At 26.3% G+C, this 69,321-nt stretch overlaps 5 protein-coding genes across 6 annotated transcripts; 3 read left to right on the forward strand and 2 right to left on the reverse strand.

Moving 5' to 3' along the window:
* Window positions 1-2,233: 2,233 nt before the first annotated feature.
* LOC135929485 (epidermal growth factor receptor-like) lies at window positions 2,234-31,131 on the forward strand. Its single transcript, XM_065466090.1, has 19 exons — window positions 2,234-2,321; window positions 6,968-8,299; window positions 12,529-12,774; window positions 16,407-16,610; window positions 18,732-18,921; window positions 19,229-19,313; window positions 19,475-19,582; window positions 20,112-20,326; window positions 21,323-21,515; window positions 21,874-21,959; window positions 23,582-23,811; window positions 23,984-24,069; window positions 24,482-24,577; window positions 26,757-27,006; window positions 27,315-27,406; window positions 28,171-28,246; window positions 29,579-29,725; window positions 30,099-30,181; window positions 30,660-31,131. The coding sequence occupies exons 1-19, from the start codon at window positions 2,252-2,254 to the stop codon at window positions 30,861-30,863; spliced, it is 3,993 nt and encodes a 1,330-aa protein (XP_065322162.1). The 5' UTR covers window positions 2,234-2,251; the 3' UTR covers window positions 30,864-31,131.
* Window positions 31,132-31,784: 653 nt separating this feature from the next.
* Window positions 31,785-36,295, reverse strand: LOC135930024 (uncharacterized). 2 transcript variants are annotated; one of them, XM_065466790.1, is made up of 5 exons: window positions 36,178-36,295; window positions 36,024-36,139; window positions 35,816-35,983; window positions 35,636-35,771; window positions 31,785-32,147 (listed from the first exon to the last, which is right to left on the reverse strand). In XM_065466790.1, the coding sequence occupies exons 1-5, from the start codon at window positions 36,241-36,243 to the stop codon at window positions 32,103-32,105; spliced, it is 531 nt and encodes a 176-aa protein (XP_065322862.1). In that variant the 5' UTR covers window positions 36,244-36,295; the 3' UTR covers window positions 31,785-32,102. The 2 variants fall into 2 exon arrangements, with proteins under 2 accessions (XP_065322862.1, XP_065322863.1); XM_065466791.1 differs by lacking the exon at window positions 31,785-32,147 and adding an exon at window positions 35,526-35,583.
* A 770-nt stretch (window positions 36,296-37,065) lies between these two features.
* Window positions 37,066-43,798, forward strand: LOC135929634 (KRR1 small subunit processome component homolog). The gene is made up of 9 exons (XM_065466306.1): window positions 37,066-37,326; window positions 37,381-37,515; window positions 37,632-37,757; window positions 38,871-38,954; window positions 39,266-39,322; window positions 39,450-39,740; window positions 40,618-40,695; window positions 42,383-42,479; window positions 43,403-43,798. The coding sequence occupies exons 1-9, from the start codon at window positions 37,165-37,167 to the stop codon at window positions 43,471-43,473; spliced, it is 1,101 nt and encodes a 366-aa protein (XP_065322378.1). The 5' UTR covers window positions 37,066-37,164; the 3' UTR covers window positions 43,474-43,798.
* A 2,342-nt stretch (window positions 43,799-46,140) lies between these two features.
* Window positions 46,141-46,935, forward strand: LOC135929658 (protein TEX261-like). Its single transcript, XM_065466345.1, has one exon. The coding sequence runs from the start codon at window positions 46,181-46,183 to the stop codon at window positions 46,865-46,867; it is 687 nt and encodes a 228-aa protein (XP_065322417.1). The 5' UTR covers window positions 46,141-46,180; the 3' UTR covers window positions 46,868-46,935.
* LOC135929657 (metaxin-2-like) lies at window positions 46,869-52,524 on the reverse strand. The gene is made up of 6 exons (XM_065466344.1): window positions 52,418-52,524; window positions 52,259-52,378; window positions 52,138-52,220; window positions 51,840-52,091; window positions 47,444-47,520; window positions 46,869-47,384 (listed from the first exon to the last, which is right to left on the reverse strand). Exons 1-6 carry the CDS (start codon window positions 52,491-52,493, stop codon window positions 47,057-47,059), a joined length of 936 nt encoding a protein of 311 aa, XP_065322416.1. The 5' UTR covers window positions 52,494-52,524; the 3' UTR covers window positions 46,869-47,056.
* Between the last annotated feature and the right edge of the window lie 16,797 nt (window positions 52,525-69,321).

Here is a 69,321-nt window from a genome sequence, read left to right on the forward strand (position 1 = left end):
TTTGTCTTCAAAGCTTTTAATTTCAAAAACTTTTTATCATATTAAGTATTACTTTAAGGGTTATTTAAATCAATCCCTTTTAATTCATATGTTTTAATTACATTTTAACATATTTAAAATTAAGTTTTATCTTCTTGTTTAGGATTTTTAATATTTTTAATTATATTTAAGAATTCATCTTTAGGTTTATGTTAATTTACAACAATTGGTCATCATTCAAGAAATCAAAAAATATCAATATTATCCATTATGATTTTACATTTTAGTAATTTTAAAAATTTATAACATGCCTTTATCCTGGCATAAAATTTTAATTTATAATACTTCTTACGTGGATTAGAATAATAAGTAAAACCATCATTGGTCTCACAAAATAGAATTCATAACCTATCGTTCAACTTCCATATCAGTTCTTCCTAGGTTGTCACATTAGGTTAGGTGCTGGCTATTATATTCCAGTCCAACATCCAGAGCCGGGACACCATAAAGAAAGAAGCTTTTTGCATGAAAGAACGTACTAAGGTTTGATTCTTGGTCATCTCAGTAGTTTAGGTAGTCACAATAGATAAGGTAGTCATAACATCACAATAGATAAGGTAGTCATAATAGGTAGTCATCTCCATAGGTTAAGCACAAGGTAGAGTCATAATAGGTAGTCATCTCCATAGGTTAAGCAATCAACACAATAGGTAGTCATATAAATAGAGTCATCTCAATGGATTAAACAATCGTCACAATAGGTAGTCATATAAATAGAGTCATCTCAATGGATTAAGCAATCGTCACAATAGGTAGTCATATAAATAGAGTCATCTCAATGGATTAAGCAATCGTCATAGATTAGATGGTCATCTCAGCAGATTAGGTAGTCATCTTTTTCTAGTCCACCACCCAAAGGGCACCATGCAAAGAATAAGGTTGGAGACGATATGGTGCGAGGTTCGAGTCAGTAAAAATATATTTTATTAACTAATTTCTTTTTCTTATCTTAAGGTATTTATACCTTTTCTAAAATATAAATTAGAATATAAAACAAAATACAAAAAAGTAAAATAATATATAAAAAAGTAAGGTTACGCCGTTTATAAAATAAAATTAGATTATAACAAAAATAATAAAAGTTCAAATGCAAAAAACAAAAAATAAGATAAAGGAATAACGCAACAAATAAAAATAATACAAAATATATTGACAGAATTCAAATTTTTTTTATTGCATATCTAATTAAACAGAAAAATATATTATAATATGATAATAAAGAACATGCGATCAAGTTAATAAGGAAATTAAAATTCTTATTAACTTAATTATAATGCCAAACCAATTTTTATAGCAAATAGTTTTTCCTATTGTTATTTTAATAGTTCTAGCTAGGAAAAGCTTTCACAAGCAGTTGTATACCCTGTTGTTAATCTATCACCATTAGGTTGATATAGAATTGACAAATGGCTATATTTAATTAAAACTTTTTTAATCCCGAATATTCGAATAATGTGGTTCGAAAAAAATATATCTGTCTAATAATTTAATTCTTATAATTCATCGGATATTTAAATTAATCGAATCTAAAAATTCTTTTATTCGTATTCGAACAAAACGAATAATATATTAATCATATTCAATACTATTAGATTCGTTTTTCAATGGGTCTACCTCTAATAGCTGTAATGTAATGATTTAAATATTTGACGGAGGGGCTATAAAATTGTTGTATATATAATAAGATGATCAAAATCCCACAATTATTAAACTCATCAAGTTTTAATATATGCATACCAGAGATGGGAAAATTATAAACTAGGTCGATTTTTTATAAACGACATAAAAACATTACTATAAATACTCACACTTTGGGAATTTTTGGGAGGAGACTTTCTAATTAATAAAAAGCCTTAGAAAATCAATAAATCCTAACATAGATATTTAAAGAGGGGCTTAAAACTATAGAGGATCTTTTTTGAGAGTCGAACTACCTTTCTAAACTTCCAATTTTTCCTAAAGAAAATTATTTTGGTAATTTCAGAAATAATAATATTCATACATACTCATACTTATAATTTTATAATATATCCCTTTTATGTTTCTGTTGTTTTTTATTTATATTATTACTATTATTTTTAAATTAAATATTTTTTAAAATAAAACATTTGATTAAATGTCAGGTAAAATATTTTGTATGTCTATTATATGTTTCGAGTTTTGCAGATTTCAATGGGAATTAAAATTTTTTGAAATGGGCTAGCACGTAGTAATGACAAGTTTTATTTTGTTGTTTCTATTAATAAAAATAAGTTATTCTGACATAAATTCCAACAATAAAGGTAAAAATTTTAGATATCTTTAAAATATATCTTAACAATATTTTATAATATTAAAAAACTAAATTTAATATAGTTACACCCACTTTTAATATATAGGGTTTATAAAAAATTATAATATAAATATCTAAGATATTTATAAATATATGCATAAATTTGTTTACATCGAGTAATAACATATTTTTTTTAAAGAAATATAATTATCAATAACATTCAATGTTTTTTACACATCTAGTAATTGTTTTAAAATAAATACTGTTTAACAAATGAGAATTTAACACATTCCACTAAATTAACATATTTGAGTTCTTTATATATTTTTTAAATAAACTAACTTTTCTCTTATTTTATTCTTATTAAAAAGTGGTATGAGTGCAGTTCTGCAAGTCATTACCACAAAATTTGATTTTTAATTTGAACCATAATGCCATTGAATTTTAACTAAGTTCATATTCACAATGTATTTTTCTTCATGTGTTGGTCATTAAAATAATTCCACAATAAAGTTTATAGCAGGAAAAGAAAAAGATACTTTCCATAGTACTAATATTAGTTTTTCAGTATTTTTCTAAAAAAATAAAAGCAAAGATAATTAAAGTGTATATAAAAGATGTCTAAAGTATTAAAGAAAATACTGGTCTCATATATTTTACACAAATCTTTTTAAAATTATAAATATTTTTTAATTCAATCATATAATATGAAACTTTTTTATAAGTTACAAATCATTGGTAAATTTCAAACTACAAAACTAATTAATAAAAAAATAATTTATAAGATTTTTTAATAATAATAACATTTTATACCAATACTAAAATTGTTATTTTTTTTATGAATTCCAAACCATTAATCCTTTTATTAATCTTTAAAAATATATATTTCAATATTTTTTTTCAAATTCTTGAATATTTTATTTTTTCAATTTTGTATATATGTTAGCGGCAATATGTTTTTTGTGTCAATGAGTTATTTTTTTTTAACTTTAGATAATTTTTTGAATAAGATTTTTTTAAAATTTATAAATCTGATTTTGCCTGAAATATATTCCAGCATGTTTAGAATACATTTCTTATGAATTGTATACAATTTTGCTGTCAATCTTTAAGTCATTTTTTTTATGAAATATTTATGGATGACACATATAAATTATATTATAAATTCAAAAGTTTATGATAAAATTGTCTAATAGGTTAGGTATAAAATGTAATCTATAAGTATAACTACAATAATATAATCTTTTATTATAATAATATAATATTAAGTATAGGTATAATAATTTGTGGAATAATTTTGTAAGAAAAAATTTTAAGATTTGTATTCTAGCTTTACTATATCTAAATTGACATCTTTTATTTATTTTTATCAAAATAAAGAAAAGATAAAAATATATTTAAATATTCATAAATATGGATTTATATTATCTTTAATCAGTGACCCCTACAATGGGGGGGGGGGTCCGAAGCAACTGCTTCTATAAATTTCTATGGGGGTACTTTTTTTTTTTTAATTTTTTTATTTATTTTTTTAAAATTTTTTATGGTCGATGTTTAGCAAATTAGTTTGTTATCCGATATTTCTTATCATAAAATTATTTTTCCACTTTCAAGATTTGGCGCAAAATTAAAATTTTATCAAAGGGAATAGTAAAAATTTAAATATTTAATCTTATATATAATCATTTATAATTTCTAGATCATTGTCAAAATATGCCCAAAAATATTAACCAAAAAAAATATAAATGCTTGATTAAAAATTAAGATGGCAATATGATGAGCCTTATTAAACTTATTGCAGATTCTAGCCTGTTCTTAAAATGTATATACAAGATAATGAAGAAAGAAGAAGTGAGAAAAAAATTAAGGGATTAAAATCTAAATTATATTCAAATCTGTTATCATATAATAACATAAATATTCTTATTGAAACCTTGAAAAATATGGTTATAAAAAAATTCAAAAGGAGATTGAATTCAACAGGTGCTATTCAATTATAGATGATGGCACATATGATGTATCGAAATCAGAAGCAATAGCTTTGATAGTGAGATATGTTGAAAATAGCGAGACACCTAAGCCCGTTGAAAGGCTGATTAGACATTTATTGTACGGGAAATACAACGGGCCTCGATATTAAAAAGAATATAATATCCAAGCTTGGCTCCATGAATCTACCCCTCGAATTCCTAGTGGGGCAAAGCTATGATGGCACCTCAAACATGAGTGGAAGAATTAATGGAGTGCAGGCTTTGATTAGAGCGGAGGCGCCAAAGGCAGCTTTTATTTGGTGCTATTGTCACCGATTAAATTTAATAGTTGTTCAATTATGCCAATTAGTAAAAGAGCTGCGAAATGTCTTGGGAATATTAGACGAAATTTACGTATATTTTAATGGTGTTAAAAGATATGAAGTGCTCAAAACATGTCAGAGTGATTTACTGACAAAATCACATAGATTTTTACGCATCAAGAATACCACTCGATAATATTATCTTAATTGTTTCGATATATAATGTTTATTTTATATTTATAGAAGCTGGCTAACATCATATAAGGCCATTGTAAATTTTTTCCTATTTTATGATGCTTTGAGGGCAGCTTTGGCAAATTTAAAGGATTCTGAAGATCCTGCCACTTCCACTATGGCTAGTGCTCTAGTCTATAGAATAGAAAAATTTGATTTTATTTTATCACTATGTGTTTTGGATAAAATATTGTTGATAACAAGCTTGGCTTGTACAAAATTGCAAACCATTTCGAAGGATATAGGGTTTGCAATAAATCAAATTCAATTGGCAAAAGATTGCCTGATTAATATGAGAAGTATAATTTAAATTATTATCTTTTATTATTTTATAATCCTAAAATTGATAATAACACTGAATTTTTGGATGTCTTTTCAAAGGCCCAAGATTTTATGAAGAAGAGAAATTTACCTTTTGATTTTGAAAGTTCAAGACTTCAAACATTACAATCCAAAAAGGAGAGGTATATATATATACTTTCATCATTAAATATAATATTTTATTTTAGCTTTAAAATCAGTGTGTTTTATGCTGCACTTGATATGCAGTTTAGTGAAAGATTTAACGATGAATCGATAAAATTTTTGAGTCAAACATCATTTTTTACCCCAAAGGGAATGGCGGAAAAGGCAATTGTTAAAGATGATATCAAGGATATCTGTGAATTTTATCAATAAATACAAGTCAAGTTTTTGAGGAAATGTTGATGTTTAGAAATATTTATAAAATGGCTAAAACGGGGGACGTAATTATTACTCGTGACCTAGAGGTTAAAGAAGATTTGTCAGATTCTGAGAATTGTAAATTTATTTAATTAAAATATTTTTACTAATACATTATTTAGCTTCTTCTGATGATGATAATAATTCTGAGATGAATGATTCAGACTGGAGAAACTATTCATTTATTTTACCTTATCGTCTGCTTATAAATTTTTCTGCTTTCCCAAATTTAACAATTTTATATAAATATTTATTAACTATTCCTACTACATCATGTACTGCCGAAAGGGTCATGAGTAAAATTAAAACAAGACTTCGTAGTGTCATGAAAGATCCATTTCTTAATTGATTTAACCATTTTATCAATGGAAAATAATTTATTTAAACAATTAAATATTGATGAAATTATAAATTCTTTTGCTTTCTCTTCCCCTAATTTATCTAAATTATTAATTTAAAAATAATATTTTTAAAGCATATATTTTTTACATTATATTTATATTATAATAAATATTGATGCAATAAAAATTATTTTTGAAATTTATTGGTGTCAAAAAATAATTTACAATGGGGGGGGGGTTACTTTAGGGGGGTATTCTGCTTCTATCCCTCAAAAAGTGTAGGGGTCACTGTCTTTAATTGATTGGTTCTGATAACTAATTTCCAAATAATGATATACATTTTTTTTTGTATGATATGAAAATTTAATGAATATAAAAGTTTGTAAAATCATACTGTATTTACTAGGCCTATTCAATGAATATGAAATGAATGGTGCATTATTCAAACAAATCGAATAATTCATAGTATTCTGAATAATAAAATTTACTATTTGTAATTAAATAATTCACAGGAAAATATTTTGGCATAATTTTTATTTATTATTATGATGTAATGATAAAGAACATGCAATCAAATTATAGCAAAATTAAATGATGGTTTTTCTTATCGGTTTAGAGATACATAGATTAATTTTATTTCTTATAAAAATGATTTAATAGTCCATAAAAATTTTTTTTTATTAGGATTAATTATTATTTTGGAATGAATCACTGGTGTTAAAATTGAAGTATCAAATATATCTGCTTAACAGGAAATTATGAAAAGAATAATAACTATGTTTTGCTTAATATAACCAAGTTATAATAAACCTTGAAAGGGATAGTTTATAGATTTTATGAGTTAATATTTTTATTGAACAAGTTGCCATCTAATATTAACTTTTAAATGTTATATTAATTTATAGTAATATTTGCACATAAGTTTTTATAAGATAAAAATTGTTAGAACTATAAGGAGCCCAATTTACATTATATCTATTTTAAAATAATTTAATCTTTATATTTAAAGTTATATAATATATTTACATATGCTTTTAATCATTTACTTTAATATATTGATTTTAGTTTGTCAGGGGAATGTTTTTGATGATCATGACTTATTGGGTATATCAATATTTAAAAATTGTCACACAATACTTGGAAATTTAATAATCAATGGTTTAAGAGAAGAGGATGATATTTCGGACCTTAATTCAATACACCAAATAAAAGGATATCTGATGATCATTAATGTGTCAAAGAAAGTTTTGCAATTTCCTAACCTACAATTAATTCAAGGGGTAACAACCTACAATGGCTACAGTCTGATAGTTGAAAACAATTCAAAAATTCAAATCGTAGATGGTTCAGAATTTATTTTGGGATTGGAATTTTTAGAACTGCCATCTTTGGTCGAAATATTGAAAGGAAATGTTATCTTTCAAAACAACCCACGGTTTTGTTATAATATAGATAGCCAGATTTTGTGGAACGATTTATGGGGTGAACCTGCCAATCAACACGTAAATGCAATTTACGACCACAAATGCTATAACGAGGCTATCACATGCCCTTCAGAATGCTCGAATGGCTTGGCCAAATACAAATACTCAATGCATTTTAATAGCCCTTCCTACTGCTGGTCACACACTGTATGCCAAACTCTGACCCGTACCTATTGCCATTCACTGTGTCATGCCAAGTCACGCTGCATTGGCCCAGAAAAAAGGCATTGCTGCAATCCCGAATGCATGGGACTCTGCTCAACCGATTCCCCTTCTAATTGCACATTGGGCTGCAAACATTTTACAGATTTATCTGATAAGAGTCATAATTCAATGTTTTTATCATCGTCTCTAAGTCACTACAATGGTTACATTGGTGGTAAATGCGTGATGGATTGTAACATTAATTCTGGCTATGATCTGGCCCTGAAATACATACAAGATGGCATTAATACTCCCAAAAAGACACCAAATTTGCAACAACACAGAACATTGATATACAAGGATTTTTGTCTATTGAACAATTGTCCGCACAACACTTACTCCCTTAACTATTTGTGCCTAGATCAATGTCCCATTCAAAGAGGCTTCACTGAGTCGGGGAACACTTGCCTACCTTGCCGGAAAAAATCGTTCAAAGATGGTTCTTCAGAATTTGGCATGATTAACACGATCGATCATTTACCCGATGTGGAAAAATATTGGTGCCCTAATTATTGCAGTGCCGGTGGTTCTTACATGAAATTTGCCGATGTTGGAACATATAAAAACTGCGAAATAGTTTTAGGCGATATCAATATTGTGAAGGAATCCTTTGAAAATGCGAGTTATTTGAATGGAAGAGGAGGATTGGATCTTTTGGAGCAGAACTTGGGAAGCGTTCGGATAATTATGGGCTATTTGAAAATTCAATGTATTTTTTTTAAGATAATTGAACATAATAAAATCAAAGACCTGCAGCGCCGGGCCGTATTAATTTTTTTAAAATATACCTAGGCCGAACCGGGCCGGGCTTTTTTAAAAAAAATATACCAGGACCGGGTTACATATTTTAAATCGCCATTATTAGCTATAACAATTAGAAAAATCCGGGTCGGGCCTTGCAAATGGTACTTCTGCAGATTTCTGAATAAAATTAAGGGAAAATTTTCTTTGAGTAAATGAAATGCTTTGCATTGTTTAGTAGAAAAAAGAAAAAAAGGAAAGGTTCACCCCTATGTATTTCGATCACGATTCAACCGACCCTTTTCGATTTTTATGAATAATTAAATACAAGCTAAGGTTCGTTTCGTGTAATCTATATGTCAGGCAAAATTTCAGCCTCCTAGCTCTTTATACTTTTTGAAAATATGAGGGCTAGAAGCATTAAAAATGGTTTCTTTTTCTTTAATTGATTTTTAGGTTTCATTTAATTAATGATTGATTAAAAACTACACGCTTTGTAATTAATAAATTTTTGAAAATATAACATATCTACTTAATATTTTTTTAAAAAAACAATTTTTTAGGCAACTTTTGCTCAGGAAAATATTTAAAAAACTTCGTACAGGAGAATGAGTCTCTAATTTTATTAAAATTTTAAACCATTTAATATTACTAGAGATCCTAGCGAGCCAGTATCTTCCCTCTTTGTAACCAATCACTTCTTTTCAAATATCCGGTTCATAACCGAATAATAAAAATTTATATGAAATCGAAAAATTATTTTATTTAAAATATGTGAAATTATTAAACAAAAATAAAAATCATCTATAGATTAATAAAATATTGAATAGAAGGAAATAAAGAAATATATTTTTATTGAATTAAATTTTACTTTCTATGAATAAGAGGGTTAAAAAATTTAATTTTTTAAGATCTAGTACTAAACCCTGACGGATAATTAAGATTCTTAGATCTCAAAATTGGTATCCGTGTAAAAATTAAACCCGGTACAACTCTAACAATTTTTATTCTATATGATTACAAAAAAAATTAGAGATAAGATTTTACATAATCATAGGTAAAATTAATATAAAAAAAATCTAGTTAAAAATATATGTACAAAATTATTTATTATACCATAGATAGACGTTTTTTATTTTCTTCCCCGGAATAATTATGTTTTTATATAGTTACCTCAAAATTTTATTTCTTAAATAAAATTTTTAATAATTATTTATTTCAAAAGATTTTTTGTCTATAGATGTAAACTAATAAAAACGATAAAATTTTAACCTCCTGGTATATTCAATTTTAAAATGAGATTAAGTGGTTTGCCAAGCCCCGGGGTTTACCTAACCCCAGTCTCCCCTATTGCTTAAATTTTATTAAAATCGGAGCTACCCCTATATGGGATCTTTAAATATCTTTCTGCAAAAAATGCGATAAATTTATTAAATTAATCTTTAATAAAATAAAAACAACTCATATAAAAACAACCAATTTTTCATACTTCTAACCCCTTGATATCTTCAAAAGTATAACAACTTGGAGGCTGAAATTTTGGGCAAATATAGCTTATTACAAACCTTAGCATCTTTACTAAATTTGAAAAAATTTCAAAACAAGGTCATCCGAAAATCATGTTTTTATTTATAACCCTTTTGGAAGTGATTTTATTATCGATAAGGATGGTTATTGGCTCATTTTTTCTTTAATTTTATTTGATGTCTTTAGAAGAGAAAGTAGCTCGGTAGTTACTTATTACCACAATATTTAAATGTATTTTTTAAATTATCTTGTTTCTTTTACCTTTTAAAAAAACACGAATGATGCCAAAAACAACCTTGTTTTTTATAAATAAATATGAATTTTCGGAGAAAGTACCTTTTAAAATAAATTATATATTATTAGGTAATAATTATACTATGTTAAATAATCGTTTTGCTATGTTTTTTATACACATGCCTTATTTTAAATTGATAAATACTGTGTTTTAAATTAAAATTTTATGTATTAAATTAGAAAATACTAATTAATTTAAAAAAATGCTATTAATTAATTATTGCTATAAATTAATAAAACAATGTTTCAAATTTTAAAAAAGTGATCTAAAAATTCTCTATATATGATATGAATATATCTCAGGTCTATACATTAATTAACTTTAATTTTATATTTCAATTAACTAACTAAATAACTTATTGTATATTAGATATTTTATGAACTTTTTTTAAAGAAAGAAAAATTTAGCTAGAGCATGTTTGTATTATGATTTATTCAACAAATTTTTTGCACAATATATAAAACTAAATTATATTTATACAATAAAAAAATAAGGGTTGTGCATTTGACCGGTCAAATACGTTTCAGTCAATTGACCGATATTTGACCGATCAAATGTGGTCAAATTCAAATATAAGTTTTTTAAAGTTAATATTAACTTTATTTTGAATATAATATTAAAATGAATCTATAATATTAATTTTTTAAATTCATTGTCATTCAATAACTAACGTGTAGCTATCTGTAGCAGATTCTTGTTCTGATTCATATTCAATATTATCATTTTCTTTAAGATTTTTTAATCAATTTTCCTGATGTCTTAGATCTTCAATCGATTCCTATTTACGTAAGAATATTAAACCAAATCGACCTATTTCTTTCTAAAGAAGAAGTAGATCTAGGAATTGTTAGTCTCTGGGAAGAGTAGACAAAGTTTAATCTATTAACTTGAAATCGGAATTGATTGTTTCTGGAAATTACTACTTTCCACATAATTTGCTAATTAAACATGCTGTTTTTGCTTCTAAAATTAATTATATCACTTTAAATATTTTGGTCATCACTACCTTGTAAAATAGCTAATTCTTGTATTATATCACATACTTCATTAATTTCACTGCTAGTGAGTTCTCCTCTTGATATTGTGGACCACAAAAATAAGCAAACATTGTGATCACATGTATTTACATCGTTTTTCCCTTTTTTGTACATATTTTTAATTCATTTTTCCTTTTAATTTTTTAGAGTATTTGACCGTATTTGACAGGTCAAATACTCCTCCGGTCAATTGACTGAATTTGACTGGTCAATTGACCGACTTGCCAACCCTGAAAAAAATGTCTATAAAAAATTAAAATTTAACAACGATTTTTATAACGATTAACATTATAGCAGTGATTAAGCTAGCCTTGATCTTAAATCATTTTGATTGTTTTGAGCATATCTGATTAAATTTTGAAAAATTATATTATAACTTACATTTGCTGCCATGAGAGGTTAGAAATAGTTTGAATTATTAGAGTTCTCCATCCTTGGCATATTTACACAAACACATTCAAAACGAAAAGCTTATTTTTAATTAAAAATCTTCAAATATTGTCCATAATTAATTTTCGCCTTTTTAATTTACATATTTTTATCAGTTAGGATGCAATCACCAAAAGATAATGTAGTTTTGTTTTTCCTAACCTATTGATAGGCTGAAAATAACAATTCTAAACTTACTTTGTTCTTTTTGAATTCCTTTTGTATTTAAGTATAAAGCCATAAACATGTGTAACAACTTTAAATCTAGGTGGAATTTCTTTCATATAATGTGTCATATCTTTAATAAGCCTGTTTGATGACCAAAGCATTGTTGACACTCTCTGTATCATGCTTATATTCCTCAATCTATTATTTATATCATTTAATTCTGGGTAAACTGTTTGCCATCTATGAATAAGCAATTTTGAAACCTTGTCATGTTTATCTTATTTCTGAGATTAGCCGAAGCTTATTGATTCTAAAAGAGTTAAATAAGTAAATTTTATCAAATATCATTTAGCGGCAGTTTTTAATGATTGTATACCAAAATATGATAGAACATGGCAAAAAAATTAAAAAACATAGCAAACATTATAACAAAAATATAAAGGCATAGCAATTAAAAAAAACAAACTTAACGTTAAAATAAAAAACATAGCATTTCAAATATAAAAAAATATAGCAATTCAATAAAAAGCAAATTTCAATAAAAGAACATAGCCTTAATTTCGGGCCGGGTGTGATTATATATACACCCGATGCAGATCTTTAATATATACCCCTTCCCCACCCCCATTCTCTTTCAATTGGATCTACATCCAGATTACTAAAACGAAAATATAAAATTTTTATTTTTCTAATGTAGTTGCTATAAAATGAATCGTTCAATTTATATTATATTTTACACAGATTTACCTTCAGCTTTGAAATCTTTGGAATTTTTCAAAAACCTAAAAGAAATCCGAGGACTGTCTTTACCGACCCACGATATCGTATCCATATCAAATACCAATATCGAGTATTTAGGTTTAAAAAGTTTGACCAAGTTGGGCGGCTTAGGGAATATTAAGATTGCCAATAATTCGAACCTTTGCTACACGTGGACCATAAATTGGAACGGCCTGCGGGTTAAACCGCACAATTTTGACCGAATATGTAAGAATCTTTCATCATGATAATGATTTTTTTTATATGACGAATGGCTTTTTTACTCTATTTTATTAATCAGACGAGCACGTTTAACCGATATTTGAAAATTAAAACCTTCATAAATTAATTTTTTTAAAATCATTTATATAAGTTATAAATTTATATTTTTAAAAAACAGGGTTCTCTATTCCAAAATAGTAAATAATCAGATCAAAAAGGGAAAAAGTTCCCATAAACAAAAAGGAAAAGTCTCAATCAAAAAAGGAAAAGTGTTAATCAAAAATGAAAAAGTCCTTCAAGAAAATAAAGGGGTTTAATCAAAGGACAATTCCAATTCAAAAAAAAGAAGGAAAATCGCTATCCATTAATCTTTTGATGTTTAATCTCGAAATATCATTTTTTGGCATTTTTTAAAAAATTTTTGGTTATCTATAATTTTCTTTCCTAGTTGTTTTTTTTGCCATAACTTTTGGATATCTTTCTTAAATTTTATATCGTCTATAATCTATTTTTAACATCTTTTTTCAATTTTCTTAATTTTATTTTCATCATTTTTGATTGATCTTTTTTTTGTTCTTGTAGCCCATATAATCTTAAATTTTCTAATGTCTTTCTTCTCTGTCATCTTTTTCCCATTCTCTATTTTTTTTTGTTACTCGGCTTTTCATTACAATTGCTGGAGAATTCTATGGTATTTTTAAAAAAGTTATATTTTTCGGTCAGTTATGGTCCGGGCAGGTGCGTGGGTTTTGCATAATATTCACTTATCTTTTGATATTGTAGTTAAAATTTATTTAATTTTTTAATATGGTATATATATACTTTAATTATATTTTTCGCAAATGTTATTGATGACAGGGAAAATAAAAAATTTTTTTAAAAAATTGATAAACAAGAAAAATAAAAAATTAAGAAAAGAAAAGATGACAAAAATAGATTAAAAAATAGAATGCCATAAAATTAAAGAGACATCTCAAAAAGTTAGAAAAAATTATGATGCCAAAATATGAAATTTCAGAATTTATAAATGATAATTAAAAACAATATTCTAAAATAACTAACAATTTTCCTTTTTTGATTGAACCTTTATCTTTTATTGTGCTACTTATCCTTTTTTGATTGACACTTTTCCTTTTTTGATCAGACATATTTATTTTTCGATTTGAGGTCTTTCCTTTTTTTTAATCGACGCCTTTTTTTTTATTTTGATTGATCGTTTTCCTTTTTTGATCGAACATTTTTCTTTTTGTTCTAGATTTCCTTTTTTTTTGATATGGACTTTTCCCTTTTCTTTATCTTTTCTTTTTTCAATAAATATTTTTACATTATTATTTTTTTTGGTATCTGGTAATCTACCAAACCCTTATTATCATGTTTGTTATCCGTGAATATCGGTTAAAAAGTTGCATCGGTTCGTATTTATTTAATTTATCATAACGAATAAAAAATTGTAATGATTATACCATTTTTATTTATATTATTTTCTTTTAAGTTGGAGGAAGGTAAATATTTAAAAATTATTTTTAATTTACTTTATTTAATAAAAATACATTATATAATTTACATATAATTATTTTAGTTTTGTTGAACGGCTCGATTTTTAAAAAAGGGCTAACCCGATATTTTAGCCAAAAATATTACGTAAACCTGGAGATTTTTGCAGCAGTTGATAGAAAAGTTTGGGTAATTGCTAACGAAATTTTGAGGCTAGCGTAATATTATTTTTACTAAAATCTTAATTTTAAATCGCGGCGAAATCGAGCCGTTTAACAACACTCACAAGGGGGTGAGTGGCAGTCACCCATTTACTCCATACAATAATCATACATTTAAACCGCTTATCACCATTTCCATTTACTTACAGGAGGAGGGAGGAGGAATATCCAACATCGAAAGAGTATTAATGTTTTATTTTATAAAATAAAGTCTATTATCCAAGAAAAATTATAATGCAATACTATAAACCAAAACATTGGATAAGAGTGACGGCATTAGTAATGGCGTTCCCCTATAAAAACTAAAAGCTATAGTAACTTTTTGAAAAGTAACAAAAAACTTGGTTATCGAAATGCCCCATTTAACCGAATTGGCCTATTGGTAACGCTAATACCGTGCAATAGTTCTGGTTTATTCGAAGATCGATAGGACAGGACTTGTCCCTTTACTATTTATGATTATTAACTCTTCAAATTTTTTTATACGCTTGATATTTCAAAAAGGGTTTTTTTTATTGAATCCCGGACATAAATGTATTTGATAAAAATATCCCGGGCAAAAATGCCCAAGTCGAAAAACTATTGATGTAAATACTCCCGGACACAATTTTTTTATTATTACCCATTAACCAACTGCTCCTGTTGGCTGGATTTAGATAAGGAGGTTTCGAAATATAGTTTAGCAGAAATCTTTTCTCAGACCCTTCACTGGATGGTAATATCTTGTTCCGGTTCGATGGGGGTTTTTCTGATTGGTTTAAAATAGTAAATAAAATATTTTCTTTAAAAATTTTAAATGGCCGCCAATATATTTGAAGTGATAAATTTATAATTATTGTACACTATCAAAAATTAGTATTGAAGGCTGATATTAAGTTTTGTTACCAAATTTTTTAAATATACACCCCACCCCCGTATCCTTCTATCACAACTATAAGGTAACCGCTAACGCGGTCCACGAGTTTGGTATCAGGGCTTAGCTGTAATCGATCTAACAATACTTAGGGTTTGAAAACCGTGGAGCGGCCAATAATCTATTAGTTTTTACCAAACTTGCCAATTAGTATACCGGTTCCTGAATAAAAAAAATTAGAACCTCCCCCCCCCCCCATCTTTACTAACAATTTTTAGAAAAAAAAATATGAAAAATCATTTATATAATTTGAAAGAAAATATTTATTAAGATCTGGGTTTTAGGGTTAATATGTTAGAAATAATAGCTTAAATAGTTTACCAATTATCTTAAACTTATATATATTTTTTACTTATACTCAAAACCTGCTTTACGTTGAGAGATTATATTAAAAGACTAGATTATTTAGGTTTAAGTCTTCATTAACTAATGAATATTAGATTTAGAAAATTTTTCTTGGTCACCCTTCCTCCGATTTTTTTCAACCGAGTTCATTCGATTTAGGAAAATGTTTTTTTCCAATCTGCTCAGTTTGATTTCGATCTGGGTGGAAACAGCTCCAACATCCATCCCCTGGACATTTTTATCTAAGATCTTATATATTATTTATTTTGATATCGTTTACTATTGTATTTTATTTTTATTGAAACCTTAGAAAATGTTTTAAATTTGAAATGGAAGTTTTAGTAGGAACATAATAAAACTTTATATAAAAAATTCAATAGGTTCCAGTCTATCAAGGCCGAATTATTTGACGAGCCTCGACTTGGACCTATCTGTTCAATCAGGGCTTCTGAACTAATATTTATTATCTATTATCGAATATTTTAATTCAAATATTTTTATTCAACGAAATACAATTTGATATATTGCTATACAAGCTAATTATAAATATAAACCGCTTGGCATTTTGGGATGTTGAAGATTTTTACTTAGAAAGAAAAAAAGAAAAAATATATATAATCGTTATTATATGCATATTTCTAAAAATACTTTCTATTCGCTTCAAGTCGGACTGACCTCAATTGCATACGAAACCTCTGTACTACAAGATAAATGCGGAGAATGCCATTCGGAATGCGTTGATGGCTGTTGGGGACCCGGAGATTCCATGTGTGTTTCCTGCCTACATTATAAGATAAACACAAGCTTAGGTTTTAATTGCGTTCCTTCTTGTCCTCCTAGAACTTTTACAAAATTGGAAGACTCTAAAGGTAAGTATTCTAGTATATAATATATGTTGAATTCCATTTAAAAACTCCAAAACCGTATATTTTAAGTTTTTTTTTAAAACTAAATAAATGAAAAATTGGTTCCCGTTCTAAATTTCTAAAATAAAAAAATCGCTAAAAACAAAAAAATTTGGATAATCTCGTTATATCTTCTAGAAAATTTTTAAAATGAATAATTAATAGATGATGTTAGGGAAGTAATTACTTGTAATTGAATTGAGTTTATATTTTTCGGTTATTTTATCTTTAAAGATTTTTTATGTATGAAAATTACAAAAGAGATTTACTTATTAAAAGATTTTATACAAAATTATTTTGAATTTTTTAGATGAAATTTGATCATAATATATTTTCCTTTTATAAATAAAATCAAGATTTTTTTTATGAATAATATTTTAAAGGCCATTTCCGACAGAACGTTTTTTCAAAGCGGTTTTTTGGGTAATGTTACTAGCGAACAATTTTTTTATTTCCAAAAAAAATGTTAACTTCTTGAATTAATTTTTTTTTATATAATATAATATTTTTTTAAAAGAACTTTCTAGATTCCCATTTTTTTAATCGTAAATAGAAAAAACTGGTTTGATTTTAATAAAGATTAAATGGCGTTTTGAAATGTGGGTCCGGATTGGTTTTTTAAAAATATTATATTATATAAAATAAATTTATTCTAGAGTTTAACATTTTTTTTTGGAAATAAAAAAAAATTGCTGGTAACATTGCCCAAAAACCGCTTTGAAAAAACTTTCTGTCTGGAAATGAAAGGCGTTTTTTTTGCTAAATATTTTCTAATATTATTTTTTACGAATAATTTTTACCATATATACTTTTTAATTAATTTTAAATATGATATTTTATAGATATCTTTAAAATATAAAATTAAAAACAAAATCTCTTGAAAACGCTTCCAATTATCTATTCCAAAATTAATGACTTAATTTTCAGTTAATTAACACAAATAAAAGAATTTTTTTTTCCCTCTATTATTATTCAATTTTAACTTTTCCTACCAGCAGTCGAAAGTCTTTTCTTTGTCGAAATTCATAATAGCTCACAGAAATTAATTACGTAAAATATTTCTATTATATTTTTATTGGTTATTCCTTATATATTGAAATAAAGATTTCTTCTACCATTTTGCATATTTTAAACAGGCTGAAATACATTTCTGATAAAATCAGATTTTTAAATTTAAAAAAAAACGCGCTTAAAAAAGTGATTGAAGATGAAAAAATAACATATGGACAAAAAAAACCCCATTGATGTTAGTATATATTAGTGACATCGGGCCTAATTTTTCGGCCCAGCCCGATTAATTTAAATATAGAAAAAAAAATTGTAAAAAAAATATTTTACAAATAAAAAGTATTAGCGCCTTGTTTCGTGCAAGAATTTTAAAATATATCAATTTATTTGACAAAATTTAATGATATCATATTTAAAAAAATTAAGCCCGACCTGACCCGGTATGAAATTTTTTTAAAAAATATTAGGCCCGACCCAGCCCGAACCCTAATTATTTTTTAAAACAGGCCAAGCCGTGATTCGCAGATCTCTTAATACTTGAACTGAGGTGTTAGGATTAACTACAGAAAAAATGGGCTCTTAAATAGCGAAAAAATTTCAGAAACTAATTTCTATTGTCTTTGGGAACTAAAAATAGAACAAATGATTAAATTTTTATTGTACAGCATAGAGATAATCCTTCAATTTGACATTCAATTTACTGTAGTTAAGAAAAAATCGGAATTATAAAACCAATAGTATTTTCCAGGATTTTTTTAAATAATAATAAACTACATATTATTTTTTTTAAGCCAAATTAAAGAGCTATTTTATTTAAACAATAATTTTGAATCATGGCTTTATATAACCATTTTCCCCAGATATTTAAAATTAATTGAAGTTAATTTTGTCTATCCCTAACGAACTAATGAGAATTGAAAAGTATAATCCCCCCTCCATATTTTTAGTATATATGATACTATATATATCCAAAATATCTCATTTTTCGAACATTAAGGTCAGTAAATCTGTTCTATTGCTAAAATCAATCATGTAACCCTTTCCTTTACACGTAATCACAATTTATTCGTTTATTAGCCGACAAAGGCCAATGTATACCATGCCACCCAGAATGTTCGGATGAATCATGTTTTGGTCCCGGCCCTACCAATTGTACGAATTGTAAAAATGTGCGTTATAAAAACGAATGCTTCGCTGTTTGCCCGCAAGACTCCTATCCCTTGAATTCTTCCATGTGCACGAATTGTTCCGCTGCTTGTTATTTAGGGTTTTTTTTGTATAAATACATGTTAAAAAATCGAATATTATATTGTAATAGAAATCAGTGCTGACCATCACGTGATATTTTATAAAAGTTATCCGGTCCTTCATATATATTTTTTGTGAAAGAAAAAGACATAAGTTTAACCTAATTTTGTCATTCTTAAGGATTAGGTAATTTTTTAGTTTTGTCATTTAATTAGAGAGAATTACTAATAATATTCCTTTTTTTATTATTAATCTAGAATATTTTTAGTATAAATAGAAACTAGCTTATTTAAAAAATTTTTTTTTTTTTAAACTCAATAAAATAGTTGTTCTGGCCCTTCTAGTATCGTTGGTTCCGGAGGATGTAATTATTGCAAAAATGGTGCTCTTGTCCTACATCCCAATATTACAGTAATTTTATACCATTACAGAAATATATATAATAAGTTATTTTTTATTTTGTAATCTTAATATCAATAATATAAGAAAGAAAGAAGAAAGGTTTACAAGTTTTTTAAAAATACATTCAAGATAACCTCATTTAAATTTTTTTTTACATTTTTATTATAAAGCATTGCCTACCAATGAATATTACCCATTGTCCCACTGGATTTTACATGAATAGGACTATAGGCAAGCTAGCCTTTAATCAAAGCACTTTCGTATTACTCAATTACACAGTAAACCTACCCTTTTGATAAGGGGAAGATATATATATATATATACCATATTTTTTTCCGCTTTAGTTGTCATTTTTATTATGTGGAGTTAGGATTAAATCTCTATAATAAATAATAAAACAAAATGATATACCAATTAAAATATTTAGATCAATCATTTTTAATTATTACATAGCTACATTTTACAAAAATGAAATTTTTTATTAATTTAAATTTTTTTAAATAACAAATCTTTATTGTTTATTAACGTTTATATATTATTATCAGAGTTTTCCGTTCTAATTTTTTTAAATGGCCTCGCTTCTGGTTTCTAAATTTTAATAAAGTGGTTTTTACTTCCGGTTTTTAAATTTAATACTCTTTCGGTTTTCGTATTTAGTACGCTTCCAGTTCTAAACTATTAAAGCAATCGCAGTTTGGTTAGAAGCGATGCAAATGTTAAAAGATGGTATCGTTTTAAATTTAACGCGCTTCCTGTCCCGAACTATGCTTATCATATTTTTTTTATTTTAAAAAAAAAATCTCACAGCAGTGTCTACGATGTCATCCTAATTGTTTATCCTGCAAAGACGCTTCGAAATTATGTCACACTTGCAAAATGGTTAGAGTACTTCCATTTTCGCGCCAAACAGACATGATCGATTCATCGAACAGTTCTTCATGGACATCGGATGCTCTGATAAAATATCAATGCGAAGAAAAATGTCCTTCGTCGCATTATCAAGTCCTGTTAAATGTTATAAAGTAAGTCATTATTTTTTTTAATTATTACCTTCTTTCTTTCTTTTTTTCTTTCTTTCTTTCTTTCTTTCTTTCTTTCTTTCTTTCTTTCTTTCTTTCTTTCTTTCTTTCTTTCTTTCTTTCTTTCTTTCTTTCTTTGGATACTTCGGAACAGGAAGTTAGTTTTTGATTGCTGGGCCTTTTAGTTATAAGCGTTTTCTAAGAAGAAGATAACGATATTACTTAGGAAAGGTATAAAATTGTTTTGCTTCGGGAATTTTGTGCAAATTTTTTATTATGTCCTACTTTCCAAAATGAGTCCAACCACCCATGTCTTATATTATCTCGGGTTTGAGTGTTATGATAAGAATTTTGTTCATGTTCTCAAAATGTCAAACAAAATGATTTTAAATTCCTGAGTCCTAAATGGTCCAAATCTAGGGGGAAAAACAAAACAGGAAGTTAGAGAAACTATTGCAGATATATTTAAGCGAATTTCAAAATATATGAAGGAGGGTGGATCAGATGTACTGATTAATTTTTTTTATGATTTCAATTTTACGAACAGTCAAGTTTAGAGTAATATTTTGAATGTATGGAAATCCGAGATTGTAATGGGTTTGAGGAGGGATCGTTACTTTCCTCGGGTAGTACTAATACGGATATAGAGTGGGGAAATAACGACTACCATGGAGTGTATTCGCCATTGCGAGCTTCTGTAATATAAGTTTTGGGGAGAGTCAAAAGAAAATTTTTATTATGATCTTATTGGATAAGGCTTCATGGCTTGGTAGTTACGCCAAAGGGGAGGGGGTCGGGTGAGGAAATGGTAATTAGAAAACGTACACCATAAACAACTAGCCTATTTAGGAACAGTAATATTCGAGAATTGAGGAATTCGGTCGAAGTTAACATCAGGCATAAATTTAAGTTTGGAAGGAATGATTAAAAAAAATAAAATCAATTATCTGGTTAATCGGGTTAAGAATTTTTTGTAAATATGATACTCTATATACCTAGGCCTTCCCACTTGGATCTTCACGATAGATCGCGAAATCTAGAAAAACTTTGCTTTAAATGTTTTAATCAATGCGCCAGCTGTGACGGTCCCGGACCATTCGATTGCCATACATGCATAGCTTACAAATTATTGCACGATTATACGAGCGCGAATCTTTCGCTGTCGAGCAGAATAAATCATTATACTCAAAAAGTTAGCTCTTTAGCCACATTTATATGATTTATTACTAGAGTAGGATAGTGGCTAAAATAATCGGCCAAATAGTCTTTTATACACATGCCAAAAAAAATCCGCTATACATTGAGTTAATATATCTGCTGGCTAAAAGTAGGTTAAGCCGCTAAGTGATTACTCAACTATAGTTACGCAAAAATAGGAAACGTATTACTATAAGTAACGCCGTTAGTAACGATATTTTTTTACAGTATTTAATGCTCATTACAACAATAAATAGCTCGGGCTGGAAATGATTAGATTATTTTTGCTAAGAATTGTAAAATAAAATTCCAATTTTTATAGCATTAATAATGTATATATGATTTTTTCTAAGAATTTTTCTTGCTTAATATCGTGTCCGGCGGATGTTCCATATGTGTCCCAAATAAATGGCGAAAGAATATGTTCAACCATTTTCAAGTAATTATCATGAAAGAATACCACTCCTTTAATAACTTAAAAAAATTTTTTTTACCCCTCTTATGGCTCTTTTTCATATTATTCTCATTTAATTACTTAATAATAGTGTTCGGTAAAAGTTTGTCCGGACCTGTGTTCTGTCCTGTTCCAGTGCGTCCTTAAGAATCAATCCTATTAAATGATCCGTTCATCATGTCCATAAGAAAGTCAATCATAAGACTCGTGTTGTTAAACGGCTCGATTGGAGTCGATTTTTTAAAATGGCTAACTCAATATTTTTTCTAGATAAATATTGCTTAAGTAAGCCTCGAGATTTTGCCAATGCCATTTAATCAAAATCTTCAGGCTTGCATAATATTTTTCTGGATAAAATATTGAATTAGCCGTTTTAAAAAATCGGCTCATGTTTAAAAACATTATATAAGACTAAAAAGGATCGATGTATATTATCACATATTAAATTGACAAATTATATCATAGCATTGGAAATGTATGCTATTAATATAAATGAATATGGCAAATTAAATTAAATATTGTGCTTAACGCTTTTTATCATCAGTTATATTTCATAGAAATAATTTTTATGGTTATGAAAGAAAAAATTGCAATTTTAAAATTATTTACCACTTTAAATGGACACAAGATTTAACAACCAACCTTACTCCCTTTCCCTCTATTAAAAATTTAATAGATATTATATTAGATATTCAACTTTCTTTAAGGAGTCGCAGAAAAAAATTACTACAATAATTATTTTAAAAAAATTTCAAAAATAACTTTTCCCCCTCTTTCCCGCAGAATATAAATGGCTGAGAGTTTTTTTCCGAGGTATTATCTTTCACTTACCAGATCAAATAGACAATATTATTGTAATAAAAGGTTAATTTAAAATCCTCTTAACGATTTCCTTTATATAATCAAAATTTCTGCCTGGAAAAAATTAAATAAAATTACATCAAAAACAAGCTATTAAATTCGATACAACTTAAAACAAAATTAAATTATTAATTTTTTAAAAAAAAATAAAATAAATATTACCCAAACAATATAGTATTATCGTTGATATATTAAATGATAAAATATAAAATAAAGAACTGAACTTAAAGAAAATGTTGAATTTGATAAAAGTTATTCAATATTTAAAGATGAAGTTACTATCCACAGGGGCGCACATTTTCCAAAAAAAAATATATTTAGTAAGTCATAGGATCGTGTCCTGGTTCGTCCTACTTTTTTTATTTCTATTTAGATTTTTAACTGGGTCACCCTATTCTTTTTAATTTTAAGTGTATACTAAATCTAAATGGCCTCCTTTTTAAATAAAAAACATTCTGTTGAGAGGAAGCTATATAGACCGCTAATCAGATTGTTGTTTATTAGAATTAATACTAGTCAGGACGCAGCTGTAAATTTTCCCTGCGAATTCGCGCTAACTGTGAATGAGGACTTAGGACGCATCCGGTTTCTGTTCGTCTTATGAAATCATTCTCCCAAAACACGAAACTTTCCCGAACACTACCAAAAATTACTTAAAGCAATTTAAAACCAAAAAATTATTTTTTTCTTCAGAAATCCCTTTAAAACTTTAAAAGTAATAAAATTAATAACCATATACGCAAAAGTTCCCAAACCCATTCTAGCTTTCCTCTCTCCAGATCGAGTTACTTAGCCATTACCACGTCTCTTATAATAATCGCTGTATTCCTAATATTCTTGGCCTATTACATATGTCACCGCCGTCTCGATCACAAACGTCATTTGCCGACGTCCGCTCATATGTCTAATCAATGTTATAGTTCCTTTAGCCCGGATCTTGTCTCCCAGCAAAACTCCGAAAATCAAAATGGCGAAGGTTTCTATTGATACACATTTTATATAACGTTTTTTTTCACGATCATACACCTATCCCCTAAGTTGATATTTTAAAATAAGCCCCCTTTTAATTTTTCATATTTGATAACTAAATCAAATTGATATTTAGTTGAAAAATTTTTAAAAATATTCTTGCAATTATATCATCTTAGTGACCAGGCTCGTGAACGTGTTTAAGAGAGACGCCATCCAATTAGGAAGGTTATTGGGATCCGGGGCCTTTGGGACAGTACACAAGGTTTGTTTCTTTTTCTTCTAATAAATATTCATAATTATGTGCAATGTTGATAAATCGTTCCATTTTTAAACCCCACTTACAAAATGGCTTAACCAAGTTTTTAGTCGAACATTACTACAGAAGTGTAAATCTAATATATATTTTTTAATCCGGAAGACGTTATTCAAAAAAAGCGGAAGAAAAAAACCATATTAATACGCATATGATTTAAATAATATAGATAATTTATATTAGGACTTAAATAGAAAAAGTAAGAAAATATTAGTATGAATTTTGTGGTTTAAATCTATCAATATTTTTAAAATATAATAATAAGCCAAAAAAACATATTCAAATATTTTTGAAGTATTTTTTTTTCCTTTATTACAAACTTGATGATTAATATTTTTTTGTATAAAATTATGTTTAATAGGGTCTTTGCACATTTCCCGATGGTCAAATTATTCCCGTGGCTATTAAAAGTATCATGGGTGACAATATCCACAAAAAGAGTGAAGAAATACTACAAGTTTTTTTCTTCTTCCTTTAAATCAATTTCTATACGCATGTCATTTGCCATTATCTTAAATAATTATGCACATAATTTTAACCAGTGCTCATTAATCAATATGATCTCCTGCTCTTGATGATACCTTGGGATCATTCTATGGTAATTTGATCACACCGGGGATCCCTATAGATTTGGGTCAAATTTTTTATACAAACTTGAAGTCCACGTAGCTAAAGTAGTATATAAATTTTAGCATCAGCTCTTATATTTTTGGGGATATCGAGGGTCAAAATATTTAAAATGACTTATTTTTTCTCTCTTATCTATATTGTCATTCAATTAAAGATATAATAAAAACTAAAGAATTGTGAAAATAATTCTGTCTAATATCAAAATAAAATGGTGTACACATTCTATTTTTTTAAAATTATTTTAACATGCCGGTCCATTTAACCCCATTGTAAAGTTTAAAATTCTTGAAATGCGCTTTTCCGATTTCTATAAATCTTTAAGTAAATTTCAAGATCAATTTATATCTTTATAAAAAAATGGAATGCCAATCTTTCGTTTTCATGTGAAAAATTGATAAAGACACTAAATATTTGTTCGATAGATAGCATCATGTAATTAGTTGTTTTAGTTTTAAAAGTGAAAAATAATATATATGATAATATTTACAACACAAATTTATGCAACATTTATCATTTTGCAAATTTTTTTTTATATTTGAACAAATAATTACCATATAAAAGAGAATACATATTCTAATTTTTCAATAAATATAAGAACATGCTATTATTTGAACACTGCTTTTGTTATATGCATCTTAGTTTGGCGTATAAAGCTTCACCCAAATTTAAAAGGGTCGAAAATCATATTTTTTTGATCGACTCAACATGGAATGGCCATTTGTTAATATTTATACTAATCGTAATCATTATTGAAGATAAAAATTCTTTCCTTTTAATCCACAACTCATAAATTAAGGTTAATTTTAAAATTACTCTCAGTTACAATAACATTATTACTATCTTGCAGAGTTGTTAAAGTACATTTAGGCAAAACAAAATGTTGTGCTTGTATCTTATATATATATTTTACGGCTATCATTTATAACAATATTGATAGTATTTTATTATACCTTTTTTTTTAAATTTTATTTAATATAGTTACAATCTTATTTTTTGAATTAAATTTTGTTAAATATCATAACCGAGTATATTTTCTTTCCGATATTCAAAATGGTTTTATTTTACATATGACTGAAATATGGTAAATCGTGTTAATAATATTCTTTATATATTATAAATTTTTAGATGATTAATATATGTATAATTACTGATGAATAAGAATGTAGAAGAAACTATCAATACAATATCGGCAATTTTTAAAAAAAAATTGATTGGACTTGGTTCCGAGTGCCAGAAAATTTAATGACACAATTTTTAGTCGATAACAAGTTTCCAAATATTAATAAAATATTGAAGAGAAAATCGTAGAAAAAAAGAAGATTAAGATTACATTTTTTTATTTCAACATTTTAAAGAGGATATGGATAGGGGATGCAAACTTTGAATGATTATTTTAAGTATGAGCGTCATGTTAGTGATTTTATTATATTTGAAGATGATCCTAAGTATATAGGTGATATTTTATAAATTATAACACTGGACTACCTTCCAGTGTACCAATTGAAAAACTTTTTGGTGTGGCTAAAAATGTGTTTGCGGATAAACGTGGAAGCTTAAGTGAAAGAAAACTTTGAAAATCGTTTTAATAATAAAAGCGAAAAATTTTTAATCATTTAATTATATATATTTTCATACAAATAAAAATATCGAACTGACTAAAAAAAATATTTGATTTACTGCACAAATTAAATTTTTCAATAATATATTTTCAATTTTAACTTTAGGCACAGCACATTTTATAATGATTTAATAAATAAAAAGTGTATCTTAATTGTATCATGGAAGTTATATCTCTATCTAGATACATTAGTGAAGTATCTTTTAACAACTCTGTTATCTTAGTTCTCTTTAAATAGCTCATCCCATCCAAATTTTAACATTTTTTTTCCAAATATTACTATAACTTATATTCTTCAATGTGCATGATGAGAGATTTGATAATTTATTTAAAAATTAATTCTCATATATATTTTTATAATTGTGCTATAATGATTCTAACATCGCAGGAAATTAATTTGCTTATAAATGTTAAACACGAATGCCTCATAAATGTCCTGGGGATATGCATGAATCCCGAAATAATGATAGTGACAGAATTGGTCGAGTTGGGCAGCATGCTAGATTTTTTGCGAGACAACGATCAGAGCATATTGATCCAAGATATGATTCTTTGGGCTACACAAATAGCCAAAGGAATGGCTTACCTGGAAAAACATTCCATTATTCACAGAGATTTGGCAGCCCGTAACATATTAGGTTACAACGACTTTTCTAATATAATTAATTTTAATGTTTTTTTTGGTAAATCAGAATAAATTTACATTCTTTGGGTGGCCTGGAAGTTCCTAGTAAAAGATTTAGATTGAGTTTTTTAGGAAATGTTATTTCTATTCCAAATCGCATGCAGTAAACGTTAATTGAAAATGGATATGCTTCATTTTATAATGTATAAAAATGTTAGCTGCGATTTTTTTAGCATGTTAATTTATAGATATTTCTTAAATTAATGTATATTGTCTCATATCAAGCTAATATTTAATTATTTTTTTTAATTTAAATGTTAGTGCGTTCTTTGGATCAGGTTTTGATATCTGATTTTGGATCCGCTAGGCTTATGAAGGAATACGATAATATGTATGCGTCTAAGGGAGGAAAAGTTTAAAATTATATTAATTATTAAATAGGCAACAAAGTTTTATAATTTTAATTAAATTCGAATATATTAATTTCCAAATGATCACATCGTTAAATTTTGTAAATCACTATTTTTTAAATCTTAAAAAAAGAACATCCATCCATTTAATCATTTTTCTAAATTTTTCTAATACATTATTATTTAATTTTTTTATAAAAAAAATAAATAGAATATATTAATCTAAAGACATCAGCCCTTTAACATATTTCTTAAAAATTAAAATCAAATAAGAATAGTATATTTTACTATTCGTACCAATACTAAAATTTATTATTCAATTTGAATTCTTTTCTTTCTTTCTTTTTTCTCTAGGAAAGGAAGTGAAACTAAAAAAAAATATAACCTTATCCTCCTTTACATTTACAAAATTTAAGCATATATATATCTCTTGTGTCCACAAAATAATATTTGGCATTTTGTGTTGTTAAACGGCATTCGGGTCGATTTTTTAAAAACAGATTAAGATTTTAACCAAAATAATATTATGTTACTGGAGATTTTTGCTCATAGATGGCAGAAAGGCTTGGACCTTTATTCTTGCCAAATCAAGGCTTACATAATATTATTTTGGCTAAAATTTTAATCTGATCAGGTGGTTTAACAACATTAATAGACACATTTATGTTTTTTTTAAAAAATCAATTCGCTATATATTAGTAAATTCATTTTAAGTGAAAGAAATATATAATATTCTAGCTTCTATATTTTAAAATAAAATAATTTAGATGCCTTACAAATGGCTGGCCATCGAAACCTTGAAAACGCTTGTCTTCACTCACAAATCTGACGTGTGGGCCTATGGTTTTTTAAAGCTATTACATATAATTTTCTAAAATATTAAAATGTATATGGGGGGGGGGGAGAAGAGAGTTAAACCAGTTGTTGTTTTTTAAAACGGCATTAAAAACATTAAAATCGACTATAATAAATAAATATTGAAGAGAAATTATTTTAATTATGGTTGTGTCCGATATTTATTTTAGATGCTCCACCTATAACCCTTATCCCGCGACTTCCTATTGATGTTTTGATATATGACAATATTTTCATTTTTAATGGTTAGATGATATCGAGCACTCTAGTTGACCGTAACTACAATTCGAAATCTAATCTAAAGACATTTTGGGGGTCTAATTTATCGAAAATTTAATCCTAAGATAATTTATTTTGACGATGTTCAGGGCTAGGTTACCTGGACAATATACCTCTCCTTGACCCTAGCATTGATGCCCTTAAAAAGGGGCTAATGAGAGTCGAATGATATTAATGTTGAGGCCAGGGTAAGATGTATATCAGGTAATATTGACGAATCTCGAGGTCTTCCCATTGAGAAATCTTGACCAGCTGTTAAGCAACAATGAGCTACTTCACACCACATATCTAAGATTTAAATGGTAATACATTATTAATACCTTCTTTACCAAACAGTGATCAAATCTAATCGCCATTCTGCATTGCAAGCGATACAATACCAGACTCTTGAAATGCAACGATACTATAGCTAGAGCCTTAAAATCCACCGATGGTTGCCAAAGAAGATTTTTTGACTAAAAATGTTAATATGTATACCATAATTCTCGAGTTTACTGTGCTACATAGTTTCGACAGCAAACTCCCAGATCATGATCACTTGAAAGAAGAGCGAATTCCTAATTTGGGAAATGTAAATGTACTCTAAAAGACGCTGAGGTGAATAAATTACCTATCAACCTGACATTCCTACCCATAATTGAAACAAGATTAAAGTCATCTGGACCTTACGCCTAAGCCTTTTTGAGAGGACAACAGATCACAACTAGGACCGAGGATTTAAGCGAGGGATACCACCTACGGCAGAGGATGAACTTGAACATCTTCAAAACAAATTATCTTATCTCAATCAGTGAGGCCCCGTAAATGTTTTTAAGATTATATTGTAAATTTTGTTCACATCATCTTCCCAGGCCAGACCTATAAACTATTAAAAATGGAAATATTACCATGAAATTATAAGTGGTGGAAGCAACAACCATAAATAAAATAATTTCTCTTCTTAAAATAAGTTTTTTATTGTAGTTATTTTCAATTAATTAAACTCATTTTTTAAAAAAAATGTATTTATTATTCGAATATAATATTTCTATGCTAATACAGGCGTGACTATTTGGGAAATGTTTACTTATGGTAAACATCCTTACGAAAATATAAAACACAAAGCTCTATGCAATTTATTACAAAATGGTTATCGATTACCTAAACCCAACATTGCATCAGCTCGAATATATCAAATTATGTTAGAATGTGAGTTTAAGCTTTTATTTTTTAAAAAATTTCTATAAGAATTTTTACAAAATCTTTTAATTTCAATTTGAATTTTGAACCGGAACTAATAAAAATAGCGGAAAGAACCAAAACTTCATTTTTAAAAAAAAAGTATATAGGAGACCTGGCCATTTTTTTTATGAATCGCAAACTGGATCCAATAAAGTTGAGCCTCTTTTTTAGTGATTTCATATCGGGATTTGATATATTTATTATTAACATTTTATTTTTTGCCACCAAACCTTGTTTAGGATCAGGTTGTTATAAACGTTTATTTTAAAATTTCTTTGGATTATATGATTATTTTTAAATTATTATAATATATGCTAATTTTTTAAAAATTAATGATTAGGCTGGACAAATTCTCCATCTCTCAGACCAACTTTTATAGAACTTATTGATCGATTTTCACAACTAAAAACTATATTTACAAAAGTAACGATGGATATCCTAATTAAAAAATTATTACATCATTTTTTAAAAAAAAATGTTACTTGAAGATATTTTTTTTTAGAATTTTCATATATAACAATGAGCCTAAGTGGGTTCTCAAAGTAAACTTTTAAATTAAATTTTATTTTTTTTCCGTTCAATTATTTCTTTATTTGAGTAAATATAACTAATAAAATTATTAATAAAAGCAATAAATATAAAATTATAATTAAGGAAGAACAAAATGATAAAGATTTTTTTTTAAAAAATCTAGGCCCAGAAACTTGAAATTTAAGCAACTTGGTTAGTTTAAGAAGAAAAAAAGAATAAAATTGATTTCCTTTTTAGGGCATTGTTTTATTTTTAGAATAATTTCAAATATGATCAATTGTGTCACATGATTAATTGGCATCAAATCGAATAATTTATTATTCGAATTCTTTTAAAACTTATATAAAAAAATTTTTTTGTTTAAATTCAGCAACATTCCAGATCTTTTGCCGAATTTCAAACGCCATACCAAAATATATACGATGATATTTTAAACGCCAGCATCGATAATAATAACAATTTGAGGTATTATCATAACGTCATTGGAAAGTATGACAAGCCGAACGCTGTATCTAACGTAAATTATCACGAACTAAATGCTATATCATATGAAAATACTTATTTCAAGCCATAAATATTTACAATACTACTAGATAATTTTATAATCATGTCATTGGAAAAAATTATGATAAGCCGAAGACTGTATTTAAGCTTATATTATTATGAACTCATACAATATCATATAAAAATACTTGTTTATATTATTTTATTTAAAAAATTTGCATTTATTAGAAATATGATTCCACAACAATCTCGTAAAAATATTTATAGTTTATAAAATTTACAAAAAGTATATATATTTTTTAAAACCTTGCCTATATGCTATTAATTTTTTTTATGCGCATATTTTTTTAAAAAAAAATATTTTTAAAAGTATCTTTTATTTTTAAATAAATTATAATTATAACCACTATTATTTCTATAGCAAAATAATGTGATATATATTTTTAAAAAAATACAGTATTGATATAAATAAAATATTTTAAAATCAATATTTTTTCTATTAATACAAATTGTGTGGGAGAGATTGGCATTTACTGTTAGCTTTTATAAATAAATTAAATTGTAAAATTTTATTTTTTTCTAATAACAAAATATCTTGATAAAAAGGTATCAAATGGAAATTTTTAAAAAAATTTTTCAACGTCAAAAGGAATGTTCAACTGAAGATTTTTTAATTGGAATGTTTTTAAAATAAATCAATATATGGGTTAGGGTTAATAAAAAGTTTGAGAGCTATGGAGTGCGGTTAAGTCATATCAAAAATAGTTTTTAATATAATGTCATCATTTTTATAAATAACCCGCCAAATTTAACAGTTCATGTTATTATAAATAGGCTAATAAATATGAATAAATCAGATGTTGTAGCGTCTATTTCCTTAAGTTGGGCCATAATTCTTAAGTCAAGACTAAGGGGAGGGGGGGTTAAATAAACCTTTTTTAAAAATATCAAGGCAAATGAAAGTGAAATAAAAATAATTTTTAAACTCAGTTACCATCACTGGTCTTAGGCATCGGTTTTATCGAGGGGGCTAAAAAATTTCTAAAATAAAGTTCGATATGGGTAACAATTGAAAGATAAAAAACAACTCTTCAATATTTTTACTCATCCATTATGTGTTCGGGGTAAGATTAGGGACCTGGTGGGAAAATAAAAATAACAAATCTCAACCTGATTATCAATATTTTGTTAATCATCCATCACTATAAATCATAACTCATGAGAGACTTGAATTTTAACTGAAATAAATAAATGTATTTTTTGAGTCGGAGTTCTGAACGAATTTGAGCATGACGCATACGTGTCCAAGTTATAAATTTTTTGAACCATTGTGTCGAGTCCAGACAATCAAAACCTATATATTTCGATCGTAAAATCTTTCAGTTAGCCTATTTTTTATTACATCTAAATGTTTTAATAGTGAAAAATTTGGAAAAAATGTTCCATCTTATATCTTCTTTCTAGCTCGACTAAATTAGTTACGAATTTGGTAAAGTAATCTTTTTTTTAATGCCCAAGCATATAAAACGAAATTTCATAACTTATGTGTTGCAATTAAAATACTATACGAATAACCTTATGATTTCGAAATTTAGTTGGCGAAAAAATAGTTAACTAATGTTTTATGCAACTTGGACACTTCGTAACTCATTTAGTTGAGCTAGGACGAACCATTAAGACACAAATGAATATATTTTACAATTTTAAGAAAGTCGTAACAGACTATAATTACTAAACTCGGTCTAGATACCGGGTTCAGATATCCGGTTTATAACCGTGCCTTAATGTAACTTAAAAATATTTCGTGGGTCTAATTACTACTCTAAAAAAAATATAGAGATTAAGTGACTAGCTTTGAGCGTTTCGTATATATATCTGAGCGATTCATTTTTTTCAATTCGAAACGTTTTGTTGAGCAGTCATTTTTTTATTCTGAAGGATTCAGTATATTTTTTGATCCCGTAAGTATTAAGAATTAATTCTGAACGCTCACTATTTTTTTTCCCTGAGCGTTAAGTTATATATTCTGAGCTTTTAAAGGATTTAAATAGATTTACTCCATAATACATTCTATATTAAAACTCTTATGGTTGTGTACATAAAATACATTATTAGATATTCGATTTGTATTTTAAGAATATTCATATCGAATAAGGAAAATATATTATCTGTCGAATTTTTATCTCTTAATCAAACGTTCGAAATAATTTGTAAATATTAGAAATGGTTCAAATTTATTCATAAATAATTGAAATCAATTTTAATTATTCAACAAGGTTTTTGCGAAATCTTTTATTTTTACACATCTATCAATCACTTTTTTTTCCATTTTTGAAAATATATATCTAATTGAATTCTATTCTTATTTGAGTAGTAAAAGTTGTGGATAAATCTTTCAAGGATGAAATAATTAAAAAGTAACTAGTATAATATTTGAAGAAACTCGTAAAACCAAGAAAGAACTTCAAATCAGAGGGTCAAATTCTGAAATCTTCTTTTTTTCATAAAGAATTTGTGAAAAATTCGAACGATGATTGTCTACCGAAAAATTTTTTTCAATAAATTTCCAGAACTAGGAAAATAGGACCCATTAAAATAAGAAATCGAATAATTTAATAAAATCACATTTATAAGTTAATAGGTTCAATTTTTTTTAGCCAAATGTGCATACCCCTTTGAACCTCCCCCTAAAAATATGCCACTGAGTATAAATAACACCGCCATTTTCAGTTTGAAGGATCCGCGTTTTTTAATGTAGAAAATTGAGTTTTAAGTGAAAAACGAATTTTTTATTTAAAATTATCTAATAAAATATTATAACAATATTTTTACTACATTCTATCACAAAATAAACAGAAATCCACCGGATTAACCTGACGTTATTATATTATGCATTCTGTTAAATATTAACTAATTTATAATTTTTTTAGCTTTATATAAATTGACCTTTAGTTCTATTTAGCGACGGGTTATATTTATTTTCATTGGCGGTTAAATCCTCGGTTTATAAACTGGTGTTGTTAAAAAGCCCGATTTTTAAAAGCCTCATTGAGATTTTAGTCAAAAGAATATTGTATATGCTTCTAGATTTAGCAAATCAAACTTTTCTATCATCTATGAACAAAATTTCCAGGCTTACATATAATTTTTGCTAAAACCTTAATCTGGCCATTTTTATCGACCCGAATCGGGTTTTAAAAATCAATAGGTGATACTTTTTAAAAATTTAAATAAATTTATAATTCAATGTTATTGTTTATAATTTATCTGGAAAATTTTAGTTTCATTATTGCTATTAATAGTTCTTAAATTTTTTCCCCATGCCAAGCTCTATATAAATTTACGTGTTTACCTTCTAATTCTCAGAAAAATAGATTCATAATGAAATATATTTTTATAAAAATTCCCTTTTTACTCAGTCATATTAATAATATTTTACCCATTTGTTAATATAATTAAAAACAATATATGAAACTATATTATCTTAAAAATAATTAGAATAAATAAAATAAATTAAATATAGTCAAATGATAATCGACGGGAATAAATATTATTTTATCAAGATTTGTAGGACATGTATATACTTTTAGTGTTGAATTCTAGATGTAAACTCAAGTAGGGAAAGACTATTTCTATGAAAGTTTCTGGAATTCTTGCTCCCCCCCCCCAAATCTCACTCTTATCTTTTCTTTTTTTCCCGACTATTATACAACTCGTTAATATGCAGCGTAATCTTACCTAATATAGTTTACGGAATAAGACCCTCCTTGCCATGTTTTAACGATAAATGTACCAATACCAAATATAGGTATCAGATCACCGCCAATATTAAGCTTTTAGAAAATAAATACAGATATGTACAATTTTTATTTTATTTCTAAACTAATTTCCTTTTCTCAATAAATCTTCATAACTCCCATAAAAAAATTGTGAAAAAAGGTGCAACTTATAAAATAAAAAATACATATTTTTAACGATAGAAGAAGTAAAGTATATTAATAAACTAATATAAAGAAAAATTACCCAATATTTTTGTGTATTTATAATAGATAACCCTTGAAAATATTCACCTTATTCAAAATAATGATAAAATAAGTGGACATGAGTGGTTGGAAGCTGACCCAAGTAAAAACTTATGGAACCTCTTAACTAATGAACAACTAAGAGTTTTCTAAGTAATAGACTTAGCTGTGAGTCCAGTCTCATATTTTCCCAAATTGCAACTTAACATTTAATCCTAAGGTCAGACATGTTAAATTGTTGAGGGTTGTCATCCATTCGTAATAAATAAAATTCTCAGCTTTTCTTAAAAAAGAGCTCAAATCCTTATTTTAGAACCTCATAACCTTTCATCAGATGATGGGCTCACAACTATCTCATGGAATATGGGTAAATATATTATATATGTGTTACCACTTTTCCCATAAATATCAACCTATTCTCGTTTAAACAGAAAATACAAAAAACATTGAATAAATATATACTCCAACTCTAATATCAACCAATGCAAATTTTTCTCTATACACCTTCCCTTTATAAAAAAATCTTGGCCTATAAAATATGAATCCATACATTGGAGGGCAGATAATTCCTTTTCTAAGACAAAAAATACAAATAGCAAGATATAAATATAATTACTGCATTTGAGAAATCATTAATTTGTACAAGTTTTTTAAAAAAATTATGATTAATTATGCTTTATCATATTATCAAATTAATTATTTATAGCACACAAAATCAAACTTTATTTAAAACAGTATATTATAATAATATTTTCATAAATATCAGGTCTATAAGAAAAAAAAGTTATGATTAATTAAATAAATATTATATAAGATTTACTTGTTGAATATTTAAAACACAATTTTCAAACTTTTTAGCTTCTCTGGAACACTGTAAAATTTTGTTTTCATTTATTTTATAACATTCTGATATAATATTTTTTTCTATTTCACAATGCTTAACACTACTATGAGGACTAGTCATAAAATAATCATTATCGTTATTTAAACATATATATACCTATAATTTTCATAAAATTTTTTCAATAAATTATCAAATGCTTCAGCAGTCAAGATTTTATTATTATGATGCTGATGTTTATTATTGGGAGCAACATTCTTTTTATTTTCTCCCCTAAGTTTTTCTTCCAAGAATGTTATATATTCTTCATGCTTTTTCAGTTGGCTTCTGATAATTTAACATATTGTAAAAAATAAATTTAAGTAACTTGTATTTGTCAATATCTTGATTTATAACTTTATCTGTATTATTTGAACTATAAACATTTTTAGAGTTTACATTAATTCCTTTGCTCATAAGATTTTCTGCTATATCCTCCGACACCTTATTATATAATGAGAGCACTTTCATATTATATATACTTTTATTATTCCATCTTCATTTAGATTATAAGAATAATTTTTAGCAATAACCTGGCTATTTCCCATATTTAGAAAATAAGTTATTTTGACATTGGTTCTTTAAATTATTATGAATGAGTTGTTCATTTGATTGACAGTAGCTATTTTATAAAGAAAAAATATTTTCAAATTTTTTAATATCATTTTACTGCCCTGGAGCTAAATGATGACCTTGTGAGGTGGTATTTATATTTATAAATAAGACCGCAAATTTGCCTGTTCTCATAATTATCATTTTAAGCTAAATTTTTACCCTACACCGCCTCCCCCACCTCTTCATAAAAGATATATCATTATAAAAAAAAGTATTTGAAGGAAAAATTAGTAAAAGTCAATAACTTTTTAAAATAACCACTTTGATTCAAAATTTATTTAAAAAATGCAATAAAAAAAGTGTACCAAAATTAATTATCTTAATTGAATATGGCCTAAGGCTTACAATAAGTGGACTTAAATTTCTCGAATAAAATATATGAGGAAATAATTTATCTAAATATACTTTAGGAAAATCCTGGATACTCACTGCCTTTTTTCTTTATGTTATCCCCGTATATGGGGTTAAGAGGTAGGCCATACGTAGGGTAATAAAGGATAAAAAAAATGTCAAGGAAAAATCTGAGCATTTTGTTTAGAATTTTTTTCTCTTAAGAACATTTTATCTCTATTGTCTGAATACATATCTATCCAAAAGTAGCGATTTGCTTAAATCATAAGTTAAACTGTATGTGCTTGGTAAATTTTTATTTATTATAAAATTGATGATAGAATGTCGACTAATAGCACATTTGACATTTATCTATAAATTCAATTTATTTTCGTTCACACATTATTTAAAAATCAAAATACCTTCAACATATTAATATGCCACTTTCTATTAACATCTGCTTATGACAGCTGCTATCATGTAATCTTTATTTGCTGAGTTTAAGAATACACTAATAATTCCATATGGTTGAAGTTCCAAGAGATTGGAAAGCTCCAAAATTCACGAAAGAAGATAATCCGCACGGCCTTTTAGCTGATAGTTCATTTTCTATATTATTTCCAAAGTATAGAGAGCCATATATTCGAGAAAACTGGCCAGCTATTAAAAAGATATTACATCAATATGTAAGATAATATGTAATTTTTGTAAACATTTTATTTATTATATATATATATTAGGATATTAATGCCGATTTTGACGTACTAGAAGGTACACTAAGTGTAACTACTTCAAAGAAAACATGGGATCCTTACATTATAATAAAAGCTCGTGATGTTTTAAAACTATTAGCTCGTAGTGTGCCTTATGAACATGTTAGTTTTTTGAATATAATTCATGTACTTATTGCACTCACTCTGCATTATTTATCAAATATGTATTTTATTAGTTTAATTAAATATATACAAATCATAATATGATTAATTATTAGGCTATAAAAGTGTTAGAAGATGAAATTGTTTGTGATGTTATAAAGATAGGATCATTGGTAAGAAATAAAGAGAGATTTGTTAAACGAAGAGAGAGATTGATTGGCACTAATAGCTCAACATTAAAGGTAAAATTTATTTTGAGTTAAATATATAATCCTTAGCCCATCATAATTAACATATATAATACTAAAAACATATATTTTTATAGTTTAAGTTTTAGGATATATAATTTAATTTTTGCACAAAAATTTAGTTTAGGTATTATATCATGTTATATATCAATAACTGTGGTGTAGTATGGACAAGAAAAAAACACCATGTTATATATTAATAACGGTGGTGATGTGTGGACAAAAAAAATGTTATATTTATTATAAATATATCTAAAACTAAAATGATACTGAATAAATATAAAATAAGTTATATATATATATATATATGTATTATAAAAAAACAATTTAAACAAAATACATGGTTAAAGGCTAACATGTTTAAAATAAAAGCAATTTAAGTTAAACAAATTTAAAAAGTCAATCTCGATTAACATATCAAAATTTTGATTTTATTATTTTTAAATGTCAAAATTTTCATAGAAAAATAGTACATGTCATAATATAAACCCAAGATCTATAGGGTCAATTTTTTAACCCAGTCTAGATTTAAAATAATTTTTTTTTCCTTTCAAAGAGAAATTAAAAATATAAGCAGTAAATGATTCATTATATGATTTTCCAATTGATATAATTTAAATTATTTTTAGTTGAGATGCAACTAATGCCTTAATTTTTTTACCTATACCACTATCTGATACCAGGCAATTTATTATTAAATAAATATTTGTTTAAAAATTACATAAACTTATTTTTGTTTGATTGTTATATAATAATTTATAACTTTCATTTTGGTTAAATTTTATAAAATCTATTAATAAAAAAATATTAGAACAACCAAAAGAATTAATAAAATAGAATATTAAATAAGAATTAACATAGTCATAATTGTGTTGGTTTTTAACTTGGCACCTCTATAATATGAAGTATCAGCCTTGGTATTGGCATATCATTGATCTGATTTTTAGGCTTGTTATTGACTTTATATTCTATTTTTGATGTTTTGTTTATATTTCCTATAATTATTTAATTCTTTTGCCATAATTTAAAAAATTATATCTGCCTGCAGATTTTGAAATATAATATGTACTAAAACTGCTTATATTTATTATAACATATCAATAAAAGGCATTAGAATTATTGACAAATTGTTATATAATGGTACATGGAAACACAGTTTCAGTTATAGGGTCGTATGCTGGCATTAAAGAGGTAATTTATTTAGAGTGAACATTTGTTATGTCATTATAATATTAATAAAGGATAGTCATTTAGTTCTCCAGGTTTTTATATATAAAAAATATTGAAGCATATTTAAAGTGACAACTTAAACCTGTCCTTAATTATTTTAACTAGTTTCTAGAGTAAGCTTAGAGAGCACTTTTTGAATTTAGATCTAGTCCATAAATTGAACTGCTACTAAAATAAGTGTTATTATAAGAATGTTTTTAATAGTGTTATAAATATCAATTTTGCACCATCCATATTCATATATATTTTACCTTTCAAAATGAAATCTTTAGGTAAGAAAACTGGTGGAAGATGCTATGAAAAATATTCATCCCATATATAATATAAAAGTAATTGATAAATAACATTTTTAAAACATTTAGTTATTTAAATATACTAATAATATTATTACATTGGATGTTATTTTTTCATGTTATGTTTACACATTTTCATAGAATTTAAAATATTATTCATAAGGCACTGATGATAAAAAAAGAGCTCATGAAAGATGAAAGGCTTCAAAACGAAAATTGGGAGAGGTTTTTACCCAAGTTCAAGAATAGCAAAAAAAACAAAAAGAACGCCAACGATGACGCTAATGAAATTCCCGAAAATAACGATAATTTTAATGCGAAAGGGTCAAAACAAAACGAGGCAGATAAATCGACTAGCGACGGAACAGAGCAAAAGAAATTTAAGAAAAAACGCAAAAAATTTAAAGTCAAAAAGGAGTATACACCGTTCCCTCCTCCCCCAGTGGAAAGCAAGGTTTAATTTTATTCTCTTCATATAAATTTATTTTCCTTGAAGGAAGGTTTTCTTTCTTTTATTCTTTCTCTCTTTTATTCTTTCTCTCTTTCTTTCATAAAAAGTTAGAGTTCGAGCTCAGAGGGTCAATCTTCCCAACCCATGAAACGTAATAAAGAAAGATATATTCTTTCAATATTATATAAGTTATTTATCCATTATTTTTTTTTAAATATAAAGGTGTAGATTTTTATAAAACTATGACTGTATTTGTACTCCTCTCTAAAATATAAATGTTAAGTAAAATAGATTTTACGATCAACTAATCCAAAAATTATCACGGAAATCCTATTTGAAACAAGGAAATATAATAATTTATCAAATAGAAAATAAGAAAATTTTTTTCGATCAATCAACGCTATATGATTAATATTATATTAATAATTTAATAGACAGAATTATAATATTATTATTAACAGAAAATAAAATAATTTTATGACTTGAATCAAATCCATTCTTTTTTTGAACTGTACTGAGCACTATTCAATATTTTTTTTATAAAAATATGTAACCACTGTTTAATATTTTTTTTCTCCCGGCTTTTCAAGCCTCACAAGAAGAAAAAATGGTAATTTTTGTGATCACTTTTATTCAGCATCTTTATATGAGAAATTTTTTTAGAGAGAGTATGATCAAAATTTACTCCTCACCCCATCCTTAAATATTTTACAGTCAGCCTCATTAGAAGTCTACCCACTGAAAGATATATGGAAATAAATTGTCCTTACCCACTTTCAACCCATTCACATAGACTACTTATCCTTACTTGACCTTACATAAATATTATCTTTATATTTTTTTAGTATATCATAAAAATAAAAATTAAATAACTTTTTAGATGGATAAAGAAATCGAAACGGGTGAATATTTCCTCAAAGAATCCATAAAGAAACATAAGGAGTTACTCGATAAAAAAGTAAAAAGCTAGATTTATTGATTTTCCTTGCAAATATAATGATAATAAATTTATATACTCTTTTTTGAAACATTTATTATCCCAGTTTAATTATTCTGGGAATTTTTTAAAAATTATTTTACTATAAAAAGTTTTATTTATTAGAATTTTATATTAAAAAAAATATATATACGATTAATATAACTAACTATTCAATGCATACAATTAAATATTTGAAAGCGATAATTGTAGTTTGCTACATTTGCTACATTCCTTAAGCTTAGTCATATTTTCTAAAGGGAACAAATTATATGTGCAGGTTTTAAATCGAAATGTTCAGTTTTTTTATTATAATTTTAACAGTTTTTAGATTATTTTCACAGTTTTATAATTATACTCACAGTTTTGTTTTTAAAATTAAATTTGCAGTTTTACTAATTTTATTTATTAGACATCAAACCCACTACATTCGGTAAAATCTAACAGATACTAACGAAGCAGCCAATAAGTTACTACTAATTTTTACTGAACTACACGGTTCAGGCTAAGGCCTGATACCAAAATTTTGGATCTCTTTGGCGGGAAGCCTTGTACTATCCAACAAAGATATGGATTAGTGTTTATATTAGACGAGGGAGGAATACTAATTTTGTTAAACATCAAACCAACTATACTTAAAATTAATTTTATTTGAAACTGTGAAGAACATTAATTAAAAACTTATAAAATTTATTTAAAAACTGTGACTAAATCTACTAGTAATTATATGATATTCTTTTTTAAATCCACCTTTCTTGAGGTTTTCAAATCGATATTTGAATTTTGAATCTGACCCCTCATTTTACATTACTCGATTTTGTGATTTGATTCGAGGCACGAACCTCGACTATCTTCAGAAACATAAAAACCTTATGTGAGGAGTTTATAGAGAAAATATGATTTATAACCTGAAGGAAATGTATCATTTTAGAATAACTAATAATTATATTTCAATTAAAATTATATCACATTCATTTTTTACTAATATGTTTTTTATTATTTGTTAGATAAGTAATATTTTGTTGATTTTGTTAATATTTATATTTTTTGCCTATTTTTTAAATATATTATTATACCTTGCTTTTAAATAATTAATTATATAATTATATTTATAATTCCATAGTTTTCCAATTTTATTAATCGCATATTTTATTTATTCGAATATATTTACAAATATCCAAATCGTAATTTAAACAATTTTAAAAGCTTATATACTCTAATTAATGGAAATTTTGATAACAGAAACTTAATCGAAAACCCATTTTTTGAAAGAGGCCAGTGTTGTTAAACGACTCGCTTTGAGCCGATTTTTAAAAACGGCTAAGTCAATATTCTAGCCAGAAAAATATTGACTAAACCTCAAGATTTCGCTAATTGATGTCTAGACCTTTGTGCCATCTATGAGCAAAATCTTCAGGCTTGCGTAATATTATTTCGATAAAATATTGAGTTAGTCGTTTTTAAAAATGGACTAAAATCAAGACGTTTAACAACACTAGCCTGAAACTTCCCTAGGTATTACCCTGGGTTTGATGGGTTGCCCAAAAATCAGTCTCTATAAAGTCTGTGGTCTCAAAATGCCCAACCAAACAATTTTATCTTTAATTTTCCATATATCAAAAAAGATAAATTGATTTATTTTTGTTATATTTTATTAATTTTAATATAGAATAAACAGAAATCGATGGCCGAAAAGAAGTTGAAAAAGAAGATGAAAGCTTTTGAACCTCCGAAAGAAAATCAAAAAACGAAACGGAAAATTATAAGTTAATTTTTATCATAATCATATTTTATTTTAAAAATCCTTATTCTAATATTAACAGTTCTTAAGATTTTAATATCGTCGCTTGATTATTTTAAAGTTCTAACTCCACTTAATCGATTTTAAACGAGGCTTTTAAAAAATTTCATTCTAGTCTTTATTTAAATCAATCGGTTGGTAGGAGCAATTTGTCCCTAACACAGAATCTACATAAAATAAAATTAATATTCCTACCCACCTAAAAACGACGCTCTAAAAGTATTATTTACTTTTATGACTATAAAATATTTAATTATATTTGATAATTGAATACATGTTAAACAACAAGTGCCGAAATTTTTTTTTAGATGACTAATTACATTCAATTTATCGTTTGGTCTTTTTAGCAATTTTTGTATATTATTATGATAGCTTTATAATTGAAGTATTGACTAAATTTTTATTACAATTATTTTGCCCTATTTTATTTAAAAATGTAATTATAACTCTTCAATAAATTTTGCCTACTACTCTTGGATGTTTACCCTTCCATCTTCTTTTTTTATAGGCATATAATTTTTACCCTCCTCAGCTCATGTAGACACTGCCCGTATATCCTTTTTCTGCCCTTTGCCCCTTATTACTTTTCTCACTAAGACGGGTCAGCGCTATAAGAAGAATGATTGAAGTTTTTATTTAAAAGAATAGAGATGGCTCATAAGTTATAATTTTTACCAATTATAATTAGAATTTTACTACCTTGTGAGAAATAAATTTAAGTCATGTTGATATTTATTAACACCCCCATTCAAAATGTTTTTATTCCTTACCCATAGTGAATATGTAATCGTTTCCTCAGTTTGAGTAGAAAACCCTATAAGTGGCCGATAATATCTTAACATAGCATTGAAATGATTATATTATAATGGCATTATTTTAAATTAATAGATGAATCCGAAACAGATAAATACGCAAAATTAAAGAAGAAATTAAAACGCAAAGAAGAATCAATCTTTTAAATATTGTTTATTATGTATGTGTACATTATAATCTTTATAAATATTGTGTATTTAGTATGTGCACATTATAATCTTTATAAATATTGTATATTTTTTGTATAAAAGAAATACTAATTCGACTAACTTGTTTAATGTCGTTTTCACAACATGCTCAGAACAATGATGTAAATATACTAAAAGGTTCACGATTCAATCATTAATACATCTATCCATACGTAGGAGTTAGCTGTAAGGCCATTTTATGGCTTGCAATCCGATTAAATGACATTAATGTGTAATCATATGATAAATTAGACAATTAATCGAAATTTTTCATAAATATCATTTTAAGCTAATAAAAATTTTATATGGAAATAAACGGTTTATAACTATTATGATTATTTTATTAAATTCAGAATTATTAGTGAGTTAGGAATTAATAAGTATATTATAATATTTTAATTATTAATAAATATCTATAATTTTTTAAATATGGTTTATTTTTACCTACATTTTGTAGAACAGAAGAAATAGAAATACAAAACTTAAATAAGGCTGAGCATTAAAAAAATAATCAAATACAAATTGAAGAAAAAAATGGTAAAGGTAGGTAGCTTATATTTAAAATCAGGTTAGGCATTAGTTATAAATTTTTTATTAAATTAAAACTATTATATTTATAATGTTTGAAGTTTAGGAGAGATGTGGTTCCTTGTACTTAATATCCCTTCTTTAATGCTTCTGAGGTTTGGTGAGATAATCTATATGAATACCATTCCATATGGGGATATTTCAAAGTCTTTTTCATTGCTCTTCTTAAAGGTACAACTGATAGCTACTAATAGTATGAAATTTTAATTAATGAATCATATCATCAATTGCTAATTAAATTTGTTCATTTTCATTTCAATATGTATGTTTGAGTATATTAATTTTGGCCAGACAATACCTATATTATCATTAAATGCTCTAATTTTGTTAATGTTACAATTCCTTATTAAATTGTAATCAAATTGTGAAGGCTTGTGGGAAAGACTTTAATGGAACCTAGTATTAATAAAAAAGAATATATAAAAAATTAAATAATTCTGTTAATAAATCTTACGACTCCTGTTTTTCACTAAATTAAATTTTATACAACAATACTAATTTTCTTCAAATTATAAAACCAGATAACTAACTTTTATTATAAATTTTTTTCATTTATAAACATTTTTTTAATATGCAAAAAAAATTACAAGTATTCATAAAAAATAATAAAAATTAAAAGTATATTAAAGTTCATAAAAAAATAAATTCCTAGACTGCATATTCAAATTAATACTAAACAATCGTCGATAGCATATTCACCAACTAATTAATTATATAAAAATATAATTTATATTCAAATGATTTATGCGAATTAATTTTTTTTTTACGAATTAAAGATTTTATCTGAACATTGTATATATAATCTATATATATATATATTACAATAATATGTTATTACAAGGTAAGTTATAATAATAGTAAAAAAAATATAATATTACAAAATCACAATTATATAAAGTTAATAATTCTTTGTAATTTTTATTGATTGAGATTCAAGTTCCCTTATAGCGTTAACATTATAATAGGCAGCAAAATGGCCAAAGTCTATCCTACGCAGAGTGTTTAATTAGGGGGTTTCGGATATTGGAAAAATAAAGCTGAGATAATTGTATTTTACTATGTTTATGGCTAATCTTTGGCATAGGTAGAATCCCTCGTTGGGATCTTCGATCCTAGCAGAGATCCGTTTTCCCAGCTCTTTAAAGAAGGCTAGGGCATGAGAACCGAAGACGTTAGAGTCGTGGCGATTAATGGTAGGAATGTATAATTGGCTATTAAATAAAACTTGTAGTACTAAATATTAGGTAAGGTACATATCATAAATACACACATTTTAATCAATTGTGACTAATCTTCAAACACCATGTATGCCCCAAAATTTGTAGGAAGAGCCCAGCAAAAATTACAAAGCCTAGCTAGTAATAACACCATTTGCTAAATAGAAAGAAGCTAATGAAATTTAATTATTATTGAATTACGAATAATATAATAACTCAAAATGATCCGAAAGAAGGCCAGCTAAGGTGAGTTTGGGAGGCTTCGCCCACCCCCCTAATAATTATCCATCTACCTACATAAGAAAATCCTGGATTTGCCACTGCTAGTACTAGTATATTATTAATTCTGAGCTTAATTTTCTAAAAATATGGTATTAAGATAAAAATTTAGAGAATAATAACGGATATAACATTAAAAAAGGGTCTCTCATAATTGTCGCAAAGTAATTATCTAAATATACTTTAAAAAAACTTTTAGACAAGATATAAGCTTTTAGAATTTATATATATTATATGTATAATATTGTTCTCTGTCAAATTTCAATATTATTTCAATATAAAAACAATTTTTTCACAAATATAATCTTTCCAAAAATAATTTTTAAATTTGTCTTTTTCATAATATACATGTTAAAGTAGAGGTATGAAATTTTCCTGGTACTATGATCAAAAATAAATTTTTCTAGTAGATTAAATTTACTCTTTTATCTGGTTTTCGATTAAATTATTTTTAAATAATTAGGGATTAGCACTAAACATTTTATATATATTCAAGGGCTATTATAACATTCACTCATGATAAACACCTGTAACATAACGAAATACTTTTTACAAAACTTTTCATTTAAAGAATATTAAACATGTTATTTTGGTATTTATTAAATTGGATTACATTTTTTATGTATATTTCATTTGCCGCATTATCCTTACTTATCACTCTATATTGCATAGCAGAATTCATAGAAGAAAACACTATATTGGCTGCAAAAATAATCAGATACTTGATATTTTTAACTTTATTCATTCATATTTGTTTTTGGATATTTGAAAAAGATATACCTTTAACATTAATAATCGCTGGGATAGTATCTCAAATTAATAATCTGTTTATTCTAAAAGGGTTTCCATTTATAAATTTTTTATCAATAAACTTTATAGTTGCAATCATTTTTGTTATAATCAATCATTATTTGGCGTTTGCATTTTTTTTTCACACAAATTATCCTTTATTTGATGTTTTAACGTTTTTCACATTTTGTGAATGGCTAGTGCCCCTAGTTTTTATGTTGTCATTATCAGCTGGAGATTATATACTACCAACTACGTCATCACATGCTATTAATTCATATTATAGAACAAAAGGATCAGATGAAACAAATTCCTTTATTTTAGGAAATGTAAATAATTATGATAAAATATCAAAACCTGATGTAGTAACAAATTATTTAAACCAAAAAATCAACAAAAATGGAATATTATCAGTTTTCAAATATATGAAAGAAAAGGTATTACTACCAGATCACAAAGCTTTTGCAAAAAAATTCTGATTTTATTTTATGAATTATGCTAACTTTAAAAATAGTATAATACACAATATGTATATATTTATTATCGATGCGAATTTAAAAAAATGTATATAAAAAAATTTATAATATAATTCAATAAAATATATTCCATGATTTATAAATTATTAGATTAATAATTATCTATATAATTATAGACAGCTTAAAAAAATTCTATTGATAAAAATTATCAGAATTTTTTTTATCATTTATTTTAAATTTTTCAAAATAAGTTTGATATATTCTAAAACATAATTTTAAAAGGTTTTCATAACTTAAAACTATATTTCTTAGATGTTCTGGCATATAAATTTGGTCTGAATCAATTGAAGACGTTTTTGTTGAGTTATATTTCCCATTTGTGCGAGAATTGAATTGAAAAGAATCGAATATGGAATGATGTTCATATGATCCTTCATTGTGCTTTTGGTACAACATAGGAGGGGAGAGTGTAAGAATTGCATATATATGACCATAAATTAAGGCATCGATTTCTGTAGGTCTTTGAATGAATACATAAATTATACATGAAAATTTTACTTGTAAATTATTATCTAATACCTGTTATCAAAAATAAAAGAATTTGCTCCCAGTCTTAGAGATAATCTATCACAGCAAGTTTTTACATGGGTTAATACCTAGAAATATATTTTTTTTATTTAAATAAATAAAATTAGTATATATATATAATTGAACCTAAATTTTAAAAATTAATTATAGAATTGTGATTCTACATATTTTATAAAAGGGCAGTTATGATTAAATGTCTGTAATAGAAGGGTAAAAAATACAACATAGAGCCCTTTTTAAAACTATTTCTTTTTAGACCATTATGTCTATTCCTCTTTTTAACTAGGGCACCTATTTTTGTTTGTTTTATTAAGTGCTTAGTGGCATTTTTATTATTAGTATTTTTTAATCTCTTTCTTTTTAAGTTAATTTATTACTATAGTTGGGTATTCAATATATTTTTAGCCGGCTAAAAAATTGGGTAAAATTTTTAGCCAAACAATCACTATGGCCATAAGGTTTTTTCTATAAAGATAACAGCTCAAACTGAATTAGCCAACATTCAGCCATTTACCTAACTACAGTTATTACACAAGAAAAAAAAAATTATCTTTCCAAAATTTGTGGATAAAAAATCAGTAAAGGTCATGGTTTAATATAAAGTCTATTTTGTTTTTATTAATTTTGTAGTTGTTTGAAAACACAAAAATATATTTTTTTTAAAAAAATCATAGCCTAATGTAAATATATAAGAATAATAGAGAATTGTAATAGTTTTATAGTGAGGGTTATCTATTATACCCCACTTAGCATTTCCTATTTACATTTTGAGAGTCAACAATAAATTATTTATTTTGTTAGAATACAAATAAAAAATTACTCTATCCAAATAATTACAATATTCAAAGAATTATATAAATAATTTGTTTATTCGAATCAAATTATTTAGATAATTAATATAAAATTTAAATAAAATTTAATCCTTTGCAATTTCTATTGATAAACGAGTAATCTACCATGTGTTGTGATTAACACTGCATTAACACGAATTCATTGCGAAGATACAAAAATGAATGTAAAATTATTAAATTTATATTGTATTTTGTATACTTCATAGTGAGTTCATGCTAACTATGAATTTATGGTATCAAGGAATATATTGGTTGATTATAAAACGGCTTTCTTAATTGGAACTAATCTGTTGTCAAAAAAATCGCATGACCAATAAAGAAGGAAAAATAAGAAAATCTTAAAAATTGGCTTGACATCCAATAAATTAAATAAATTTTAATTTATTTAATAAATTGATTGCATTTTCCCTATCATTAGATAACACTGTGTGACAAATTTCGACTTGATTTTTTGGGAGAAAATAAAATAAACATGTTTTAAGACAGTTTTTTATGCATATTCTAAATCCGCTATCAGTTTTTTTTCTAGCACGTCAGGTTTTTTATTTATTTTAGGTTAAAGTGGCCAAAAAGGTCATTTTTACTTTTTGAAGGTTTATAACTTCGGTTCTAATGATTCCTACAACTAAAAAAATATCTTAATTTTTGCAGCAAACCTTCCTTATTATTATTATACATTTTTTTTATAAAATTCTTACTCAATTTTTAAACAACCTATATTTTTTAAATTTACCTTTATTTATAAAATCTTTTTTAATATAGCTTACATTTATTTGGCATTATTATTTATTGCCCATACTACGGGTTCAAGGTATTCTATTGGAAAATCATATATTTTGATATAAATTGATTAAAAAAACAAATATTCTTAAATACATCTAAAAAAGATAAATATTAATAAGAAATATGAAAAAATTACCAATTATTGTATTTCAAATGAATTTTGCTTCAAAAATAGTACAAATTAAAAAAGTGGGTACAGATATCTGAGGTATAAACTTATCATAAATGCATAAAATATTACTAAATACAACTAAAAAAGATAAATAATACCTTAATTTTGCTTTAAAAATGCTTTATGCAGAGAAAATTCAATAAAAGTGTACAAATTAAAAAGTTCGAAAATATCTGTACCGACTTTTTTAATTTATAGATTTTGGTTAAATTTTCATGGCATAGAGTACTTTTGAAACATAATTAGAATTAATATATAATCTTGAGCATATTTGAAGCAAAATTATATAAAATTTATCTTCTAAAGTTAATAATTTTGATAGTAATTAAAATTAAAAACTTAAGACCCCCAAAACGAAATTCTTTACCATTTTTCTCAAAAACCAATCGATAAAAAATTATTAAATTTATAAAGAAATATAAGTTTAACACTATCACCAATTTTCAGGGATTTTTATTAGATACTTTTTAAAATATATCCGTATAAAGACCTAAATTTTACCATTTTTGAGATTTCGAAAAGTTGTCTTTATACGGTAATATTTTTAAAACTTGACGTGTAGGGAAAATTTGGAAAACGGATTCGAACTTAGCGTCAAATTCTGCACCAAAACTTGTTTTTATTTTCTTCTCCCATTTTTCTTGTCACACAGTGTAATTATAGTAATTTATTTTGTTTAAATTTAGATGTGCAATAAAAAGAATACCAATAATATTGTATGTATTTAAAAAAAACCGAAATATATTTGTTTGAATTGAATATAAATAGTGAAATTTGTACAAATATGAATAGTAAAAAAAATATTGGACTCTTTTTAAATACAAATAATACATTATTCAACTAATGACAACCTTTAGAAAATGATTGAAAGTAAATTATAAAAAAAATGACTATAAAACAATAATTTAATTATTTTTTAATATAATATTTTACTCTGATATGGCATTAGATTACGCAATTAGTGAGTGTAAGGGAAAAAATGCTGCTGTTTTTGTGAGATTATTAATAATCATACTATATAAAAAAGTTCTCCTCAACATACGATTTTTAACCATCAAAGCTTGTAAGGATAGTTAGTTTTTAATATATTCAGTGATTTGATACTTTTTTTAAATATGTCTAAAGAATGCTTTGTTTGAAAACGAAATTTCATCCTCTTTAATTCTGAGGAAAGCTTCAAAATTTTTTGGATTTAGCAAGGCCCAAATTGACAATGCAAATAATATCAAGAGGCTAGAAAATGGACCACAACAAGAAGGCAAAATTGTGAGAATTTGATAACCAAATTGGATAACCAGATTATAAAAGAGGCAATTGTTTATTTCATATCTTTATTAATAAAAATTTATATTGATTATTAACCCCATGCATAATAGTCAATCTCCAATGACTATATAGTATTATATAATGTAATAATTATATTATAATAAATAAAATAAGATATAAATATAATAAAAGGTTTTAAGGATTAACATAAAAATAAAAAACACAAATAAAAGCTTATCAAGATATAAAATTTTAAGGGTGTAAATAAGTGTTATCAGAAGAAAACTAACTTTCAGAAATGGAATTTAAAAATAAGAGATCAGCTGAGACCATGTTTGAGGAAGAGAGTATTGCAGATGAAAATGATGATAATAAGTAAATTAATTTTAAAATAATTTTCCAAAATCAAATTTAAACAGTCATCAGTTAGAACATGAGGTGTCTACTCAGGAGTTTTACAATTAGATAAAATTACTAATTAATCTATTTGAAAAATCTATTAGAGAGTACCCATATAATGAGCTTAGTGAAGGGAAATTAGTTGGCTACATCTTAAACCTTGAGGATCCTATTCATATTTTAGCTTAACTTGGAGATTTAAATTTTTAAATGCTAAATCTCATGGTTCAAGACAAAAAATAATCAGCCTAAACTTTCATGCTTAAGCCTAAGATTTGGAGCATCAAGGCTTGACCTCAAGGTTAAAGCTGGCCAAAAAATTGGCTTTGATCTCAAATTTAGGCCATAAAAATTTGCCTTAAACTTGGCAAAGCTATGTCTTGAGTTAAGCAATAGTCAACTAGATACCCTACAAAGCTCCAGACCAAAATTTAATATATAATTTATTTAAAATTAAAATGTAGTGCAGAAAACATTTTTATGGCCTTTGATTAGGGCCACACCATTTTTAATTTTTTAAAATATACCCAGGCCTGGCCCGAAAATTTTTAAAAAAAAAAAGCCGAGCAGGCCTTAAAATATAAAACCCGAGCTAGACCAGGCCATAAAAAATTTTTGAAAAAAAATTCGGGCCTAGTCTTGTAAATATTACATCTCCAGGTCTCTGGTACAAATTAAATGCTTTTACTACCAATTTACAGATTTTTATAAATATTAATATATAAGTGCAGAGTATAAGATATTAAAATGTAAGTTTAATAATATAATAATAAAACACTTTTTGTAAAAATTAATTTATTTTTGACAAACTAAAAGGCTAATAAAAAAAATGAGCCTTCTAATTTTTCTTTGAATAAGTAACTGTTTGCAATATCAAATGTACAATAATAATACAAAATAATGCTTAAATATTTACTTGTTTTAAATTCAAATCAAACCAGTCATGAGCTTTTAAATATTTAAATAATGATCTTTTTTTGCTGTAGGTCATTATTTTATTTAATGGAAAAGAATAGGGAAATCCATATCTTAATGCTGTAAATCTTGAGTAAACATCCTCATCTTTCCATAAAATGTATATCTCAGCCAATGTAAATGTGTGATCTATATATTTCATAAATGCCAATTTCTCATAATTTATATCACATAGTTTTAAATCATTTTCAAGCTATAATACATTCTTAGAAAAAAATGTTAGATATATAATTTTTTACATATTTAGAATTCACAAATTTCACTATATGTTCAAAACCAGTAATAATCATGTTTTCATTATATCTTAGCAATGGAACCTCACCTTTAATATTAATGAATTAATAAGGTTTGTTTATATACCTTGTTCAGTCATAAATTCAACATTTTCTTTCATTTTGAGCATAAATGGAATATTTCGCATATGTAAATATGCTTGACTAGCTAAAGAATGTGCATATTCATTGGTAAGTATTTGACTTTCTAGTTATTTTTTATGTAATAATAAAAATTTTTAAAAACTTTCTAAATGTTGATAGAGGTATATAATATCTTTTTTGGAAAGCATTTGATAATAGAAATCTAATATTATGGGCATTAACTTCACATTCTAAAATAAGGTAATCAAGGCATGGTAACATTGTAACATTTTACCAATATTTAAAAAAAAGGTATATTGCTATTAAATTAACATTATGTCATAATTTGATAGACATGAAAGATGTAATTGTTTGAAAACTAACTAAAAATGGTTTAGTTAATATAGCTTTATTAATTTATATAATTTAATCATCCTAATTTATATGCATATTCTTAAACAGTGTACATTTTTTAAAATGTTGTTTTTTATATGTTTTCATATATATTTTTATAAATTTAGCGAAGAAAATAAAATAAATATAAAATCTAAAAATAATAAAATGAGAATAACTGATCTGATAACTTAATATCCCAATTTTAAATTAAAAAAATATTAGAAGTTATCATAGTACATTTATTATATGAATATATTATAAAAAATATTATCTAACATAATATAAAAATATTAATTCTATATAGAAATATTATCGATAAAATTTAATATTTTATCTTTCTGCTGAAGAAATGATAAATAATAATTAATTGCTGTTAAGAAACGTCTTTAGCTAGTACTTTGGCTGCCAACGCACCGCTCTTTTTAAAAATTAGCACCAATTTAGACAAATGAATTAACACAAATTTTGAAAAATGGATTATAACTATTTATTTTAAATTTAAATAATTAACGCCCATATAAACGAATGCCCATGCAGTAACATTTTATTTAAATAGTCTTTTTTATTATATTTTACACTTTCTTACAATTTTAGGAAATTTTATAAAATAAACATTTTTATTCCCCTTATTGATACATTTTTATTTCAATTAAAAGAAAGATTTATTAGTCATAATTATATTTTTAAAGCTTTTATTTTCTTTTGCCGGTTGAGTCTAAACTGTTGATTACACTTGAAACACGAGAGGATATTAAAAAAATCTCAGAGTTTTATGCTGATGATTTAGTAGGTTCTTATGATAAATTACTTTGTGATATCGAATTTTGGTATAAAAATCTTGACAGAATAGGGTATTCTTTGAGACAAAAAATGCTCTGTAGGCCCTTTCCATGTGTATTTGCATTTTAGATTCCCTGCCTAATATCAAAACATTATAAATTTTAACTACCTTGCAAATTAGTACCTGCATTAATGAAAGGTCTTTTTCAACTTTAAAAAGGTTAAAAACCTATTTAAGAAACACAACCGGTGAAAAACGTTTAAATGGATTAGCCCTATTGAATATTAACAAGGAGATTATTTTAGATAAAAATTTGATTCTAGATGAATTAGCAAAATCTCTGAGAAGAGTAGATCTCTCTTTGTAAATTCAAATCAAAAAATAGCAATAAGATTTTATTAGTTTTAATATATAATCAACTTTTTTTTTGTAAAAAAAAGTATTTTTTATATGATAATATCATCATATTTTTTTAAATACCATTATTTGCATAAGAATTACACACATTTTATTTAATTATAAAAAATTACTTTTTTTAAAATAGAGTCTTTATACATTATAATTTTTAATATTAAAATCTGTATTATATAAAATATCAACATTTTGAAAATATTTTAATTAATAAAAATATATATATGATTAAATAAAGGAATGTAAAATATATAAAATAGCCTAAAATTTTGTTATATGAAAATATAAAACAATTTTAACAAATCCAAAAATATAAGCAATTAAGTGTAGCCCCCCAAAAAAAATTTTTAAACCCCCCCCCCCCCCATGATAAAATCCTGGCTACGCCACTGGATATACCTATAAATAATTTAACGTCGAAAACGTCATTGCTTAATTTTAAAAAGTTTGATTGAAATCTATATACACATCAGGCGCGTAACCAATGGGGGGGGAAAGGGGGAAATTCCCCCCCCTCCCCATTGCAAATTTGACTGTTTTCATAAATATCATTTTAAGCTAATAAAAATTTTACCCTCCACCCCCTTTCCCCCCCCCCAATCAAAATTTTACAAATATTTGAATAACAATTTCCCAAAAATTTCCGTTCCTTGTGAGTACATTAACATTATTCAAAAATATTAATAAAATGGAAAAATTTCAAGTCAAAGAGATTGAAATCAAATGGTAATTTAGTTTATTATTATATATAATAATTTTATTAAATCCAAAAATATTAATAAGTTAGAATTAATTAGTATTTTTAATATTAATTATTAATAAATATCTATAATTTTTCAAATATTATATTTTTACTTCGATTTTGTAGAACAGAAGAAATCGAAATACAAAAGTTAAATAAGGCTGAGCATGAAAAAAAGTAATGTGTCGTCAGAAGCGATATCATTATTGAATTCAATTGATCAATCAGAGTTTATCATTGCTGCTAGTTGCATCAATAAATTATTTTCCTATAGCTCACTACTTTGTAGAAATTTACATAAATTAAATTTAGATTTGGTTCAGATATGAACAGGTAGATACAATAAGAATGAATGTAGTTGAATATTTTCGTAATATTTATATAGACGTTGAATCGAAGGCTAAATTTTTTGACATAACACTAATTAAAACTCGTCTAGCACCTAGGCAATTATTGAGATGTAAAATAAATATTGGCTCAACTGAAGAATATTATAAAATATCCATTTTCATCGCATTCTTAGATACTTTTTTATCGCAAATAAAAGTACGGTTTTTAGATAAAAAAACAAGTCTTTAGCAATCTTCAAGTTTTAATACCCAAAGATCCATCTTCGTTTTCTAATGCCACTATTGGTAAAATTAAATATTTAGCAAAATTTTATTCCTATGATATTGATACTGAAATAAATTTAATCAGTGAATTAGAATTGTGATATAAATATTTACTACGTTTAGCTATTTTACCTGAGCATGCTATTGATGCGCTCAATCGGTGTAAAGAAACCTTGGCTTAAATTTCTAATATTTTGAAGTTGTTTTATATTCTACCATGTTTGCCTATTATAACATGTACGAATGAACGGACTTTCCAACTTAAGAAGGTTGAAAACATATTTATGAAGTACTACTTCCGAATCTCGGCTAAATGGGTTAGCTCTGTTAAATATCCACAGAGATTTGGTTCCAACGACAAACAAAATTCTTGATGAATTGGCAACATTCCCACGAAAATTAAAAATCACATTATAATTATAGTATTTAATAAAAAATTTTGTATAATACTGTATTTGATAAGAAGTTTAAAAAAACTTTTTTTTAAAATTATTTTCTAGTCAATATTTTATAGTTTTGTTAAACGCCTCGTTTTGAGCCGATTTTTAAAAACGGCTAACTCAGTTATTTATCCAGAAAAATATTATGCAAGCCTGAAAATTTTGCTCATAGATGAAGCAAAGGTCTAGACATATAGTATTGAAATTTCGAGGCTTAGTTAATATTTTTCTGGCGAAAATATTGAGTTACCCGTTAAAAATCGGCCCAAAACGTGATGTTTAACAACATTAATATTTTATACACACTACTATTAGTATTTTCAATAAAAATTATATTATACTTATATTGTATGACAATTTAAGCTGAGGCTAGTTTTTAAAGCAAATTTTATAAAAAAAATGACATTAAACTTTATTTCTACTTTACATTTAAAAAACTTTATTTCAACTTTACATTTAAAAAACTTTATTAAATATAATATACCTAACTAAAAATAATAAAAAATAGGCTTGTAATATCCATTAGCACAAATTAGTAAATAATAGTTACAAATATAAATATAACTATTATTAAATTAAGAATAATTTAATGGAATAGCTAAAACATAAGACCCGGCCGAAGGCCGGGGAAAGCTGGCCAAAGGCCAGATAAGGGGGATTTGGGGGCGAAGCCCCCAAAATATCCCCCCCCCCATAAGAAAATCCTGGATACGCCACTGATACACATGGTAGGTTAATTTATTCATATTTAAACATAAATTACATATCATTCATCAAATGATTCAATATCGTACTTTTTATAAAAATATCTGTCGAATTTTGATGTTTTCGATATAAATAATTGTAAGATTATATTCACTATAATTTTAATAATACCCTTTAAAAGATTACAAGTTATTTATTTTCCAATATCCGATTGATTGTATTTTATAAAAAATTGCGAGTTTATATATAAAAAATTTGCTATGCAAAAACAAAACATTTTCTATGCAAAATAACAATAATCTATAATATTATTCGTACATAGACGTTCGTTAATAATCATGGGTTTTTATGTTCAAATAAAAAAAATTTGTTTATGCAAAATTTTTAAAAAATGTAAGTTCATTACAGATAACTTAAATATTCATCTATCATTTAAATATTCAAATCATAACATAAAAAAAATATATCTTTTTTTAAATAACTTCAACACCTTCGCACTTCTACTTAATTCTACCCCTCATACACTGTTCCCTTGTCCTACCACAGGTTCGTCCTCCTGTACCGCTAACATTTGATTGTTGGTGCTAATAGTGGGACATCTCCGTAAAATATGATCCCCTCCACAAAACCAGCAAGCCATTCTTCTTCGGGATCCCCACTCCCGTTCCCTTCTACGATTATACGATCTGCTTGTGGGTCTATCTGCCGTCATCTCTCCATACCTGATCTGAGCCTCCTCTCTGGCGGCATCGATCCATCTTCTCGATTCAGCGGATCCGTCAACCATTCTAATTTCGATCTTCAAAATATAGTTTCCCACTCGCACGTATGACGCCATCTATCACGGACTAAAGCTGAAAATATACTATATTTATCATGTATTTATCTCTTATAATTCAACCGCTTCCTAATTCTCAATACTCTTAATCATTCTCGTATTACCTATGCCTCTCTCATTCTTTTTTATCAACTTGTTCATACCTTCTAGTGTACTTGATATGTAACATTCTGATTATCGTCATTCTCGCAGATTTGTTATAGGAGCAATTTAATTATGCCTATCAGCATTCTCTACATTCTGATTCTCATAATCCTCGCAGACTTGTTAAAAACAAATCGATTATGTCTATCAGCATTCTCTATATTCTGATTCTCATAATTCTCGCAGACTTGTTCAAAACAAATCAATTATGTCTATCAGCATTTTCTACATTCTGATTCTCATAATTCTAGCAGACTTGTTCAAAACAAATCAATATGTCTATCAGCATTCTCAACATTTCAGTAATTTAATCGATTTACAACGCCATTTATCACTAATCTAGACACCTAGGTCTTAATTGCTTAATATGCCTCGAAACTACTCCTATTCTTCCTTCAATTTCTACTTCTACCTTCTTGCTCCCTATATTCTTCTTCACTATACCTTTCCCCCATTTAACTGAGCCATCAAAAAGTAGTATCCAAACTAGGTTTCCGATCTTAAATCTGTCATTAATTATAACTTCTTTCTGTTCTATTCTTTCTTTCAGAAAATCTAATTCAGTTCTGGTTTTTCTACCTAAAAATATCTCTGCTGGTGAGTATCCTTTGCTTCTCTTGGTATTGTTGTACGCTAATAGTAATAACCACCATTTTCCTTCTCCATATTTTTCCTTTTTTAACCAACTCTTAACTAGCGCTACCATTCTCTCCGCTTGTCCATTACTTCTCGGGTAATGTGGTGGTGCTAATAAATGCTTAATCTTCCATCTATCACAAAATTTGTCAAAATCTCTGCTTATCAATGCTGGACCACCATCTGATACTAAGGTCTTCATTAATCCATATTTACTTACGAAGTCTCTTACCTTATTCAAAACTACTTTCGTCGTCAGACTCGATACCGGCTGACAATCTATCCATTTCGAACCTGCATCTACCATTATAAAATATTTCTTCCTTTCATATTCTAAAAAATCTACGTGTATTCTTTCACAGGGTACGTCTGTTTCTGGCCATTTATCTCCCCTAACTTTTGCAGGTACATTCGCACACTTATTACATGTTTCACAACTCTTAGATAATTCTTCAATTTCATTATTCATTCTGGGCCACCAAATGTATTCCCTCGCTTTATTCTTCATTCTTTCTATGCCCTGATGTCCTGTATGTACGGCTGCTAACATGTCCTTCCTTAACCTACTTGGTATCACTAAACGATATCCTCTCATTAAACAATTGTCTTCTATATTCAATTCACCTCTACTGTTCTTAAAGACCTGGTCTCTATCTTCCCATTCTTTATCTCCCTTCAAACAGGCTCTAATTCTCATTAATTCTTCATCCTGCTGAGAAATCTTGTCTACAAGCTCTAAAGTTATCGGTCTTTCTCTTGTGTCTATCCTTAAAGCTCTTACCACATTAAAATTTAGTTCATCTTCTACACTATATTCTAAAATATTTATCATTGGCTCTATTTCCTTGTCCTCCTCTAAGTCCTTATCCCATAATCTCGATAATATATCTGGTAAACAATTTTGTTTGCCTGCTCTGAATCTTATTTCGAAATCAAAATTCCCTAACAACATCAACCATTTCTGTAACCTTGGAGACATCATCAACTCATTATTATCTCTTTTAAAAAGCCCTACCAGCGGTTTGTGGTCTGTATATAATACAAATCTCCGGCCTAACAAATACTCTCTACATTTGGTCAAACCAAACCTGACTGCTAAGGCTTCCCTTTCTATAGTTGAATAATTTCTTTCAGCCTTATTAAACTGTCTAGACACAAATAAAATCGGTCTTTCTACTTCATCAACTACCTGTAATAAAGCTCCTCCTATACCTTCATTAGATGCGTCCACTGCTAAAACAATATCTAACTCCTCATTAAAGCACATCAACATAGGTTTCTCTACCAACTTTATCTTCAATCTTTTAAAACTTTCTTCCTGTGCTGTTCCCCACTCGAACCTTTTATTTTTCTTTAATAGACTATATAATGGTGTAGCAATTTCCGCAAAATCTTGAATAAAACGATGGTAATAATTTGTAGCTCCTAAAAATGACTGTAATTCAGACTTATTATTTGGCGCTCTCATGTTTACTATCTTGTCTATATTTTTGGCCATAGGAGTAATTACGTTTCCCTTTATAAAATGTCCTAAGTACTTTATTTCTCTCACTCCGAAAACGCTTTTCTTTATATTAGCTTTTAAACCATTCGCTAATATTATATCTAACACCTTAATTAATCTAGCATTATGTTCTTCTTCGGTTCTACCTGATATTAAAACATCATCTAAATAATACATAATTCCTTTTAACCCTTGAAATAACGAAGTCATAGTTCTCTGAAATATCGCAGCCGAAACTTTCAAACCAAATGGTAAGCGATAAAATGCAAATAATCCTCTATGCGTCGTAATTGTCAACATCTTACTCGTGTTTTCGTTTACTTTAATTTGTAAATAAGCGTTAGAAAAATCAATCTTCGAAAAAAATGTTGCTCCTTCTAGATTTGCTAATAATTGTTCTATTCTCGGTAATATATAACTAACCGTGCTAATCCATGGATTTAACGAAACTCTATAATCTATGCATAATCTTAAACTATTATCTGCCTTTCTAATGGGGACTAACGGTGTCGCCCACTCGCTATGCACTATAGGTCGTATTATGCCTTCCTCTAACCATTTATTCAATTCCTTATCGACTTCCTTTAACCAAGAAAAAGGCAATCTCCTTGCTCCACAAAATTTAGGCTGGTAATTCTCTAATAATTTAATATTTACTTCAACATCTTTTAGCGTCCCTAACTCTTCTTTAAAAACCTCCACGTATTGATCTATAATCATACTTATTTCATGGCTGTATTTATTTTCGATAATATCTTCCTGTTCTACTGTCTTATTAATTATCTGTTTGTTGATTTCGACGGGTGTTACCTCTAAAGACTTTATATCTCTTGAACTCTTATTCTCCTTGTCTCTATATTCAATTAAAAACTCTGGAGTTCGATTTATAAGTTTATCGAGAACTATATCTTGTTTATCTACTATATTAGGCAACTTAAGTTTATCGAAATCACTCTCTATCGTTTCCTTATTTTCATCATTCATTCTCAAGATATTTTCAATACAGACCGGATCCAATATTTTTATATCTCCCCAACCTAAAATTGGCTCAATATTCAAAGTATTTATCCATAAAGTTATACCTCTATTAATTCCAGGTAATCTTGTTCTGTAATAACCTAAAATTATCACTACGCTGCCATCTAATTGTTTGGCTCTTATTTTTTTTATCACAAACTCTTTTCCTGGCCAAAATTTATTAAAATCCTTTATACTCATCAAACTAATTTCTGCTCCTGTATCTAATAAAAAACATATTTCAGCTTCCTCAATCTTTATTCTTATTCTCGGGCATCTATTTTTCATTAAAAAATCCTCTAATTCAACTCTTCGTACGTCTACTAACGTTGCATCTTTCGACTTATATATATCAAAATTTCTCCTCTCTATCGTTATGTCTCTCATTTTATTTCTACTTCTATTAATACTTGATTTATCATTAACTAAATTATCATTAAAATTATCATTCGAATTCTCATTAAAATTAACAATAACATTATCCTTAACATTATCATTCAAATTATCATCAAAATTATCACTAAAATTATCCTTCAAATTATCAATAAAATCATCCCTAAAATTATCATATAAATTATCATTAAAATCTTCATTAGAATTATCAATAAAATTATCAATAAAATTATCCTTAAACTTATAAATAAAATTATCCCTAAAATTATCATTAAAATTATCATTCAAATTATAATTAAAATTATCAATAAAATTATCCTTAAAATTATCATTCAATTATCATTCAATTATCATTAAAATTATAAATTATCAATCAAATTATCCTTAACATTATCATTCAAATTATCATTAAAATTCACCTTTCTTTCTACTAGTCATTTCTTACATCTCTCTTGTGTGTGTCCATCTTGACCACACGTATTACATCTTAATATCACATTGTCTAATCTGCATCTAATAGCTACATGGCCATTCTTGCCACATCTCGCGCACTTTAAATCTTTCGTTAAATCACATTGTCGCGACATGTGACCCGGCTGACCGCAACTAAAACAAATTATTTGTCTATAATTATCTGTCCGACTTAAATTATCTATATTTATCTTCTTCTCTACATCTCTCAATATATTCTTAACCTTTTCTAATTCAATAATCTCTAACTTAATATAAGCTGTACTTCTCCCTATGATTACACCTAAAGTAAAAACAAAAATAATCACAAAAACTATTAAAATTATATTTTCTAAAACTAAATTCCAAATACTCATCTGATTAATATACATTATAACGTGCTTAATAAAAATCTAATTAAAAATAATTTAAAAATCCTACCAAAATTAATTAAATATAAAACAATTATTAATATTATAAATAAAAAGTAAAATAAATATATCATGAATATAATTTTTTTTACCTTAATTACGCTGATATATACACGAATTGACTTGTAATCACTATTTACTTCTTCTAAATTTTATTGTATCGTCTATATGCTAGACTGAAAAAATCTGAGGTCCCTAAGTATTTATACTCTTCGGACCAATGTCGAATTTTGATGTTTTCGATATAAATAATTGTAAGATTATATTCACTATAATTTTAATAATACCCTTTAAAAGATTACAAGTTATTTATTTTCCAATATCCGATCGATTGTATTTTATAAAAAATTGCGAGTTTATATATAAAAAATTTGCTATGCAAAAACAAAACATTTTCTATGCAAAATAACAATAATCTATAATATTATTCGTACATAGACGTTCGTTAATAATCATGGGTTTTTATGTTCAAATAAAAAAAATTTGTTTATGCAAAATTTTAAAAAAATGTAAGTTCATTACAGATAACTTAAATATTCATCTATCATTTAAATATTCAAATCATAACATAAAAAAAATATATCTTTTTTTTTAATAACTTCAACAATATCTATTAATAAAAAATATAAAAAGCTATATAATATAAATTAGCAATTGAATAGGACTTAACTCATCAAAAAGATGGCTAACTATTGTTTTTTTATAAAAAAAACTATTAATAAAAATATAAAATGCAATAAATATATTGTATAACTTCGCAATTGAATAACATTTAAGAAAAAGATGAAGTATTAAAAAAAAATATAAAATGCAATAAATATAATTAAAATTTGCAATTGAATAGATTTCAACTTATAAAAAGGATGTCAAACTATTGTACTCAGCGTCTACATGAGCGGGAGGGGTAGGAACAGTTTGCTTCCTATTTTTTTGAGGGGGTAGGGGGTAAGCTGCTCTAATGGGGGTAGGATAAATTTTTTTGGGGTTTATCTATTAAATTTTGAGATGAAATAGGACAAAATTTATTGCTGTAAAAATGAATACTTTTATTATAGTATTATTATAATACAATTCATCGACCAAATCTATATATTGCAAACAATCATGCACATTGTTTTCGAAATAAACTATCCTTTTAAATGTAATTTAAAAGGTTTAGATATTTTAGCAAGCTCAATGCCATAATAATTAATTCATTGTAAATAATGGAGGTTTTAATTGAATTTATTATCTAAAAAATAAATTTTTTATATTCACAAAATATTGATAGTTGGTGGTAGAGATAAATTAATTTAAGTTATCCTTTATAAATTCTTTGAAAAGAGTATCAATAAATAAATAAGTGAAAGTAATGATAAAGAGACACCACCGCCGAAGGCGGCGATTTTTTAGGGGGGTAGGCAAAGGTTTTTGAAGGGGGTTTGCACCCAGTGAAAATCCTGTCATGTAGACGCTGATTGTACTTTTTATAAAAATAACTATTAATAAAAATATAGAGTACAATGACATTTAACAAAAAGATACTTACCAATTATCATCTTTCAACTAAATTGGAATTAATATAAAAAAATATAAAATGCAATAAATATAATTTAAATTTGCAATTGAATAGAATTCAACTTATAAAAAGGATGCAAACTATTGTACTTTTTATAAAAATAACTATTAATAAGAGTACAATAACATTTAACAAAAAGATACTTACTGATTATCATCTTTCAACTAAATTGCAATAAATATAATGGAATAAAAATATTAGAATAGATAATCACATTGATATAATTCTAACAAAATGATTGTTATTTACATTGCATAAATAAATATTTTCTTTAAATATTTTAATATTAGTAAAAAATTTCATGGGCGAATAATAAGCCCGCTTATATTGGGTATAGAATAATATATTTGTCTGTAACAATGCGGCCATAGATAATATTTCTACCTCTGTTGCCCAGACACCGTTTGCCATAACATTTCTGTTTACTAGGTATTTCTCTACAGGATATCCTATAAATTTTCCCATTTCCAATTTGAAATCTTCGCTCCTCATAAAAAGAATGCATTCCTCCCTAAGGTAATTATAATTTTCCTGGCTATTTGATATCTCTTGACTTATACACCTATAAACATGGTAAATAATTAAATATTATATATAGATTCTAACCTAAAAAAACAGTTCCCATCACCCACAATATGATCGGTTGTGAAAATCTCTTTTAATATACCACATTTTATCTTGGGATAACGTCCAATTACTTTGAAATTGAACCGTTTAGAGTGATATAACTTCCAGTTCCTTGTTGTAGGCAGAAAAAGTTCACCAATTTTCTTTGGTATTATTGCTTCCACAATAATTTGGTCATCTAAATTTGATAATTAAATAATAACATATTTTTAAAAAATATTACTACCCTGATCTTGTACACTATATATCCTTCCTCTCTCACTATACTTTTGATAGCTATTATTGGATCTTCACCAAAAGTATCTGTATCCAAAAAAATATATTTAATAATTTTATATATTATACCCTTTCTCTTAACACGTTTTATTTTAGTATCCTCCTTTCTAAATTCCAACCCTAGAATTTTAGATTTATCAAAAATAAAATTTTTCCAATTTCTAAAAAATAAAACTTTCTCCTGAAACTTTTATTCCACAGGACATTTCTTCAAATAGTGCTTCTTCTAATGAAAATATAATAATTAAAAAAATATTTTCCTTTTTTCCAAATGCATTTGTTTACCTTCTCCTTCTCCAACTATAGTTTTAAGAAGCCTACAAACTTAATTATTTGTTCAATATTATTTTATGAATAAACTGATATTACCTTGATCTTGAACACCCTCTATAGTTTCACAATGTGCAATTTTTTTGACTGTATCTTTACCATTAAAAAAAGTTATATTCATATTTTTAAAAAATAATACCTTTGTTACCCTCTATATAGTGCTTTAAATTACTTATATTAGCCTTAGTATGTAAAATTTTTCCTATTGAAGAGGATAATTCTACATTGCCTAAATATGTATAAATATTTTGTTAAAAAATAATAAATTTACTATTAACAATTTTAACAATTGTATAAGGACCTACCCAAGGCTGCAACATTTTCCCTCCTTTCCTGTCAGCCCGACGATTATTCCAAAGCACTTTATCATTTATGTGATAAAATGCATTCTTAGCAGCATTACGAGTTTTATAATCTCGTTGCTGCTTAAGCTGAGCCTTTATAATATTTTTTGTTGCAGTCTTGAATATGCCTTTCATATTGTCTGCCCTTCTTTGGAAATTGCAGTCATAATCTGTATCAGAAAGATCGTTAAGATCTGTTTCTGGTTCTCTATCATCCTTAAATAATAAAAATTTATTATGTATAATAATTTTATACAAATAATGATATATATATCATACCTCACAGGGCAGTAAAGCTTTCCTGCCATACATCATCTCATATGGCGTAAATTTTGAGGATTCATGTGTAGGCAAATACAATACCAGGTAGAACTCCAGGCCAATCTTTCTGATTGCCTTTTGTACACTTCAAAAGGGAATTTTGAAGAGTTTGGCTCGCTCTACCATGCCATTAGCTTGAGGATGGTAGGCACTTGTCACTCTCTGCAGGGTTCCCACGAGTTTGTGATATTCATTGCTCACTTGGTTTACAAACTCGCGTCCCTGATCATTAATTTGGACCTATAAATATCATTATATTATAAAAATTTCATCATGCCACACCTGCATAACAGTGAGTATAAAAAGAGGGTCACTGAATGGGCTGTCTTATCCTTTATAGGCTGTGCTTCGATATATTTTGAAAAATAATCAACAACAACAGCCCCATCAATGCTCTCTGGCAATGAACATAGGTCTACACCTATTTGTGTCCATACCTTAGATGGAATAGGAATAGACTGCATTTCCAAACTTGTTTTGTCAAATCGGGAATTGTATCTTTGACATAGGTCGCATGATTTTACAAAGTCAATGACATCTTGCCGCATTCCTTGCCACCAATATCTAAAAGACATAATTGATATGCTATATTGTTTTTTAAAGTTTTAAGCATGTTAAAAGAAATTTGTTAAAGGTTAAATTTAAAAAATTTTTCCTATAAATTGAAAGAGCTGAGTATATTGGTACTGCTTGATGTATAAGTTTTTAAAGTTATAAATTCTTTCTAAAAGTGGTGCAAGCTTTTTGGGTCATATCAGGTTAAAACCGAGCAATATTTACTACCTGATTATGTTAACATTTTAAAAGTGTTGCAAGCTTTTTGGGTGATATCAGGCTAAATTTAGGAAATATTTTAAAACAATATTCTATTAATTGAAAGGGAATTTTATATTGAGTACTGTATCCTAGCTTATAATAGCAATATTTACTACCTGATTATGTTAAAGTACATTTAAAAGTGTTGCAAGCTTTTTGGGTGATATCAGGCTAAATTTAAGCTATATTTTAAAACAATATTCTATTAATTGAAAGAGAATTTTATATTGAGTACTGTATCGTAGCTTATAAGAGCAATATTTACTACCTGATTATGTTAAAGTACATTTTAAAAGTGTTGCAAGCTTTTTGGGTGATATCAGGCTAAATTTAGGAAATATTTTAAAACAATATTCTATTAATTGAAAGGGAATTTTATATTGAGTACTGTATCCTAGCTTATAATAGCAATATTTACTACCTGATTATGTTAAAGTACATTTAAAAGTGTTGCAAGCTTTTTGGGTGATATCAGGCTAAATTTAAGCTATATTTTAAAACAATATTCTATTAATTGAAAGAGAATTTTATATTGAGTACTGTATCGTAGCTTATAAGAGCAATATTTACTACCTGATTATGTTAAAGTACATTTTAAAAGTGTTGCAAGCTTTTTGGGTGATATCAGGCTAAATTTAAGCAATATTTTAAAACAATATTCTATTAATTGAAAGAGAATTTTATATTGAGTACTGTATCCTAGCTTATAAATTGTGGAATTTATCAGTAATATTCATAAAAATTTAGAAATAATACTTAAACCAGTTTATAAAATTATGATATAAATAGTGTAAATATACCTTTCAACTAGTTTATCATATGTCTTGTGATTCCAAAGTGACCTGATAATGACATTTCTGTGAGATTTGTCTCACATCCTCCATGGAATGAGATTAAAAGTTTTTGTTTTTGGCTAAAGAGTGAGATAACTTCAGCATTATGTAGGTGATGGTATAATTTGTCATTCTCTAAGAAAAACTTGGCACATTTGACTCTAAGGTCTTTTTAAGCCATGATCGCGGACATAGGAGTTTGAGTAGGTTTTGCATTTTAGGTAATTATAAATATCATTGATAATATCGAGATTCACTATTTAATATTTTTATATTAAAATAATAAAATATTTTACTTTTTACGTGAACAAGTTACTTTTTGAAAAGGATGTCTAATTTCACAAAATAGATAAATAAAATTAAAATTCGATCAAAATTTAAATTCGAAAATTAAATTTAATATCAAAAATTAAATTTATAAGAATTTCAGCAATATTAAAAAAACTGCATGATCATATAACTCTCCCTATCAATTACAATTTACATTGTAATTAATATCTATGTTACTAATCAACTCCCTCCTTAACACTATTTATCAAAGGGGGAGTTAATCTATCATAGTTATTACTTAACTCAGAGGTATGTGATAAGGGGAGTTAATTAATCACGCTCTACATTATAATTTATAACGGTTTTTTTCGGTTTTTCTGATTTGGAAAAAATATAATTATATAAACTATATATTTTTTTTTAATTTAAAACATATAAATAATATAAAGTACAAAAATAGTCTTTTTTTAATCTTAAAATAATAAAAAATTCTTACTATAAATCTTCGATTTAAATATGTTAATTATAGCCCTTAAAATACTACTAGTATATATCGAAATTTTTTTTATAAAATTCTAAGTGCCTTTTTATTCCTGTATAAACAAAGATATTAGCATGGAAAGTTTATTACCATTATATTTAACTAATTAATCAATTAAATCCATGGCCTTTTTTGACTTTATTAAAATTTTTATCAGAGACCTGCTAAGAGGTACCATTTGAACAACCTGACCCAGATTTTTTTTTAAAAAAATTTACGGCTCAGCCTTATTTTTTAAAAAAAATTTTCTGGCCTGGCTCAGGTTTGATATTTTCAGGCCCGGCCCGGATTTTTAAGAAATATATTTATTATTAAAGCTAATAATACTAATTTAAAATATATGATTTTAAAATATAAGGCCCAGTCCGGGTATTTAAAAAAATTTTTAGGCCCGGCCTGGGTATATTTAAAAAAAAAAATACAGCCGGGCTTAGGGAAGGGTCTCCAGGCCTCTGATTAAAATAAATAATATAATATAGATGGCATTATATTTAAAAATACATTCGAATATAATATATATTTAATAAAAACATGTAAAAATAATCATAAATCACGTTATGAATACTTTGATATTCACAAAAAGCAGATTATCTTGATTTGAGATGTTGTTAATTTTTAAGTTCTCTGCATATGATTATATATTTTTTATTTAAGTTTATTTAGACTCAAAAGAAACACAGCATGTATTTCCCAAGTACCTGGCCAGATATTAATTCTTCATCTTCTAAATTATATTGTTCCTTTTATACATGTAAAATTTACTGATAGCATGTTTTATTTTGTAACCTGTTAGAAATCAACTCATTTTATAATGTATCCGGAATGGTGCGCTGTTTACATTGTGGGTACCAACATATCAAGGAAATAAAAGAAATATATTACAATATCTGCTGCGCTTAATTATATAAAAAAATCTGTTAATAAAGAATTTTTTTTTTTAAAAAAAAATCTAATGATCTCGAATCCTGAAAGAAAATGGGTTTCATGCAAAGCTCAGATTCCAACCTAGTTTAGCCAATTAAAATTTGGCTGGATTGAACAAGAATAGATTCTAATATATACTTTAAAAAAAATTACTAAGATTATTGCAAGCAAAGCGCCATCTATATTATAATTTTTGAATAAACAATTTAATACAAAGATAATAAACATCCCTAGCAATATCAACACTTAAAAGAATCCCTTCATAACAATGTTAATTTTATCGGAAATAAAAGAATTTATTTTTTTATGATATTTTTCAATGTATATTTTTAATGGCTGTGAAATGATATCTTAATAAAATATTATAAATTTCCTTAAAGAGATGGCTCGGGAATCGACTGTGATCCGAATAAGTGAGTTAATTTTTTCGACCCAAAACTTGGCCCCAAATTCTAGTCTACCTAATTTTAAAATATTTTTTACTATATTCAATTTTTAAAATTTATGTCTGGCAGTGATATTATATCAATTTCACTTATATGGATGAGATTTTCAGCTGAAATCTCTTTTATAAAAAATACCATCTTTGACCAATTAATATAAAATTCTCGAGTTACAGGTGAGTCTACTCGGCTTAGCCGTTTAACAACGCTATATAATAAAATATTATAAATTTCCTTAAAGATATGGAGTCGACTAAGTGAACCGAGTAAGCGAGCCGCTCA

Source organism: Gordionus sp. m RMFG-2023, chromosome 5, assembly GCF_954871325.1.
Source record: "Gordionus sp. m RMFG-2023 chromosome 5, tfGorSpeb1-WG-v2, whole genome shotgun sequence".
In the NCBI taxonomy this organism is placed as follows: domain Eukaryota; kingdom Metazoa; phylum Nematomorpha; class Gordioida; order Chordodea; family Parachordodidae; genus Gordionus; species Gordionus sp. m RMFG-2023.

What these genes read in the sequence shown, in the direction of transcription:
- LOC135929485 (XM_065466090.1), top strand. Translation starts at nt 2,252, where the DNA reads ATGACAAGTTTTATTTTGTTGTTTCTATTAATAAAAATAAGTTATTCT. An exon ending in GCACAATTTTGACCGAATAT is followed by an intron (nt 12,775 to 16,406) that starts GTAAGAATCTTT and finishes ATTCGCTTCAAG; the next exon opens with TCGGACTGACCTCAATTGCA. An exon ending in GTCCTGTTAAATGTTATAAA is followed by an intron (nt 20,327 to 21,322) that starts GTAAGTCATTAT and finishes CTATATACCTAG; the next exon opens with GCCTTCCCACTTGGATCTTC.
- LOC135930024 (XM_065466790.1), bottom strand. Translation starts at nt 36,243, where the DNA reads ATGGGAAATAGCCAGGTTATTGCTAAAAATTATTCTTATAATCTAAAT. An exon ending in ATGAAGATGGAATAATAAAA is followed by an intron (nt 36,140 to 36,177) that starts GTATATATAATA and finishes TTATATAATAAG; the next exon opens with GTGTCGGAGGATATAGCAGA. An exon ending in GTGTTTTAAATATTCAACAA is followed by an intron (nt 32,148 to 35,635) that starts GTAAATCTTATA and finishes CGAAATATATAG; the next exon opens with GTTTTGATTGTCTGGACTCG.
- LOC135929634 (XM_065466306.1), top strand. Translation starts at nt 37,165, where the DNA reads ATGGTTGAAGTTCCAAGAGATTGGAAAGCTCCAAAATTCACGAAAGAA. An exon ending in GTAGTGTGCCTTATGAACAT is followed by an intron (nt 37,516 to 37,631) that starts GTTAGTTTTTTG and finishes ATTAATTATTAG; the next exon opens with GCTATAAAAGTGTTAGAAGA. An exon ending in AGGAGTTACTCGATAAAAAA is followed by an intron (nt 40,696 to 42,382) that starts GTAAAAAGCTAG and finishes ATTTTAATATAG; the next exon opens with AATAAACAGAAATCGATGGC.
- LOC135929658 (XM_065466345.1), top strand. Translation starts at nt 46,181, where the DNA reads ATGTTATTTTGGTATTTATTAAATTGGATTACATTTTTTATGTATATT.
- LOC135929657 (XM_065466344.1), bottom strand. Translation starts at nt 52,493, where the DNA reads ATGCCCATAATATTAGATTTCTATTATCAAATGCTTTCCAAAAAAGAT. An exon ending in AATTTGTGAATTCTAAATAT is followed by an intron (nt 52,092 to 52,137) that starts GTAAAAAATTAT and finishes AATGTATTATAG; the next exon opens with CTTGAAAATGATTTAAAACT. An exon ending in TCTTTTATTTTTGATAACAG is followed by an intron (nt 47,385 to 47,443) that starts GTATTAGATAAT and finishes ATTCATTCAAAG; the next exon opens with ACCTACAGAAATCGATGCCT.